The following is a 63,027-nucleotide window of genomic DNA, read 5'->3' on the forward strand; positions in this document are numbered from 1 at the left end:
GCACCGCTGAGTTTCCCCAGCAATTTTGTGTACCTTCCAGCAAAGTAAAGCTTTGCAACATTATTGACAATGTGTATGTCTGGTTTGCATTCATCCAATCCATTCTATGCAGTTTGCGCCTCATTGTCAGGTTCTGCAGATGTTCCCATTCTCTTCCTGCAGCTCTGATCTAGGCTCTGCACAAATTAGCACCATTCTGCAGCTTGTCCCTTTTCTACAGAAATCACTTTTAAATTGACCAAATGGCCTAGCAGCCCAGAAGCCTTTACTCAATTTTACGGCCCTAGCGTCTCCAATCTGGCCAGGATTAACATGCGCACACACGTTTTTTATGATTTTTAATCCTCGCTAACTTTTACAATATACTACCGATCGCAACGAAACATGTTGCACTCGCAGCACAGGAGAACGGTGAGTGAGCTGATGAAAGGATATATATTTAATGATCTGCAGCAATATATGTATATATTTAAGGCAGAGATAGAAACATAGACATAGAAAATAGGTGCAGGAGTAGGCCATTCGGCCCTTCAAGCCTGCACCGCCATTCAATATGATCATGGCTGATCATCCAACTCAGTATCCTGTACCTGCCTTCATACCCCCTGATCCCTTTAGCCACAAGGGCCACATCTAACTCCCTTTTAAATATAGCCAATGATAGCCATAGTCATAGTAGATAGTCATAGAGTGGTACAGTGTGGAGACAGGCCTTTCGGCCCAACTTGCCCACACCATGTCCCAGCTACACTAGTCCCACAAACAGAAAATCATATATATATGTATATATGTATATGATTTTCTGTTTGTTTTATTGCTCTCTTAATCACATCTTCATTCCCCACTCTTTATTTTGATTTCATGATTTTACATCTAATTAAGAAAGCCTTCTTGGTTTCAAACCTTGCATCTTGGTTAGGATTGACATGGGCAAACAGGCATCCTGTAACTTTACCTGTTCATACAGGACCCAGAGCTTCCATGCATGGCGTTGAGAAGCACCTGGTTCCCAATAACTACAGTCAACAGATCACACACCTGTGGGCAGCCACAGGCAGACTGAATGATGAACGGAGTTCATTTGTTGCTGACAGCAGAAACTGAGCTATTCAATTTCTGATCTTGCACTAGGAGTGAAGAAACAAAAACATTTTTAGATGGCTGAATCAGATTAAGTTCAGTCATGAATATCCTTCAGGAAGTTGATTTTGTGGCTGGACTCAATAAATCATCAGAAAGTTGTAATAAATGATCATGGACGTCCCTCAACTCCAAAGCAGGGATATCTGAGTGAATAAAAAATAGGTTCAATAGAAAACAGGAGCTGTGTTCTTGAGAAAGTGAAACACTATGTAATTAAGTTTAAATGAGGTGGATAAAAAAAATTGTAGACTCATAGGTATGGAGTCATGCAACATAGAAACAGGCCCTTCGGCCTAACTCATCCATGCTGACCAAGATGGCCTACAAAGCTAGTGCCATTTCCTACTCTTTGACACATATCTCGCTCAACCTGTCCTATCCATAGGATTCTCCTTCATAAGATCATAAGAGTTAGGAGCAAAATTAGGGCATTCAGCCCATCAAGTCTACTCTGCCATTCAATCATGGCTGACCAATCTCTCCCTCCTAACCCCATTCTCTTGTTTTCTCCCCATAACCTCTGACACCCGTACTAATCAAGAATCTACAATATCTATCTCTGCCTTAAATATATCCACTGACTTGGCCTCCACAGCCTTCTGTGGCAAAGAATTCCGTATATTCACCACCGACTGAAGAAAGAAATTCCTCCTCCTCTCCTTCCTAAAAGAGCGTTCTTAAATTCTGAGGCTAGGACCTCTAGTCCGAGACTCTCCCGCTAGTGGAAACATCCTCTCTACATCCACTCGATCCAAGCCTTTCATTATTCTGTATGTTTGAATGAGGTCCCTCCTCATTCTGCAAGACTTTTGAGTTTGTCAGTAATACGAGAGGCTAGCATTACTAATGTACAGGGAATGGTTGTTTCACAGGTCTTAAGAAACATAGAAACATAGAAACATAGAAAATAGGTGCAGGAGTAGGCCATTCGGCCCTTCGAGCCTGCACCGCCATTCAATATGATCATGGCTGATCATCCAACTCGGTATCCTGTACCTGCCTTCTCTCTATACCCCCTGATATCTTTAGCCACAAGGGCCACATCTAACTCCCTCTTAAATAGAGTCAATGAACTGGCCTCAACTACCTTCTGTGGCAGAGAATTCCACAGATTCACCACTCTCTGTGTGAAAAATGTTTTTCTCATCTCGGTTCTAAAAGATTTCCCCCTTATCCTTAAACTGTGACCCCTTGTTCTGGACTTCCCCAACATCGGGAACAATCTTCCTGCATCTAGCCTGTCCAACCCCTTAAGAATTTTGTAAGTTTCTATAAGATCCCCCCTCAATCTTCTAAATTCTAGCGAGTACAAGCCGAGTCTATCCAGTCTTTCTTCATATGAAAGTCCTGACATCCCAGGAATCAGTCTGGTGAACCTTCTCTGTACTCCCTCTATGGGCAAGAATGTCTTTCCTCAGATTATGGAGACCAAAACTGTACCAATACTCCAGGTGTTGTCTCACCAAGACCCTGTACAACTGCAGTAGAACCTGCTCTGCTCCCATACTCAATATCCTTTTGCTTATGACTGCTAACATACCATTCGCTTTCTTCACTGCCTGCTGCACCTGCATGCCCTACTTTAATGACTTGGGTACCAGACACCCAGGTCTGTTGCATCTCCCCTTTTCCTAATCGGCCACCATTCAGATAATAGTCCTACTTTCCTGTATACAGAATACAAACATGTTGCCATTTACACAGCAGCTTAATCAAGCAATATCAAAAAGTTTAATGTTTTATTCCTCCTCTGCTGACATTTTGCCAAAATCAAGGCAGATAATTCCTGTGTATTAACTTTCTAGATCATATATTTATTTATAAATTAGCAATTATTATTTGATATTATATGGGAACACAGGTTTCATAAGTTTCATGTGAGCAGAATTAAGCCATTCGGCCCCATCAAGTTTATGCCACCATTCAATCATTACTGATCTATCTTTCCTTCTCAATCCCATTCTCCTGCCTTCTCCAAATAACCCCTGACACCCTTATTAATCAAGAATCTGTCAATCTCCGCTTTAAAAATATCTAATGACTGAGCCTCCACAGCAATCGGTGGTAATGAATTCCACAGATTCGCCACCCTCTGACTAACGAGATTCCTCCTCATCTCTTCTCTAGAAAGTTTTTTTCTAAAGTGTTGCATTGCTGTTGCAAAGTCTGGCTCCACCTGCTGAGGTTTCTCAGCCTAGAGAGACCAAACATGTACAAATATAGACACAAAATGCTGGAGTGAATCAGCGGGTCAGGCAGCATCTCTGGAGAAATGGAATAGGTGACGATTTGGGTCGGAACCGTTCTTCAGATCTCCTCCAATTGGCATGTTGATCTGGACACAGTCTACGTTACATTTGTCATGGCGATTCTTCATTTAAGTGGATATTTACGTCTTTTTCCCTCAGAATCCTGGAAGGAAAAATGAAATGACATTTGGACAGGGACATGGATAGGAAAGGTTCGGAGGGGTATGGACCCAAAGTGGGCCAGTGGGACTAGTGTAGATGGGGCAACATGGTCATTATGGGAAGTTGGGCTGAGTGTTATGTTTCCATGCTTTATGACTGCATGGCTCTAAATCAGAGCATGGGTGACTATACGGTCTACAGATCGGCAAAGGGTGGCACAGTGGCACAGCAGGGCTAGAGTTGCTGCCTTACAGTGGCAGAGACCGGGGTTGTATATTGACTATGGGTGCAGTCTGTATGGAGTTTAATACATTCTCCCTGTCACAGCTAGCGTTTTCTCCGGGTGCTCCGGTTGCCTCCCACCCTCCAAAGATGTACAGTTTTTTAGGTTAATTTTCTTCCTAATGTTGTAGATATTGTCCCTGGTGTGTGTAGGTTCGTGTATGAGATGACTGCTGGTCGGCAAGCCTCAGAGGGCCGAAGGGCCTGTTTCCATGCTGTATGCCTCTAAAAACTCTCTCTTAAAAGATTATAGCATTCTAAGGCTCTCTAGGAAAGACACGCTGGATTTCTCTTTGTTTAAGAAGGAACTGCAGATGCTGGAAAATCGAAGGTACACAAAAATACTGGAGAAACTCAGCGGGTGCAGCAGCATCTATGGAGTGAAGGAAATAGGCAACGTTTCGGGCCAAAACCCTCACAATTATAATCTTCTTAAAATTTCCAACTCAATAACTGACACGTTAATATGTTCCCTTTGCCAAATAGCCTGTAGAGTGAGACTGTGCAAAACATCCAGCTGGAAGAGTTGCACTTCTGGGCGTGAACAGAATGTCCTATGACCAAATGTAGAAAGTTGCAGACAGATGAAGTTCCTCAGTTAGAGGCTGCAGTTTTCCGGAGAAGATTAAACGAACTGAAGACTTGAGTGCGTACTTCACTTGCATTAAAATTTTAAAAGAGGATCTATTGGACAAAACACTTACCTGGTGAGATGAGCTACTTTTCTAATGGAATAATCGCCTAAGAAATTTAATTCAGTTGTTACAAAATGATTTCCCGCTGGTTGTGTATATGTGCTCCAATGTTGTTTTACAGTAACTTTAACAGGTTGAACATTTTATTTGCATCGAAATTGATAAACATTCTTCAAGCTAATTGACACTCACTTCCAGTTCTGAACTACTATCTATCTATCTCATTGGTGACCAGCGGACTATCTTGATTGGATCTTTACTGGCTTTACCTTGCACTAAACGTTATACCCTTATCATGTATCTATACACTGTAAGTGACTCGATTGTAATTATGTATTGGTCTTCCGGCTGACTGCTTAGCGCACTGGTCAGTCTCTCCCTGATATTTTATTGCCTTCTTCTTTTTCTACATTTTTCAATTAGTTTCAGGTTTGCTGAGTATAGACAATTTTTAAATTATCCAGGAACTTCCAGCTTTTGCAAACTATTGAAACTGTGAGGCAGAATGTTTTATTCTCAATGTTATGTGTCATGCTCATTAAAAGTAATCTTATCTTTTCATTGACTCCTTCCGTTCAATGAGGATTGTTCTTTTTACTAATTTTCGTACCGTTTATATTCATGTGTTTTCTCAAAGTAAATCGTTTGTTGAAATATTTCATAGTCATTGAGTCTTACGGTGTGGAAACAGGCCCTCCAGCCCAACTTGCCCACATATCCCACCTGCCTGCGTATGGCCCTTATCCCTCTAAACCAGTCATATCCATGTACCTGTCTAAATGTTTCTTAAACATTGCGATAGTACCTGCCTCAACTAACTCCTCTGACAGCTGCAAGAACGTGTAGCAATCAATAAAGGGCTATAGGCCTATGCGAGTTTATGTACAGGGACATATCTACCCATGCACTGTATACTTGTATTTATACTTATGCATTTTAAACATGTATGTCATGATGTTTGTCATGAGGGTAAAGCAGTGGATGTTGTATATATGGACTTCACAATGTTTTTTTTTATCATGCCAATAAAGTTTTTAAATTGAAATATAATTATAATTTAAAATAGATGTGATGCACCAATTTCAGTCTACCAAAAGAAAATCATAATTTTGATTTTTTGAAGTCCCATTAAATCATTTAAATGTTGTCTAAATTATGCATGAGGGCGTTTTAAATGGCTGTGCTTACTTGATTTAAATACAAGTACACATTCTCTTAGCCTGCACAGTGTAGCCTTATTGGCAATATATTTGTGAATATTTCACAAATGAAAATAGAAGTACTATGCATGCTATTACATATTGTACCAGTACAAATTGTATTAGTTAGGATGCAAATTTGTAATTTAGCCAAAGTGTTAGGAACCTGGAACAGCAACTCGATGACCTCTGTCTGCTCAGGGAGAGCGAGGAGGTCATAGATAGGAGTTACAGGGAGGTGGTCACTCCAAGAACACGGGAGACAGAAAACTGGGTCACAGTTAGGAAGGGCAACGGGCAGAGGCAGGGACTGGTGAGTACCCCGGTCTACACCTTGAAATAAGTACTCATGTTTAGGTAAGGGTGGGGGAGACAGCCTACCTGTGGGCAGCGACAGCGGCCGGCCTCTGGCATAAAGACGGTCCTGTTGCTCAGAAGGGTAAGGAAAAGAAGAGGAGGGCAATTGTAATAGGGGACTATAGTCAGGGGGTCGGACAGGCGATTCGGTGGACGCAGACAGGAGACCCGGATGGTAGTTTGCCTCCCTGGTGCCAGGGTCAGGGATGTGTCTGAACAGGTCCAAGAATCCATGAAATGGGAGGGAGAGGAGCCTGAGGTTGTGGTACATATAGGTACCAACGACATAGGTAAAAAAAGAGAAGAGGTCCTGAAAGAAGAATTTAGGGAGTTAGGTAGAGAGTTAAGGAGAAGGACTGCAAAGGTAACAATCTCAAGATTACTGCCTGTGCCACACGACAGTGAGAGTAGAAATGGAGCGAGGTGGAGGATAAATGAGTGGATGAGGGACTGGTGCAGTGGGTATGGATTCAAGTTTCTGGATCATTGGGACCTCTTTTGGGGAAGGTGCGACCTGTACAGAAAGGAGGGTTGCACTTGAACTCGAGGGGGGACCAATATCCTGGCGGGGAGATTTGCAAAGGCTACTGGGGGAGACTTTAAACTAGTATGGTTGGGGGGAGGGACTCAAATTGGGAAAGCTAGCAGTCAGTGTGTGAGGCAGGAGGCAGAGAATGGTAGCACCTCTGACCCAAAATGTAGGGGAGAGAGAAGAAAAAAGACAATAAACAGAGAATAAGAGAGGGTGGGTTTCTTAAATGTGTATATTTTAATGCTAGGAGCATTGTAAGAAAGGTGGATGAACTTAGAGCCTGGATTGACACCTGGAAGTATGATGTTGTGGCGATCAGTGAAACATGGTTGCAGGAGGGCTGTGATTGGAAACTAAATATTCCAGGATTTTCGTTGCTTCAGGTTGATAGAATTGGAGGGGGCAAGAGGTGGAGGTGTTGCATTGCTTATCAGGGAAGATATTACAGCAGTGCTTTGGCAGGATAGATTAGAGGGCTCGTCTAGGGAGGCTATTTGGGTGGAACTGAGAAATGGGAAAGGGGTAGCAACACTTATAGGGGTGTATTATAGACCGCCAAATGGGGAGCGAGAATTGGAAGAGCAAATATGTAAGGAGATTGCAGATATTAGTAGTAAGCACAAGGTAGTGATTGTGGGAGATTTCAATTTTCCACACATAGACTGGGAAACACATTCTGTAAATGGGCTGGATGGGTTGGAGTTTGTAAAATGTTGCAGGATAGTTTTTTGCAGCAATACATAGAAGTACCTACTAGAGAAGGGGCGGTGCTGGACCTCCTGTTAGGAAATGAGACGGGTCAGGTGGCAGAGGTATGCGTTGGGGAACAGTTCGGGACCAGTGATCACAATACCATTAGTTTCAATATAATTATGGAGAGGGTCAGAACCTGGACCTAGGGTTGAGATTTTTGATTGGAGAAAGGCTAACTTTGAGGAGATGCGAAAGGATTTAAAAGGAGTAAATTGGGACATTTTGTTTTATGGGAAAGATGTGGAAGAGAAATGGAGTACATTTAAAGGTGAAATTTTAAGAGTACAGAATCTTTAGGTCCCTGTTCGGTTGAAAGGAATAGTAAAAAATTCGGAAAGAGCCATGGTTTTCAAGGGAAATTGGACACTTGGTTCGGAAAAAAGAGGGAGATCTACAATAATTATAGGCAGCATGGAGTAAATGAGGTGCTTGAGGAGTATAAAGAATGTAAAAAGAATCTTAAGAAAGAAATTAAAAAGCTAAAAGAAGATATGAGGTTGCTTTGGCAAGTAAGGTGAAAGTAAATCCAAAGGGTTTCTACAGCTATATTAATAGCAACGGATAACGAGGGATAAAATTGGTCCATTAGAGAGTCAGAGTGGACAGCTATCTGCAGAGCCAAAAGAGATGGGGGAGATATTGAACAATTTATTTTCTTCGGTATTCACCAAGGAGAAGGATATTGAATTATGTGAGGTAAGGGAAACAAGTAGAGTAGCTATGGAAACTATGAGATTCAAAGAAGAGGAAGTACTGACACTTTTGAAAAATATAAAGTGGATAAGTCTCCAGGTCCGGACAGGATATTCCCTAGGACATTGAGGGAAGTTAGTGTAGAATAGCCGGGGCTATGACAGAAATATTTCGAATGTCATTAGAAACGGGAATAGTACCGGAGGATTGGCGTACTGCGCATGTTGTTCCATTGTTTAAAAAGGGGTCTAAGAGTAAACCTAGCAATTATAGACCTGTTAGTTTGACGTCAGTGGTGGGCAAATTAATGGAAAGGATACTTAGAGATAATATATATAAGCATCTGGATAAACAGGGTATGATTAGGAACAGTCAACATGGATTTGTGCCTGGAAGGTCATGTTTGACTAAACTTCTTGAATTTTTTGAAGAGGTTACTCGGGAAATTGATGAGGGTAAAGCAGTGGATGTTGTATATATGGACTTCAGTAAGGCCTTTGACAAGGTTCCTCATGGAAGGTTGGTTAAGAAGGTTCAATGGTTGGGTATTAATGGTGGAGTAACAAGATGGATTCAACAGTGGCTGAATGGGAGATGCCAGAGAGTAATGGTGGATGGTTGTTTGTCAGGTTGGAGGCCAGTGACTAGTGGGGTGCCACAGGGATCTGTGTTGGGTCCACTGTTGTTTGTCATGTACATCAATGATCTGGATGATGGTGTGGTAAATTGGATTAGTAAGTATGCAGATGATACTAAGATAGGTGGGGTTGTGGATAATGAAGTAGATTTTCAAAGTCTACAGATAGATTTATGCCAGTTGGAAGAGTGGGACTGAAAGATGGCAGATGGAGTTTAATGCTGATAAGTGTGAGGTGCTACATCTTGGCAGGACAAATCAAAATAGGACGTACATGGTAAATGGTAGGGAATTGAAGAATGCAGGTGAACAGAGGGATCTGGGAATAACTGTGCACAGTTCCCTGAAAGTGGAATCTCATGTAGATAGGGTGGTAAAGAAAGCTTTTGGTGTGCTGGCCTTTATAAATCAGAGCATTGAGTATAGAAGTTGGGATGTAATGTTAAAATTGTACAAGGCATTGGTGAGGCCAATTCTGGAGTATGGGGTACAATTTTGGTCGCCTAATTATAGGAAGGATGTCAACAAAATAGAGAGAGTACAGAGGAGATTTACTAGAATGTTGCCTGGGTTTCAGCAACTAAGTTACAGAGAAAGGTTGAACAAGTTAGGGCTTTATTCTTGGAGCGCAGAAGGTTAAGGGGGGACTTGATAGAGGCCTTTAAAATGATGAGAGGGATAGACAGAGTTGACGTGGATAAACTTTTCCCACTGAGAGTAGGGAAGATTCAAACAAGGGGACATGACTTGAGAATTAAGGGACAGAAGTTTAGGGGTAACATGAGGGGGAACTTCTTTACTCAGAGAGTGGTGGCTGTGTGGAATGAGCTTGCAGTGAAGGTGGTGGAGGCAGGTTCGTTTTTATCATTTAAAAATAAATTGGATAGTTATATGGACGGGAAAAGAATGGAGGGTTATGGTCTGAGCGCAGGTATATGGGACTAGGGGAGAATACGTGTTCGGCACGGACTAGAAGGGTCGAGATGGCCTGTTTCCGTGCTGTAATTGTTATATGTTATATGTTATATATGTTATTTATAAATAAATGTTATATTAAAAAGGAAAAAGAATACTTGCAAATAGGCCTACCCCTTTGCTGCTTTGAAGGCTTTGGTGAAGATGGGAGGTTCTCGTTCTTCCTCTTGAATGACCTGCGTTGATAGACGTTTCGGCAGATTAGGGATGACAAAGAGCCTTGGAACTGCATTCCAATTTAGCCTGTTCTTGGTCTGCTTGTTGGAAAACTGGTCAAGTTCGAAGTGTTCAGAACAAAGACGGCAGTCGTTTGACAAGTACACTGGAGTTCGGTGTAGGAGATCTTGTCGACGAGTATTCTGGACCCACTGTCGACATCTGAAATTACAGAAAATATCATATTGGATTCACTTATAAGAACAAATTTGATTATAACTACATGCTTGCAGAATGGATTATATATCACTATTGTTTTCAGGGGTGGGGAGAGACCTGTATATGGGGAAGCATTTTTCCTCTAATATGTCAATTTACCTTAAATGTAGATGAGCTTATTAAAATCTTCTTACATAGACCCTTTTAGTATTTTCTTTCTATCCTCTTTTGGACCTAAGACACTAGCATGCATGCCTTACACAAGAACAAAACCAAAAATGTACAGCAGTGTAAAAATTGATTACTTTATTATTGTGGTAAGTCTAGATCTATTAAAAAAAACTTTCTAATAACTTTCTAATGTACCAACGGACCTAGTTTCCCCATGACCGTTGATGGGAGAACACAAAATAATATTTTTACGACAGAATAATATCAACAGAAAGTAATAATATTTTTTCACCTTTCTTTGTTATTGGGGAATCTGAAGAAAGACAGGTCGGGTCGTTTACTTTGCTGATTTGAGCAATTTACAGCAGAACAGTGAGCTGAGCATGTAGATGTACATATAGACGCCATGACGGTTCTCGTGAATCTGCTTATCAAGATGGTGCTACAATTTACCCACGACCTACTACGGCTTTTTCGTCGAGTGGTCGATCTTGCTCTGATATAGTATCGTTGGCGTTAAACACGTGGATAATATATGCACACGTTATCGTTATCAGAGGAGATTGATAGTCAAAATGTCGCCTGAACATGCTCTCCCCTGATGTTACCTAACCCACTGAGTTTTTCCAAAACTTTGTGCTTCCTTGATTTGTCACAAGAGTGACAAGTGTTGGAGAAACTCAGTGTCGGAGTCTCTTGTCCAGAGTAGGGGAATCGAGAACCAGAGGATATAGATTTGAGGTGAGGGGGGAACAATTTAATTGGAACTTGAGGAGTAATGTTTTCACATAAAGGTTGGTGGGTGTATGGAACGAGGTACCGGAGGAGGTAGTTGAGATAGTCCATGCCCTCTGGATTCACTTACCAACTCAACCTTGGTTCACTGCAGAAAATCCAGGGGACTTGCATCAAAAGAGAAGCAAGTCAGCAGTGTGAAGTTCTTGGGACTTCACCTGGCGGGTGACCTGACCTCAACGACCAACACCACAGCAGTGATCAAAAGAGCTCAGCAGCGGCTCCGCCCTCTCCGGAGACTAAGGAAAGCAGGTCTCCCTACTGTTCATCTAAGGACCTTCTACAGGGGCACCATCGAGAGTATACTGACCTACGGCATCACTTCCTAGTTTGGGAGCTGCAAGGCTTATGAGCAAAACCAATTTAACAGGATAGTGAAGACAGCCAGTAGGATCATTGGTGCCCCACTCCCTTTCCTGTTGGAGATCTATCAGAAGTGGAGCATCAGCAGAGCCGTCTACATTATCAAGGACCCCTATCATCCATCACACCACATCTTCTATATTCTGCCATCTGGGAAGAGGTACAGGAGCATCAGCTGCAAAACCAGCAGGATGCTACACAGCTTCTTCCCACAGGCAATAAGACTGGTTAACGGACTGTGTCCTTGGCCATATATCATACACCAACACATCTAACCTCGCCCATACTTTGACAGCCAGGCACCTGTCAAAGCAAAGCCACTGTTCGGTCTGAATGTCTGTTTTTATTTCAATTATTAGGCCTATTTTAGATATGGTCATTTTAATTTATAAAGGTATATGTATTTATTCTGTTTTTATTAACCGCACTGACGGGAACTGATTAACAATTCAGTTTTTTTCAGAAAAACAAATTTTTTCGTTTCATCTGTGTATGTAAGTACTCAGTTAAAATAACATTAAAGTAAATACTGAATACTGAAGCTAATTTCAACCCAGCCCCTCCAATAATTATAGAGAATCTATAGGGTTAAAACCACGCCTGAAAATCTCCTATGAATTCCTGCTCCGTAACCGTCTGCCACCACTGTTTCAAGGTGCCCACTTGACTACTGGGTCAGGAGGATCACCCTTCCCACCCACAGAAGAAAAATTCAAAACATGTAAAAGACAATCAGAAATAAAGGTAAAATGTGCTGGAATTACTCAGCAAGTCAGGCAGCATCTGCGGAGAGAGGAAGAGAGGTAACATTTCGAGCCAAATGACCCTTCATCAGAAACGGAATTGTGTCCTTATTAAGGTGTCATGGGCCTGAAACATCAACTCTGTTTCTCTCTCCACAGATGCTGCCTGACCTGTTGAGGATTTCCGGGCTTTTCCGTTTTCATTTCAGCAACGCGTCATAGTTCAGGAGAACATTATGATAATTTTTTTAATTTTTTGAGGAAACAAATGGAACTAGATTCCTTCATAGTTAAAAATATCTGGAATTCTGTCCAGTAAAAATGGAATATGACAAAATCCTCAAACCACTAGTAAACATTTGGGAATTCTATACAGCAGGGATGGAGTTCCTTGGTTGCATTGACCACAGATGTTATTTTTTGCACAAGCATTGTGGTCATTACTTTATTGAATATTTGTTTATTATATAATATATTTGTGTGTAATACTGGTTATGCTGCTGCAAGTAAGAATTTCATTGTTCTATTTTCGGTACAAATGACAATTAAACATTCTGGTCTCTTGACTGTTTGAGATTAATTTCTTTAATTCCAGTCGAGATGTACAGCATCTACCAAATAAATATATGCGAATGTTAATTGTTTGCAAGAATCGCCAATGCAATACATGCCTGAATTCTGCAGTGTTATATACCCTCTGCGTAATCAATAAATCAGCCCATTTCTTTTCAAGTTCTTGAAGTACTGGCGAACACTATTAATTGAATGAGCGGCCTTTCTTGCTTTGTTCCAAGTAGGTTCCAAGATGTATTTGTGCTTCATTATTCAACCTGGTTATTACCAAGATTCAGAATATAATGATTAAATATTTGACTGCATTGAAAAATTGTTAAGAAAAATATATATTTATTGCACTCCTGCAGATTTATAAGCCGCCTTTCTTGCTTTATTCCAAGTAGGTCCCAAGATGTATTTTTGCTTCATTATTGAACCTGCTTAGTACCAAGGTTCAGAAAGTAATGATTAGAACTTTGCATGCTTTGAAAATTTGTTAAAATAAAAATTTATTTATTGCACTGCTGCAGATTTACTTTGCTTTAGTATAAAAGTATCGTCGCTTTTTCAGTCTCCACTTGTGATTCACTACCTTTGTTCGGCGAAATAATCCCAGGTCACTGCTGCTTATTTCCAGTCAGCTTTGCAGACAGCAAGATCACGTGGACCTTCATCTTGCACCAGAGCTGAAACTGGCAACTGGCAACACCCAACAATGCAGCAAGCTGAGCCTCCGACTAGTGAGTAATGCTTAAAAAATAAATAAATACATTCTGTGGGTAAATTTCCCAGTCACGAGTTAGTAGCGATGGAAAACACCCCAGGAAGGAAGAGCATAGAAACATAGAAACATAGAAACATAGAAAAATGCAAACATAGAAACATGGATGCAGGAGTAGGCCATTCGGCCCTTCGAGCCAGCACCACCATTCAATGAACATGGCTGATCATATAAAATCAGTACCCTGTTCCTGGCTTTTCCCCATATCCCTTGATTCCTATACCCCTAAGAGCTAAATCTAACTCTTTCTTGAAAACATCCAGTGAATTGGCCTCCACTGCATTCTGTGGCAGAGAATTCCACAGATTCACAACTCTCTGGGAGAAAATGTTTTTCCTCATCACAGTCCTAAATGGCCCACCCCTTATTCTTAAACAGTGACCCCTGGTTCAGGGATTCCCCCAGCATCGGGAACATTTTTCCTGCATCTAGCCTGTCCAAACCTTTAAGAATGTTATATCTATCTATAAGATCCAAGTTATATCCAAGCATATCCAAGTTAAACTGTGCTGAACAAATATGGAACTCACTATCACACTGAGAGCCACTGCAAGCTATAGGAAATAGGAGGTAGACAAAAATGCTGGAGAAACTCAGCGGGTGAGGCAGCATCTATGGAGCGAAGGAATAGGTGACGTCTTGGGTCGAGACCCTTCTTCAGACTGAAATAGGACAGCAGAAAGCCTTTGGGTCCAATTTTTAATAAGATCATGGGTGCCTGATCTTAGCATTATATCCACCTTCCTGTATGTTTCCTATCGCTCAACTCTCTGACAGCCCCCAAAGTATCTCATCAGCGGAGATGATGAATCAATGTACAGGGAGGAAGTGAAACAACTTAGCATTAAACGTCGACAAAACAAAGGGGATGATTGTCGACTTCAGGAGGTCGCAGTCAAAACACACACCCCTCAACATCAGTGGCACCACGGTGGAGAGAGTGGAGAGCATAAAGTTCCTCGGAGTGCAAATTACAGACAATCTCACCTGTTCCAGGAACAACACTGGGATTGTCAAACGGGCCCATCAGCGACTGCACTACCTGGGGAAACTCAAACAGGTCTCACTTCCCACCAACATCCTCAGGATTCTTTACAGGGACACGGTGGAGTCTGTACTCACGTACTGCATAAACACGTGGTACTCCAACTGCAACTGCTCAGACAGGAAGGCTCTGCAGAGGGTAGTGAGGGGAGCAGAGAGGATCATTGGTGTCTCCCTACCCTCGGTACAAGAACTGTTCCAGAGCCGCTGTCTGAAAAAAGCTCTGAGAATAGCTAAGGACAAACTGCACCCCCTCCACACACATCTGGATCTCCTGCCCTCAGGCAAGAGATACCGTAGCATCAAAGCCCGGACTACCAGACTGCTAAACAGCTTCCTGCCACAGGCTGTGAGGCTGCTAAACAGTCACTCCACCTGATTCTGCGGCTTTGCACTGATAATTTAATAACTCTGGCACTGGCCACTCAAATCAGCTTCCCTGGACATTTTAATGACTGGTTTTACTGTATTTTAATGTTGCTGTTTTACCTGCTTTTAATTATTTATACTGTTTCATCAGGGACTGGATTGTTTTTATTGTTTTATTATGTGTGAAATGTTTAAGATTTATGTGCGATGCTCCGATATTCCCTGGGAAACGTCTTCTCATTTTGCACTGTACAATTGTTGCTTTGCAAGATGACAATAAAGGTTGATTGGTTGATTGATCTCTGTTGCCATGATACATGGTGTTGGTAAAGTGAGACCTGGGGTACTTCAACAGTTTTGGTTTTACTTAAGGAGGGGTCTATTTGTATTGGGGCTTGCCCAGAAAGGTTTCATGAATCCTGGGATGGGGTTGCCTTGCAAGGACGAAAGGTGTCAGAGGTTATGGGGAGAAGGCAGGAGAATGGGGTTAGGAGGGATCAGCCATTATTGAATGGCGGAGTAGACTTGATGGGCCAAAGAGCCTAATTCTGCTCCTATCACTTAAGATCTTAAGTTTAGTTTAGTTTAGTTTAATTTAGAGATACAACATGGAAACAGGCCCCAGTGCTGACCTGCGACCCCCACACACTAACATTATCCTACATACACTAGGGATCATTTACAATTATACCAAGCCAATTAACCGACAAAACTGTACGTCTTTGGAGTGTAGGAGGAAACGCACACAGGTCATGGGGAGAACGTACAATCTCCATACAGACCAGCACCTGTAGTCAGGATCGAACCTGGGTCTCTGGTGTTATAAGGCATTAACTCTACCGCTGCGCCACTTTACCGCCCTACAGGTTGAAGCCCAAGCTGGTGAAGGTTTCCTCAGAAGATAAACCTTTCATCCATTGGTTTAATCCTGGCTCACAGTCATGTTGGATATTTCTCCATTGACTGGAGTTTCACTTTCCAATAATTTCCCCAGGAAAGATACAATTCGATGCTAGTCTGAATAGGTGAATAACTAAACAAGGAGAGAGACACAAAAAAAGCTGGAGTAATTCAGCGGGACAGGCAGCATCTCTGGAGAGAAGGAATGCGTTATTTCATGTCAAGACCCTTGTTTACTGATATCCTGGTGGAACCAATCTCACCTCACCTTTGCCCATGGGATTCACATATTTTCTGCACAGAGAAAGGTACTAAAGATATGCTGCACTGTGAGTCCACCACACATTATGTGGCCCCAGAAGTTGGTCATTTACCAGAGTTGGGGTATTGGGTACAGAAATGAATTTCAAAAGACGAAGGTCCACTGATGAGATGTTAGTGAGGCAAAACATTTAAAAAAATAAAAAAATTGGATAGGCATATGGATGGGAAAGGAATGGAGGGTTATGGTCTGAGTGCAGGCAGATGGGACTAGGGGAAAATAAGTGTTCGGCACGGACTTGTAGGGCTGAGATGGCCTGTTTCCGTGCTGTAATTGTTATATGGTTATATGGTTATAATTGTGAACACTCCCAGTCCCCTGCCTCACCGTCTGTCCTGCTAACCTATCGGGCATGTAACTGGATGGGTGTCCCAAGAAGAGTAGTCAGTGGGGCTTGTCTTAGATTAGCAGAGAAACAGATGATCGGTGGAGGTTACAGAGTGTGTGGGAGGAGAAGTAGTAGGGAAACTGGAAAACCATGGTGTTATGCAGCTGGCCACCATATGGCTCCAAATCCAAGGGACTTTCTGTCGGAAGCATACAGCTTGCACCAATTTCCTTTCCCATTTAGTATTGCTGAGATCTGGGATTTGGACTTTCGATGGCATGGGCAGAGGGAAGATCACTGAAACCAGCTCTATAATTTCCTAGTTGAAAATTCCAGTTGGGTATTCCGATTGGGTTAAAATATTAACTTATCAAAGGAACACGGTTCTAACCCTGAGACAAGCAGTTATAGTTGAACATTGTGTTTAGTTTAGTTTAGTTTAGTTTAGTTTAGTTTAGAGATACAGCACGGAAACAGGTCCTTTGGCCCACTGGATCTGTACCAGGGAGATCAGGTTGGTTAATGCGGATCGAGCGGAGGTGTTCAGCGAAACGATCGGCAAACCTACGCTTGGTATCACCGATGTAGATCAGCTGACATCTAGAGCAGCGGATGCAATAGATCCCCGCACGGCAACACTATCCAATATACACTAGGGACAATTTACAATTATACAATGCCAATTAACCTACAAATCTGTACGTCTTTGGAGTGTGGGAGGAAATAAGAGATCCTGGAGAAATCCCAAGCAGGTCATGGGGAGAATGTACAAACTCAGTACAGACAAGCGCCCCTCGTCAGCACCCTGATGCTGTAAGGCACCAACTCTACCACTGTGCCACCGTGCCGTGGTTATTTAGGTGCTGGAGTAACTCAATGGGTCAGGCAGCATCTCTGGAGAACAAGAATAGGTGACTTTACAGAGAGGTTTGAATAGGGGTCTTGACCTGCAATGTCACTATCCATGGTAGACAAAAATGCTGGAGAAACTCAATGGGTGCGGTAGCATCTATGGAGCGAAGGAAATAGGCAACGTTTCGGGTCAAAATCCTTCTTCAGACTGATGCAGGGTGGGGGGGGGGTGGGAAGAAGAAAGGAAGAGGAGGAGACGGAGGGCTGAGGGAGAGCTGGGAAGGGGAGGAGACAGCAAGGGCTACCGGAAATTGGAGAAGTCAATGTTCAAGCCGCTGGGGTGCAGGCTGCCCAAGCGGAATATGAGGTGCTGCTCCTGCACATTCCGGTGGTGCTCCCTCTGGCCATGGAGGAGGCCCAGGACAGAAAGGTCGGATTCAGAATGGAAGGGGGAGTTGAAGTGCTGAGCCACCGGGAGATCAGGTTGGTTAATGTGGACCGAGCGGAGGTGTTCAGCGAAACGATCGCCAAGCCTACACTTGGTATCACCGATGTAGATCAGCTGACATCTAGAGCAGCGGATGCAATAGATGAGGTTGGAGGAGGTGCAGGTGAACCTCTGTCGCATCTGGAACGGCTGCCTGGGTCCTTGAATGGAGTCGAGGGGGGAGGTAAAGCGACAAGTGTAGCATCTCTTGCGGTTGCTGATGCTGCCTGATCTCCTGAGTTACTCCAGCACTTTGTGTGCTTTTGTGCATGATCCAGCATCTGCAGTTCTTTTGTTTCTACATTGTGTTGCTAAACATTGCCACATTTATTCCAAACTCGTTGTTTTTAGGTTGCCACCAGAGCAAGGAGCTATTGATCTTGGATGTGGATGTTGGCGTGGATGATGCCCTAGCGCTGATGATGGCTCTGGCAGCTCCCAACGTGCACATCCTGGCAATAACCTGCACTCACGGTAACACGGGCATCGACAACGTGTGCAAGAACGTGCTGCGTGTGCTGAAACTGTGTAACAGGATGGAGGTAGGTAGTGACGAGGAGCAGGTCGGGGACTGTGCCTCTCTGTTCAGCAACAACTCTGTCCATAGGAGAAAATAAAACATGTACATCCTCTTAAAATGGGTTAATCAATATATAGAGCGCCACCCAGGGGTGGCACGGTGGCGCAGTGGTAGAGTTGCTGCTTTACAGCGCCAGAGACTCGAGATCGATCCTGACCATGGGTACTCTCTGTAGCGAGTTTGTACGTTCTCCCTGTGATCGCGTGGGTTTCCTCCAGGTGCTCCAGCTTCCTCCCACACTTCGAAGACGTGCAGGTTTGTAGGTTAATTGGCTTCTGTAAATCATCCCTAGTGTGTAAGATAGTACTAGTGTATGGGGTGATCGTTGGTCGGCATGGACTCAGTGGGCCGAAGGGCCTGTTTCCACGCTGTATCTCTAAAGCTCATGGAAGGACTGCTCAGAAGCTGTTCCTGAATCTTTCTTTGATAGAGAGAAGCAGTGACACCAATGGAGACAGTCTTATAAATCCTTACCCACGTGGTGAGGTGTTAAAGTCATGGTGTTAGCACGAGAAGGTGGTTTTCCCCCCAACTAGAGGCTGAGTAGAGTGTGGTTAAATGGTAATCGGGAGACTGGAATCTAGCTAACGTCTCCCTCAGTACCCTGATAAATCAGACCATATTTTACCATATTATAGATTAGCACATGGCAATAATACTGAATCAGGGAAGTGCTTCAGTTTTGTTGCCCACCTGTGCTCTGGGCTGCTCACTGGTGACGTAGCCTCACGGGGATTCTTGATTGGCAAAGGCGTCAAGGGTTATAGGGAGAAGGCAGCAGAATGGGATAGAGAGGGAAAGGTAGATCAGCCACGATTGAAAGGTGAAGTAGACTCGATGGGCCAAATGGTGTACCTTCCGATGACTCATGAACCTATGAGGGTCCTTTATGCCAAATGATATCATCTTTCTTGGCCTTTCATGATTGTTGGTGAGCAACGAACCCGATGCACAAGTGATATTTCTGACCATTTGTCCATGTTCCAGATCCCTGTCTACCGTGGAGCAGGCACCTCTCTCCTGGGTGTACTCCATCACGCCTCACAATACCATGGGATGGATGGCCTGGGCGATGTTCCCGATCCCGATGCTCCGGGTGTGGAACATTTAAAGTCCGAACACGCAGTGAATGCCATGACACGGATAGTTAATGAGTACCCCAGGCAGGTGAGATGTTTTGATCTCCTAATCTGAGGAAAGACATTCTTGCCATAGAGGGAGTACAGAGAATGTTCACGAGACTGATTCCTGGGATGTCAGGACTTTCATATGAAGAAAGACTGGATAGACTCGGCTTGTACTCGCTAGAATTTAGAAGATTGAGGGGGGATCTTATAGAAACTTACAAAATTCTTAAGGGGTTGCACAGGCTAGATGCAGGAAGATTGTTCCTGATGTTGGGGAAGTCCAGAACAAGGGGTCACAGTTTAAGGATAAGGGGGAGATCTTTTAGGACCGAGATGAGGAAAACATTTTTCACACAGAGAGTGGTGAATCTCTGGAATTCTCTGCCACAGAAGGTAGTTGAGGCCAGTTCATTGGCTATATTTAAGAGGGAGTTAGATGTGGCCCTTGTGGCTAAAGGGATCAGGGGGTATGGAGAGAAGGCAGGTACAGGATACTGTTGGATGATCAGCCATGATCATATTGAATGGCAGTGCAGGCTTGAAGGGCCGAATGGCTTACTCCTGCACCTATTTTCTATGTTTCTATCTATGTTTCTATGTACCGACATTTGGGAACGCAAGACTTGGTAGTCAGTGGTAACCTGTATAGAGTTTGAGCCCTTGTTTCTGACACAAACATGGGTAACTCGTGGTTTTAGCATTGTGGTGGGATGGTATTTGGAGCAGCATAGTGGCGCTGCTCATAGAGCTACTTTCTCATATATATCCAGTAAGTCCGGATGTATCCGACCTCAGTGCTTTCTGCATGGAGTTTGCACGTTCTCCCTAGGATTACATGCATTTCCTCTGAATGCTCCGACTTTCTCCCCAATCCCAATGATGTACGGCCTGATTGATTAATTGGCCACTATTGTATAGGTGAGTGCACAATCAGGGAATGGTTGACAGGAATGGGGAGCGGGTAGCACAAGATTGGCGTAAGATCAGTGCAAATGATCGCTCAGTGGTTGGCATGAAGCTGGTGGGCTGAAGAACCTGTTTCAAAGTTGCATGACACTATTGTAAACACGCTCCGAAAGCTTACTCCCCGCTAGTCTAGTTCAGTAAAAAACATTGACTTAAGCACTGGACCAATTAATCTTTATTTTTAGAACGAACACAAATTCCCCTATACGATACCTAAACCACCGCGGGTTCGATCCTTGTCTCTGCCTGGCCAAGCCCTTCAGCCTCGTGCAAGCAGTCACTGCCCAAAAGGTCACGCAGTCCCAAGCGCCCTTCCAGAAAATCTACACCGACCTAAATGGGGGCTACCTTTTATAGGTCCACGAACCTTGAGGGGCCGAACTACATAGGGGTGGTTCCCTTTACAATCCAATCAAACATATCAATTACATCAATACATTATTGACAGTTCCCCAATCCAATTACAGTGAGTCTTAAACAATGTTTCTTAAAGAAGCTTCTGGAAGGAAGCTAGCCAACTGAATAATGCAACATTTACCCTGGAACACAAAACAATTCTGCCAGGGCTTAACACTCTAGCCAATCAACAAACAGCAGGGTAACTGTCTTGCAACATTATTTACATTATTTACAATCCCTTTGCAACTATCCAATCAAAGCATTTTAAGCTTCTATGCAGAGATGTTATACATTTTATCAATTAGGAGGAAATTAGGAGAACACCTGGATCCTTCACCAATGTGCATATCAATCTAGGCTCAGACTGGCCGGTGCCATCCACAGCCTGTATATTTCCACGGACAAAAGTTAAGCAATTCTGTGTTTTTTCACACAGAGAGTGGTGAATTTCTGGAATTCTCTCCCGCAGAAGGTAGTTGAGGCCAGTTCATTGGCTATATTTAAAAGGGAGTTAGATGTGGCCCTTGTGGCTAAAGGGATCAGGGGGTATGGAGAGAAGGCAGGTACAGGATACTGAGTTGGATGATCAGCCATGATCATATTGAATGGCGGTGCAGGCTCGAAGGGCCGAATGGCCTACTCCTGCACCTATTTTCTATGTTTCTATGTTTCTAATTCTGACAAATGCAGGGATCCTCCATTTTATGATGTCTTTAATTTGGTCAATATTAACACTATCACCTCTGAATGAAAAGTGGAGGATTTTCATAGACAATTGAAAGAGAGAATCAAATGACAGAAAACTTGCAATGGGGAGGCTTTGGTTGAAAACCATTTTACGTCAATTGCATCCGAACCACTTCATGGAAATCTTTCCTCAACTGCGGTGGCACGGTGGCGCAGTGGTAGAGCTACTGCCTTACAGCGCCAGAGACCAGGGTTCGATCCTGACTACCAGGGCCGGCGTTAAGCCGATTTGACCGATTGCTCCAAATTGGGCCCCGCGCCTAAGCGGGGCCCCGCACTAATGTTCAGTATTTCGTACGGAAATACGAATTCTCTTTGTTAAATAAAGATTTTTTTAAATTCGCCATCCGGATTTTTTTTAAACGAACATGTATAACAACCGCTGCACGGCCATCATACACAAACGATTTGTTAACTAGTGCTGTTAGCACTTCTTAACGGTAAGTACTTAACACCTTGTTATGCAAAGTCATGAATCTGCATCTATCCGCATTCCTCAGTAAATGTTATAGTGTTTTGAACAAGTATTAATGACGCCGTGTTCCTTTGAATAAAATTCACGCGGCGTCATTAATATTTGTTTAAAACACAATTACATTTACTGAGGAATGTAGATCGATGACACGTTGAGAATTTCATTTAACTCACCATCATGAGTGAGGGCCCCGGACCGCGAGAAGGGGCTTCTTCCTGGTGTGCAGGTTAGTCATTCACCTACCGACCCACGTTGTGTCCAAAGATCTTATAGCGGATCTTTGGTTGTGTCTCTCTGTCTTTTGCTCACTCCCTCCCTCCCTCCCTCTTTCTCTCGCGCTCTCTCTCCCGCTCCCCATATTGTCTCTCTCTAGCTCTCCCACTCCCTCTCTATCACCCTGTCCCCTCAGCATTCCCGGAATCGTTGACGTTTTGCAGTAGACAAAAATGCTGGAGAAACCCAGCGGGTGAAGCATTCGCCTGGCCCGCTGAGTTCCTCCAGCACTCTGTGTTTTTTGTTTGGCTCTGAAGTTGAAGGTGGCTCAGCGGGACGGGCAGCGGCTCTGGGGAGAGGGTTGTGTTTCTGGTCGAGACCCTTCTTCAGACAATCACAAGTACTCTCATCGACGCGAGTTCAGTGCGGTCTGAAGAAGGGTCTTCTCTCCAGAGTCGCTGCGCTGCCTGTCCTGCTGAATTACTCCAGCTTTATGTCTATCTTCAATTTCAGAGAATTACAATTTCTCACGGGGGGCTTATAACGTCTCTAAACCCCTCTGGGACCCTCTGAACACGTCTAAACCCCCTCTAGCCCCCCTATTTCCCTCTATTCCCCTCTAAACAATTGTAAACACACCTGAACCCATCTGAAGCCGTCTAAACATCTCTAAACCGTTTAAACCCCTCTAAACTAGGAGGCTGCAAGGTGACTTAGATAGGCTGGGTGAGTGGGCAAATGCATGGGAGATGCAGTATAATGTGGATAAATGTGAGGTTATCCACTTTGGTGGCAAAAACAGGAAAGTAGACTATTATCTGAATTGTGGCCGATTAGGAAAAGGGGAGATGCAACGAGATGCAACGAAAAATGCTCACGGCAGACCAAACGTGTTAAACAGAAATTGGTCAGATATTGAGCTTTACACAGTGAGAAATCATGTGAAATAATCACTGAATTTAATTTTAAATGAATGTACCTGCATGTTATACTGTTTAGTTTGGAGATACCACCAGATAGTCTGGTTGATACAACCAGATCAGTTTGGAGATACAACCAGATTAGTTTGGAGATACAACCAGATTAGTTTGGAGATACAACCAGATAGTCCACTGAGTTCGCACCGACCAGCGATTTTTGTTACAGATTTGACAAATTTATTTGGCGGCCAATCAAACGCTGTCTCTAGGGGGGTTGCATCCAATCACCAACCAGCTTGCCTTAAAATTCCCGAAACTACACGAAATATAAACATACATAAATTTTTACTTTTCTAGAGTAGGGGCCCCGCCATCAGTTTTCTAATTGGGCCCCGCAATTCCTAGCACCGGCCCTGCTGACTACGGGTGTTTGTCTGCACGGAGTTTGTACGTTCTCCCCATGACCCAGCGTGGGTTTTCACCGACATCTTCGGTTTCCTCCCACTCTCCATAGACATGCTGGTTTGTAGGCTAATTGGCTTGGTATAATGTAAAATTGTCCCTAGTGTGTGTAGGGTGGTGTTAATGGGCGGAGATTGTTGACCGATGCAGACTCAGTGGCCGATTGGCCTGTTTCCGCACTGTATCTCGAAACTAAGACAAGAATACTTGAATGTCTCAATTTCAATTTAAACTACAGTCATTGATTTTCTTGAAAGGATTTGAGCTATCTCTAACATCTCTAACATCAGAAGTTTGTATTAGTTGAAGTTGAACAGATTACATTGTGTCAAAGTATCAATGAAATTTGCAAATGTCTGCAATAAACTGGAATGTCTACAAATACGATTGCAGTTTTGAATTCCCAAAACTAAATGAAATCTTTATAATTGAAATAAACAAAGCAATTAATATTTCACCGTTACAATACTAAGTCCTTTCTCTTCCTCTTGTAGGTCACTCTTGTTGCTCTTGGACCCCTGACCAACGTAGCCCTGGCTGCCAAGTTACACCCCACCTTTCCTTCAAAGCTGAAGGGTCTGTACATCATGGGTGGAAACATGGAAGGTATGCCCAGATCCTGCTTTACCACACTGTCCGAAGAGACATTATTGATGAAACCAACTACTCACCTTCCCTATAGCACATTACTGCCTTACTGTAAAGAGGAGTCATAAACACACTGTGTCTTTACTACTATTTATAGTTATCGATGGACTCTCCAGGGATCTGATGCCGGCTGAACATTTTAAAACGCTCTAAAATGCAGTTAGTGGGGATGTCGCACATCGCGGTAAACTTAGCCATAAGACATACCGGGTCTTGAGCATCTTCACCTGCACCATATACAAACGACTCAGATCGTTCCAGGGCATCGGGATCAGCCAGGTTGAGGAGCAGAGAAGCCCGCATTTCAGCGGTGGCAGCAGGATGGGCGATCGTCACGTAGTGCTGGAAATCGCGTCTAAAGACACCCCACCGATGGGCAATGTCCGAGTCGAAGACAAGCACATCGGGCTTGCGGCAAGAGGTAGCCATGGCACGGGAGATAGAACAAGGGATAGGGAACTGGGTCAAAAGTAAATAAAACCCGACAAACAGGAGGCGCAGAGGCACGATTGTGACGCCATGTAAAGAGGAGTCATAAACACACTGTGTCTTTACTACTATTTATTGATAATACACAAACGTTGCTGCCCTAGCTGTACGTGGTCTGTCACAGGAGCTAGAGAGAGGGATCAATGGGTGGGGAGGTTGCAATTATACTTCTGATATGGGGAGTGGTTAGTAGTGGTGAGGTCACTATATTAAAGGTACATGCACATGTCATCTACACTTACTACACACTCCACACAAGTTCAACAACTTCAGATAAAGAGCACTTCCTACATTCCCATTTCAGAGTCCTTCAACATACCTTGCAGTGTCTGGATAATTGCGTTGTAATTTCACCCGCTCTGGAACTTAGTGACCTCGCGTGAATTAAACTTTTGTAATTTAAACTCTCCTGTTTTCCAATTTATCCAATTTTTTTCACTAGTTCTGTCCTTCTCTGGTGCACAAATCTAAATTGACAGTTAAATTCTCCATTCCAATTAAACATTAACTCTGTTTCTCTCCCCACAGATGCTGCCTGACCTACTGAGAATGCACGCATTTTGTCGCCTGATTCAGATTTCCAGTATCTGCAGTATTTTGTTTTTGTCGGTACCCTGATACATGTACTGCATGGACAACCCATAGTACTCGTCTGGCAATAAGGCAGGAAGACAGGGCCAGAGTTTGCCTTGTCTAGTTGATTTCGAAAAATACATTGAATTATTATCCGTCCTTGTAATTATATTCCGTAACAGTGCAGGGAATCTTAGGAGTGAATGTCTGTGGTGGGAAAGGACTGTATCCAGTTCAACTCCAACCCATAACCAAAAGTCCCTATTAGAACATAAGAAGACCAGGTGAGGTACCAAGGAGTTAAATCCACATCTGGAGCAACGTGTTATCATAAGCTCAAAAATATCATGTGATAGGAGCAGAATTAGACCATACAGCCCATCAAGTCTACGGTCATTAAGATCCATTCAGCCCATCAACTTGTCATTAAGATCTTACCAAATGATTCACAGATGATGCAGCTATTAGGTTGTGCGTTATGTCAATATTTTAAACTCAAGCATTAACTCCACTGTTTTATTTCCAGCCAGAGGGAATGTGAGAGTCAGCGGCGAGTTCAACTTTGTCACAGACCCAGAAGCGGCTTCCATTGTGCTGAGCCACTTCACTTGTCCCATGTATATCGCCACCTTGGAGTACTGCCTCCGCCATCGTCTGGCCTGGGTATGTTGTGTTGGAGCAGCTTCAGAACAGTCATGGCACTTGGGGAATGGTAGCCTAGTGCTATGTTATTCAGATAAGCTCCAGAGGCAAGGTTACTGGTCCAGACATGGGAGTTTGAATCCCACCATGATAATTGACAAATTTGGATTCAGGTAATGAAAAAATAATCTGAAACTAGACTAAGTGGGACCCGTTGGGTCCCATGTTCACACGGGAGGGCTGGTCCCCCGACGCAATATTCACCTAATTCAAATCCATGTTCCTACCATTTCAAGCAGGGTGCAAGGCCACCAAATTCAAGTGCAGTTTCTTACCACTATGAGCAGGGTGCAAGGCCACCAAATTCAAGTGCAGTTTCCTACCATTTCAAGCAGGGTGCAAGGCCACCGAATTCAAGTGCAGTTTCCAACCTCTTCAAGCAGGGTGCAAGGCCACCAAATTCAAGTGCAGTTTCATACCACTTCAAGCAGGATCCAAGGCCACCAAATTCAAGTGGTTTCATACCACTTCAAGCAGGATGCAAGGCCACCAAATTCAAGTGCAGTTTCATTCCACTTCAAGCAGGGTGCAAGGCCACAAAATTCAAATGCAGCTTCATACCATTTCATGCAGGGTGAAACCACCATAAAACCACACAAAACACCAAACTCACAGTTCAGTAGACATTCAGTGTGTTCAGTTGATTCACAGCTCAGACAGAGTTGTGACGTCTCCCTCCCCATCATGCAGAGACTGAGCCTCACCCACACTTCCGGGTTTTATAACCCCTCATCCTCCCACCGGAAAATGTGTGACTTTCATGGCGTGATTGACAGCAGAGAGATTCTCAATATTTTTTAAACACTAATAACACTTTTATTTTTCATTGATGGGGAGAATTCTCTGCATCTGCTCAGCAGAGGGGGGACTGAGTAAGATGGCCAAAAATCACAGCCGTAAGTGGTAGCGTTTTATCTAAAATCAATATAAAGTGCAAACAGGAAGTAAGTGTATTTGCAGCAGTGCCTTTTAACTTCAAGCCAAAGCATCCAAGCCACCATTTGCAGTGTATAATGCCTTTCAACTTCAAGCCAAAGCACCCGAGCCACCATTTGCAGTAAGTAGTGCCTTTCAACTTCAAGCCAAAGCACCCAAGCCACCATTTGCAGTAAGTAGTGCCTTTTAACTTCATGCCACCATTTGCAGTAAGTAGTGCCTTTCAACTTCAAGCCAATATACCCACGTCACCATTTGCAGTGTAGTGCCATTCAACTTCAAGCCGAAGCACACAAGCCACCATTTGCAGTAAGTAGTGCCTTTCAACATCAAGCCAAAGCACCCAAGCCACCATTTGCAGTAAGTAGTGCCTTTCAACTTCAAGCCAAAGCATCCAAGCCACCATTTACAGTAAGTAGTGCCATTCAACTTAAAGCCAAAACATCCAAGCCACCATTTGCAGTAAGTAGTGCCTTTCAAATTCAAGCCAAAGCACCCATGCCACCATGTGCAGTAAGTAGTGCCTTACAACTTCAAGCAAAACACCCAAGCCACCATTTGCAGTAAGTAGTGCCTTTCAGCTTCAAGCCAAAGCACCCAAGCCACCATTTGCAGTAAGTAGTGCCTTTCAACTTCAATCCAAAGCACCCAAGCCACCATGTGCAGTAAGTAGTGCCTTTCAGCTTCCAGCCAAAGCACCCAAGCCACCATTTGCAGTAAGTAGTGCCTTTCAACTTCAAGCCATAGCACCCAAGAAACCATTTGCAGTAAGTAGTGCCTTTCAACTTCATGCCACCATTTGCAGTAAGTAGCCAGGTTGAGGAGCAGGTGAGCCTGTACAGCAGGAGTGGCATCAGTATGAGCGATTGCAATATAGTGTTCATAGTCGCGCTGGAAGACAGTCCAGCGGTGGACGATATCCGTGTCAAAAACGAGCGTGTCGGGATGACGACACGAGTTGGACATAATAAAAACAGGGGGATGGGGACACAACTGGGAGAAAGCAAATAATAAAAATAAAGCCGATGAACAGGAGACGCGAGTCTACCGCTGTGACACCATGCAAAATGTCTTGCTTGTCACACAAAGTCTTTTACTAGATAACTTTATTATAAGCACTACACACACTATGCACTAGCTGTCCGTGGTCATCACTGGAGCTAGAGAGCGAGCTGGAGGTAGGGAAGCTACAATTATACAAGAGACAATGGGGAGTGGTTAGTAGTGGTGAGGTCACTATGTTAAAGAAGCATGCACTGATTTACACGTAGTGCCTTTCAACTTCAAGCAAAGCACCCAAGCCACCATTTGCAGTAAGTAGCGACTTTCAACTTCAAGCCAAAGCACACAAGCCACCATTTGCAGTAAGTAGTGCATTTCAACACTCATGCCACCATTTGCAGTAAGTAGTGCCTTTCAACCTCAAGCCAAAGCACCCAAGCCACCATTTGCAGTAAGTAGTGCCTTTCAACTTGAAGCCAAAGCACCCAAGCCACCATTTGCAGTAAGTAGTGCCTTTCAACTTCAAGCCAAAGCATCCAAGCCAGCATTTGCAGTAAGTAGTGCCATTCAACTTAAAGCCAAAACACCCAAGCCACCATTTGCAGTAAGTAGTGCCTTTCAAATTCAAGCCAAAGCACCCAGGCCACCATGTGCAGTAAGTAGTGCCTTTCAACTTCAAGCAAAACACCCAAGCCACCATTTGCAGTTAGTGCCTTTCAACTTCAAGCCAATACACCCACGCTACCATTTGCAGTAAGTCGTGCATTTCAACTTCAAGCCAAAGCACCCGCCACCATTTGCAGTAAGTAGTGTCAACTTCAAGCCAAAGCACCCAAACAACCATTTGCAGGCAGTGCCTTTTTACTTCAAACAAACAATATTTTCATTTTCAAGCCACATTAAGTGTACTCACAGTTGTGTAGACATTTGTTCAGTGTTATTCAGAGCTCAGAGAGACGTGACCCTTGGCTTCATCCATATTGCAGAGACTGAGTGAGGCACACCACTTCCTGGTTTTATAGTCCCTCCCCCTCCCTCCAGCTGGAGCAGCATAGAGAATGGTGAATTGTACTTTGCAGTAAGTAGTGCCTTTCAACTTCAAGCCAATTCACCCACGCCACCATTTGCAGTAAGTAGTGCCTTTCAACTTCAAGCCAAAGCACCCAAGCCACCATTTGCAGTAAGTAGTGCCTTTCAACTTCAAGCCAAATCACCCGCCACCATTTGCAGTAAGTAGTGCCTTTCAACTTCAAGGCAAAGCACCCAAGCCACCATTTGCAGTAAATAGTGCCTTTCAACTTCAAGCCAAAGCACCCAAGCCACCATTTGCAGTAAATAGTGCTTCAACTTCAAGCCAAATCACACGCCACCATTTGCAGTAAGTAGTGCCTATCAACCTCAAGCCAAAGCACCCAAGCCACCATTTGCAGTAAGTAGTGCCTTTCAACTTCAAGCCAAAGTACCCAAGAAACCATTTGCAGTAAGTAGTGCCTTTCAACTTCATGCTACCATTTGCAGTAAGTAGTGCCTTTCAACTTCAAGCCAATACACCCACGCCACCATTTGCAGTAAGTAGTGCCTTTCAACTTCAAACTAAAGCACCCAAGCCACCATTTGCAGTAAGTAGTGCCTTTCAAGTTCAAGCCAAAGCACCCAAGCCACCATTCGCAATAAGTAGTGTCTTTCAACTTCAATCCAAAGCACGCAAGCCACCATGTGCAGTAAGTAGTGCCTTTCAGCTTCAAGCCAAAGCACGCAAGCCACCATTTGCAGTAAGTAGTGCCTTTCAACTTCAATTCAAAGCACCCAAGCAACCATGTGCAGTAAGTAGTGCCTTTCAGCTTCCAGCCAAAGCACTCAAGCCACCATTTGCAGTAAGTAGTGCCTTTCAACTTCAAGCCAAAGCACCCAAAGCTGGAGGTAGGGAAGCTACAATTATACAAGAGACAATGGGGAGTGGTTAGTAGTGGTGAGGTCACTATGTTAAAGGAGCATGCACTGATCTACACGTAGTGCCTTTCAACTTCAAGCAAAGCACCCAAGCCACCATTTGCAGTAAGTAGCGACTTTCAACTTCAGGCCAAAGCACACAAGCCACCATTTGCAGTAAGTAGTGCATTTCAACACTCATGCCACCATTTGCAGTAAGTAGTGCCTTTCAACCTCAAGCCAAAGCACCCAAGCCACCATTTGCAGTAAGTAGTGCCTTTCAACTTGAAGCCAAAGCACCCAAACAACCATTTGCAGTAGGTAGTGCCTTTCAACCTCAAGCCAAAGGACCCGTCACAATTTGCAGTAAGTAGTGCCTTTCAATTTCAAGCAAAAGCACCCAAGCCACCATTTGCAGTAAGTAGTGCCTTTTAACTTCATGCCACCATTTGCAGTAAGTAGTACCTTTCAACTACAAGCCAATACACCAACACCACCATTTGCAGTAAGTAGTGCCTTTCATCTTCAAGCCAAAGCACCCAAGCCACCATTTGCAGTAAGTAGTGACTTTCAACCTCATGCTACCATTTGCAGTAAGTAGTGCCTTTCTACCTCAAGCCAAAGCACCCAAGCCACCATTTGCAGAAAGTAGTGCCTTTCAACTTCAAGCAAAGCACACAAGCCACCATTTGCAGTAAGTAGTGCCTTTCAACTTCAAGCCAAAGGACCCATCACAATTTGCAGTAAGTAGTGCCTTTCAATTTCAAGCAAAAGCACCCAAGCCACCATTTGCAGTAAGTAGTGCCTTTTAACTTCATGTCACCATTTGCAGTAAGTAGTACCTTTCAACTTCAAGCCAATACACCAACACAACCATTTGCAGTAAGTAGTGCCTTTCAATTTCAAGCAAAAGCACCTAAGCCACCATTTGCAGTAAGTAGTGCCTTTTAACTTCATGTCACCATTTGCAGTAAGTAGTACCTTTCAACTTCAAGCCAATACACCAGCACAACCATTTGCAGTAAGTAGTGCCTTTCATCTTCAAGCCAAATCACCCAAGCCACAATTTGCAGTAAGTAGTGCCTTTCTACCTCAAGCCAAAGCACCCAAGCCACCATTTGCAGAAAGTAGTGCCTTTCAACTTCAAGCAAAGCACACAAGCCACCATTTGCAGTAAGTAGTGCCTTTCAACCTCAAGCCAAAGCACCCAAGCCACCATTTGCAGTGAGTAGTGCCTTTCAACTTCAAGCAAAGTACCCAAGCCACCACTTGCAGTAAGAAGCGACTTTCAACTTCAAGCCAAAGAACCTAAGCCACCATTTGCAGTAAGTAGTGCCTTTCAACTTCAAGCCAAAGCACACAAGCCGCCATTTGCAGTAAGTAGTGCATTTCAACACCCACGCCACCATTTTCAGTATGTAGTGCCTTTCAACTTGAAGCCAAAGCACCCAAACAACCATTTGCAGTAGGTAGTGCCTTTCAACTTCAAGCCAAAGGACCCGTCACAATTTGCAGTAAGTAGTGCCTTTCAATTGCAGGCCTAAGCACCCAAGCCACCATTTGCAGTAAGTAGTGCCTTTTAACCTCATGCCACCATTTGCAGTAAGTAGTGCATTTCAACACTCATGCCACCATTTGCAGTAAGTAGTGCCTTTCAACCTCAAGCCAAAGCACCCAAGCCACCATTCGCAGTAAGTAGTGCCTTTCAACTTCAATCCAAAGCACCCACCACCATTAGCAGTAAGTAGTGGCTTTCAACTTCAAGCCAAAGCACCCAAGCCACCATTTGCAGTTAGTGCCTTTCAACTTCAAGCCAAAGCACCCAAGCCACCATGTGCAGTAAGTAGTGCCTTTCAACTTCAAGCAAAACACCCACGCCACCATTTGCAGTATGTAGTGCCTTTCAACTTGAAGCCAAAGCACCCAAACAACCATTTGCAGGCAGTGCCTTTTTACTTCAAACAAATCATATTTTCATTTTCAAATCACATTACGGGTACTCACAGTTGTATAAACATTTGTTCAGTGTTATTCAGAGCTCAGAGAGACATGACCCTTGGCTTCATCCATATTGCAGAGACTGAGTGAGGCACACCACTTCCTCGTTTTATAGTCCCTCCCCCTCCCTCCAGCAGGGGCAGCAGAGAGAATTATGAATTTTTAAAAAACATTAATATCTCTCTGCTTTGTCATCGATGGGAAAAATCCTCCGCACCCGTAAGGCGGAGGTGGGCTCTGAGCGAGGTGGCTAAAAATGACGGCCGTAGGTGGAGGCGTTCTGTTGGAAATCGCAGCACAGTGGGCCAAAAGCGGTCAAGTTCAGAGATTTAGTAATATAGATTATTAGCTAGTATGGTGACCATGGTCAGGGCTGGATTGTTGTCGATATCCAACTGGTCCAATGACTGTAGTTTGTCTATGAGGTTGGCAGTTTCCTATTATCTCTCCCCCATTCCTTTCTTAAGAAGGGGGCTCAGAATTTGCAACCTTCAATCTACAAGAACAATTCCAGATCAGTACAATGTTGTAAGTTTATAATACTGTGTCCATTATCTCTTTAGCCATGTCTTTCAAAACTCTGGAATGTGGACCATGGGGTCTTTGGGATTTATCATCTTATTGTTTCACCAACTAGTAACTTTTCTTTAGTTTTATTTTATTTTATTTTATTGTGTACCGAGGTACAGTGAAAAGCTTGTTTTTGTTGTGTGCTGTGCAATCAGCGGACAAACTGTACATGATTACATCAAGCCGTTCACAGTGTACAGGTACAGGATAAAGGGAATAATGTTTAGTGCAAGATTAAGTCCAGTAAAGTCCGATTAAAGATAGTCCGAGTGTCTCGAATGAGGTCGATGTAAACTAATTTCCTTCAGTTCCTCGCACTCACAAGAGCCTTGGTTTCTTTGGTTTTGTTTTTGCATCTTCTGTTATTTCTCCTTTGCTATTTCCTTATTTCCTTTTATAAAACCTCCCCTCTCTGCAAGCGACCCAGATTTGCCCTGACTTTATCTTTCATTTTTTACACTACAATGGAAACTCTTACATTCCATTTTAAAAAATCTTCCTTGACATCTTACTTTCAAAGTCTACGTTGCTTTTCTTGCTCCCATGTTGCTGAATTCTAAAATGCTACCTGCCCTCAGGCACATTGCTGGTCAAGACAACTTTATGCTGCATCTCTCCTGCATTTAACACTGCCTGCAATTTCTCCAGTCAGTCAGTCGAACATGACTAGGTGTGGCACAGCCGACTATAATTAAATGGTAGACACAAAATGCTGGAGTAAGTCAACGGGATAGTCAGTGAATGCGTGACATTTAGGGGTGAGACTCCATCCAAGGCCCCAACAGTCTTTTCAGGTGAGGCAGAGGATCATAGAAACATAGAAACATAGAAACATAGAAAATAGGTGCAGGAGTAGGCCATTCGGCCCTTCGAGCCTGCACCGCCATTCAATATGATCATGGCTGATCATCCAACTCAGTATCCTGTACCTGCCTTCTCTCCATACCCCCTGATCCCTTTAGCCACAAGGGCCACATCTAACACCCTCTTAAATATAGCCAATGAACTGGCCTCAACTACCTTCTGCGGGAGAGAATTCCAGAGATTCACCACTCTCTGTGTGAAAAAAGTTTTCCTCATCTCGGTCCTAAAAGATTTCCCCTTTATCCTCCTTAAACTGTGACCCCTTGTTCTGGACTTCCCCAACATCGGGAACAATCTTCCTGCATCTAGCCTGTCCAACCCCTTAAGAATTTTGTAAGTTTCTATAAGATCCCCCCTCAATCTTCTAAATTCTAGCGAGTACAAACAGAGTCTATCCAGTCTTTCTTCAGTTTCTTCATCTTCTCCAGCCTCATCTACTGTATCCACTGTCCCAGGTATATCGTATATCGGTGAGACCAAACGCAGGCTCGACAATTGATTCGCTGAACACCTCCACTCAGTCTGCCTAAACCTACCTGCTCTCCCGGTTCCTCAACATTTTATCTCCCCCTCCCATTCCCACATTGACATTTTTGTCCTGGGCCTCCTCCATTGTCAGAGTGAAGTCCAGCGCAAATTGGAGGAACAGCGCCTTATATTTGGGCAGCTTACACCCCAGTGGTATGAATATTGACTTATTTAACCATAACCGTTGCTTTTCCTCTCTCTCCATCCCCTCCCCTTCCCAGTTCTCCGACCAGTCTTACTGTCTCCGACTACATTTTATCTCTGTTTGCTTTGTTGTTACCTTCTCCCAACTAACAATGATCTATTCTACATTTTCCTTGATCTCCATTCCCTTCGTCCTGTTTTCACACCTTATTCTTCCTTATCTATGAACCTCCCACTCCCCTGACATCAGTCTAAAGAAGGGTCTCAAACCGAAACGTCACACATTCCTTCTCCCATCAGAGATGCTGCCTGTCCCCCTGAGTTACTCCAGCATTTTGTGTCTATCTTCGATTTAAACCAGCATCTGCAGTTCCTTCCTACATGTAATTAAATGATAATCTGCACTGCAGTACAAACAATAACATTGCATAAAGGGGATTATTGTGCAAAGTGGTAATGTTAATTTGAGGCACAAGAGACTGCACATGCTGCAATCTTGAGCAATAAGCTAATAATGAGCATAGGCTGCGGGAGGAACTCAGCGGGTCAGGCAGCATGTGTGGAGGGAAATGGACCGATGATGTTGTGGGTCAGGATCCTTCTTCATTCTGATAATCAAAGCTGTTAATTGTCTGCAGAAGGTTCTCATAGAAACATAGAAAATAGGTGCAGGAGTAGGCCATTCGGCCCTTCGAGCCTGCACCACCATTCAATATGATCATGGCTGATCATCCAACTCAGTATCCTGTACCTTCTCGACCCGAACTGTCACCCATTCATCCACTCCAGAGATGCTGTCTGTCCCGTTGAGTTACTCTAGCTTTTTCTGTCTATCTTCTGTTAATTCTTAAATTCGGTTCAACGTGAATGAGAAAATATGGTTTAGTCTGAAACAAAAATGGCACTTAAGGCAGAGTAATTAGCAACAATTCAATTGATGTTACTATAAATAGCAGATAGAATGGCCAACATTTTCTTGGCTGAAGGATGTGAATCATGGTTTGCGAATTAAAGATTTTAAGATTGGACTCAGTTATTCAATTATGGGGACAACTTGCAGAAGGAATGATTTTTGTTGAAAAAGTGCCTTTGTGTAGAACCAGGTTACCAACGTGAGTAATGGTATCTCCGTAGGAATAACAAATACACCCAGCATGTTGTTAATAATGGGGATTCAGGATGAGAAGTACAGTCAGGGAGTGTTATGGAGAGAAATGGACAGGAAGGGTTCCTGCCTGAAACTGTCACGATATTTCCAAATCGACAAGAACAAAGGGGGGACCATTGTGGACTAAATGGAACACTTTGTAACTTGGTCGGTGCCGATACTGTATGTGGCAACTCATGATATACTTGTGTATGCAAAGCAAAGAATCTCACTGTGACAAATCACACATGCGATATAAAGATAGGTAGACAATAGGTGCAGGAAGAGGCCATTCGGCCCTTGGCGCCAGCACTGCCATTCAATGTGATCATGGATGATCATCCACATTCAGTACCCTGTTCTTGCCTTCTCTCCATAACCCTTGATTCTGCTAGCCCTAAGAGCTCTATCTAGCTCTCTTTTGAATGCATCCAGTAAATTCTTCGTTTCTGTCCATTGGTGTCTCCAGGGTGCTATTTCCTATATGGGGGACGCCTGAGCATGTGGGGAGACTTGTGCACAGACAGATCTGGGTCAGGATCCAGTGGCATAGAGTCCAAGATGACCGGAGACCCTTTTCTGTTGCAGCTTTCATTCACTTTCCCAGCCGTTGTGACATTCCACCAAGGTCAGCCATCATCCTCCGCCTATTCCACCGTTGAGGTCTTGGTTGGATTGCTCTTTGTCAGAGACCTCCCCCTCGACCTTACCGCCATGGGTGGCCCTACCAGGAGCATAGCTCCAAACGGCATCGCTCTCAGGATCTCAGGTCCACACAAGTTTCTCCACCACAACTAGGTGGCAATCCAGTAAATGGTAATAATAATTTGTCTGAAGAAGGATTTCGGCCCGAAACGTTGCCTATTTCCTTCGCTCCTTAGATGCTGCTGCACCCGCTGAGTTTCTCCAGCTTTTTTGTGTACCAATGATAATAATGTATCATTCATTCACAGGACTTTTACAAAAAGTGGGTGAATCAAGACAGTGCAAAGGCTCATTTCATGAAGAAGATATCTGCACATTCTGCGGACTATGTCCAGGAAGGCGAAGGTAGTAAGGCCTTGCTGTTTGGAAGTGGCTTTGTGTCCTGTGATTCATTCGCAATGTCTGCTGCCATCGATGACTCGGTGGTGACGGAGCGCGCCCAGTACGGGGTGAGTGTGGAGTTGCACGGATCACTGACCAGGGGCATGATGGTCGTGGACACCCTCGACATCCTGAAGCTCCCACACAAAGCCACCGTCTTCATGGAATGTGACATGGAGAAGTATAAGCAGCAGCTGATTAACGCCCTGAAATGAGATGCAGTACGTCCCACACGGAAGAACATAAAGTGCCAGAGTTACAATTATACACGATACAAACGCTAACGCCAATAAAATTTATGCTTCAATAAAGGGCTATTAATACCTTAAAAATGGGGTATTCAATGCTAACAATAACTCATTCTAATCTTGTTTATAAAAGTGTTTGAAGTCAAACTAAACCAGTTGGAAGATTAACTATTAAATCTGTTATGGAAATTTGATCATCTTTTTTAAGTATGAAATATTTAACCAACCTTTCCAAAGGAAATTCAATGGAAGGTATGGGAAAATTGAATGGTGTTTGCCATTGTTGCTGGATCATTGTGTGCCTATCTTCAGTGTAAACCAGCATCTGCAGTTCATTCCAACACTATTGCGATGCCGCACTGGTTTCCATCCTCATTTCTTGCCACCGTAAATTTAATGAAATCCCTGCCAGTGAAGTCTCCCCATCGCTCTCTGCTCAATAGTCCATGCCCAACATATCCTCCTCTCCGCCCACCACCTCCAGGCTTCAAAGTTCTCTACCTCTGTTGCCTCCTCCAGCCCTGTGACCCGTGAAGGCCGTGCGCTTTAGAAGTCTCTTCCTAAGCCTCTCCACCCCACGCTCTCTTCCCCTGCAGAGAGATTAATGGCATCTCATATCCTGTGTGATTCAGCCTTTAATATGATTCATATGATAAATCCAGCCTATGAATACATATCATTGTTTATTAAGATGTCTAATTGGATTTGGGTTCATTTTGTTGTGATCAGAGATTTCAATTTCAAAGACATGGTTTGACTCGATATTTCAAGCTGTTAACACTCCACAGGAGAACCAATATAAGAAAATAATATGCACTTTATTTGATATGGAGACAATATAACGTCATAGAAATAGGCTTTGCTTTTGCTGAATTTGGTGGGAACCACTGAATTCATATTGTAATGGCTCATAAATACCGTGTGAATCAATAGAAAATAAAGGTCAAATGGAACTAAACTGCTTTCAATGTTTTTAATTTCATCCAGCTGTGAATTGCGTTGATTGTAATGAGGCGGCTCAGTGGTGCAGTGGTAGAGCTGCTGCATTACAGTGCCAGAGTCATGGGTTCGATCCTGACTACGGATGCTGTCTGTACGGACTCTGTACGTTCTGCCCACGACCACATAGGTTTTCTCTGGGTGCTCCAGTTTCCTCCAACATTCCAAAGAAGTACGGGTTTGTAGATCAATTAGTTTCAATAAAATTGTAAATTGTCCCTAGTGTGTAGGATGGAGCTAGTGTTATGGGGTGATTGCTGGTCGGCGTGGATCGGTGGGACTGTTTCCACACTGTATCTCTAGAGTCTAATGTCTAAATCCAACAGTGAATTGTGTTTATCGTAATGTTGTCTACTCTATTGAACTAACTATATTTCAAGAGGAGCTCTGTTCACCAGTTAATGTCGGGGCAGAAGCTGAGAAAATTGAGTTATAGCTTTCAAGTTTTTCCTACTCAAGATGTGGCCCAGCGCTTATTTTCTACCCTATACTCTCTCCATTTATATTCTAACCAGATATTGGAGGGAATGTTTAAGCAGGAACTGCAGATGCTGGAAAATCGAAGGTAGACAAAAATGCTGGAGAAACTCAGCGGGTGAGGCAGTATCTATGGAGTGAAGGAAATAGGCAACGTTTCAGGTCGAGTCCCGTCTTCAAACTGATGTGAGGGTTGGGGGGGGGGGGGGGGGGGGGGGCTGGAAGAAGAAAGTAAGAGGAGGACACAGTGGGCTGAGGGAGAGCTGTGAAGGGGAGGAGAAAGCAGAGACTACCAGAAATTAGAGAAGTCAATGTTCATACTGCCAAGCAGACTGACCAAGCAGACTGACCAAGCAAAATATGAAGTGCTGCTCCTCCAATTTATGGTGGTCCTCACTCTGGCCATGAAGGAGGACCAGGACAGAAAGGTCGGATTCGGAATGGGATGGAGAGTTGAAGTGCTGAGCCACCGGGAGATCAGGTTGGTTAATGCGAATCGAGCGGAGGAGTTGGGCGAAGCAATTGCCAAGCCTCGGCTAGGTCTCACCGATGTAGAGCAGCTGACACCTAGAGCAGCGGATGCAATAGATGAGGTTGGAGGATGTGCAGGTGAATCTCTGCCGCACCTGGAAAGACTGCTTGGTTCCTTGAATGGAGTCAAGGGGGGAGGTAAAGTGACAAGTGTAGCATTTCCTGCGGTTGTTAGGGAAAGAGCCAGGAGAGGGGGTGGTTTAGGTGGGAAGGGACAAATTGACCAGGGAGTAACGGAGGGAGCGATCTCTGCGGAAAACAGACAGGGGAGGAGATGGGAAGATGTGGCCAGTGGTGGGATCCCATTGGAGGTGCCAAAAATGTCGGAGGATTATTTGTTATATGTGACGGCTGGTAGGGTGGAAGGTGAGGACAAGGGGGACTCTGCCCTTGTTACGAGTGGGTGGATGGGTAGTGTGAGCAGAGTCATGGGGTCTAGAAGAGACCTGGTGAGAACCACATCTATAGTTGAAGAGGAGAACCCCCATTCCCAGAAAAATGAGGACATCTCCGATGCCCTGCATCACCTCATCCTGGGTGCAGATGCGGTGTAGACAGAGTCCTTACAGGAAGCAGGGTGGGAAGAAATGTAGTCCAGATAGCCATGGAAGTCAGTGGGTTTATAGTGGATGTTAGTCAGTAGTCTATCACCTGCGATGGAGATAGTGAGGTCAAGAAATGGTGGGGAAATGTCAGAAATGGTCCAGGTGTATTTTTAAGTGCCGGATGGAAGTTAGTGGTGAAATGGATGAAGTCAGTGAGTTGTGTGTGGGTGCAGGAGGTAGCACCAATGCAGTTGTCGATGTAGCGGAGGTAGAGTTTGGGGATGGGACCCTGGTACGCCTCGAACAAATATTGTTCAACGTATTAAAGATATTAGAGGGAAGTTGATTAAAGTTCTAATTTGCTTAAAAAACAGAAAGTTACGTTTGCTTTTTCATGATATTTGAATCTACCATTTTGTAGAATGTCCCTGATAATTACATGAGGCCGTGAGCAGAAGGGAAGGGTTTCCAAACCTGAGGGATACAGCACAGTGGCGCAGCTGGTAGAGTTGCTGCCTCACAGCGCCAGAGACCCAGGTTCGATCCTGACTTCGGGTGCTGTCTTGGTGGAGTCTTCACGTTCTCCCTGTGGACGCATGGGTGCTTCTGTTTCCTGCCATGTCCCAAGACTTGGGGGTTTGTATGTTAATTGCCGTCTAAAAATTGCCCCTTAATGTGTTGGGGAGTGGTTGCAAAAGTGGGATAACATAGAACGGATGGTCTCAATGGGCTGAAGGGCCTGTTTCCATGCTGTATCTCCAAATTAAAAGAATAATTAAAATTAAATTGTGGGATATTGCAAGTGCAGCATCTTGGCAGGAAGTAGGGAGGTTCTTGAAAGAGAATGAATGTTGCAGGATTATGAGAGGACAGGTGGGACAACTAGGATTGCTCCTGCAGAGAGCTATCATACAATTACTGGCCTTAATTGCCCCTTCATGCTTTAACTTTAACCATGGTTTCAAGGGAACTTTACAGTTTAGTGGGGAAAGGATTCGGTTGCACAATATTTTACACTTTGAATGATTGGTGGAACATGTGGCTTGTAAATGTTTAATATTTAACATTTCTGCTGGCATTCCCATAAATGCGATGTGCTGCTGCACGTACGATAGCATGTGCAAGACCAACATAAATAACTGAGCTATTCCCTCCTGAACTTCAACCCATCCTTCAGCCATCCTCTCACTCCAACCCACTGGGCAGAATGAGGTATAAGTTGTTAAGCAGTTTAAAGATTGTGGGTGATTTTTATACCTTGGAACCTGCTATAGGAAGGATGTTGTTAAGCTGGAAAGAATGCAGAGATTTACAAAAATGTTGCCAGGACTCGAGGGCCTGAGCAACAGAGAGAGGTTGAGCAGGCTAGGACATTATGCCTTGAAGTGCAGGAGGCTGAGGGGTGATCTTACAGAGCAGTGATGTGCGTTGAGGTAAATAGCTGGGGAGGCACTGGCTAGTATCAGTGGCCCACCCTCCCTGTATTGATCACTGCTTCTCCCCGGGGAGAGAGAGGGGTGGAGCCGGGGCTGTGTGCATGAACACAGCGACTGGAGGGGCGGGAGCGTTGCCCCAGGACCGTGAGGGAACGACCCACCTCCCCCTCTCCCCCTTCTCCATTCCCCCTCACACCCCCCTCCCCGTCTACCTCTTGCTTCCCCCTCCACCCCTCTACTCCCTCTCCACCCCTCTACTCCCTCTCCACCCCTCTCTCCCCACTCCACCAGGGGTAGATCTACCCAAGCCGATAGTACATTACTCCAGCGTACATTATCCTTAGGCGCGGGGCCCAATTGGGAGCTTTCAACGGCCCAGAGCCTCCGAATCAGCCGCTACAAATCAACGAATCAACCTACCAGTCAGCGCCGCCCGCGGCTGGAAAGTCAGCGCCGCCAGCGGTGGAATCCAGTGCTGCACCGCCGCTGCTGATGCTAGCTAACGTGGAGGGAGTGAGGTAGCGTCAATTACGTGGGCTGAGCCTACGTAATTGACGCTCGCTCTCCCTCCACAGGGCTCAAGACACGCCCCCTCAGTGAGGCAGATGCGATCGCTGCCTCCCCTGGTGCATTTTCATTGCAGTTTTATGATGAGACCAGCGAGCCTAAATTTAATATATTTATATGTGAAATAAGTTACCTGGACTATGGAAGGCGAGGACATGTAAGAAGGGGTTTACACACATTACATTGGTGACGTACAGAGAGATAGTAACAGGCACACGCTTATTGCCTGCGCTCCATCCAGTTTCTGAAGGGTTGCGCAATCAGAGGGGAGACTCAGCTCGTTGCTGCCTCACCTCTCATCCCTCCCTGCATTTGCAGCGAAGCTTCGCAAATTTGGCGATTTTGACTATAAAAAATGATTAAATTCATATAGAAATGACATTTATAACACAGATCAGTGGAAAAATCTTTATATTTATTTTATTTTATTATTATTTTTCTTTACTTTTCTTAACAGCTATTTTCATTTGCTCTGCCTCCCCTGCCTCCCCTGACCGCACGTCCCTGTTACAGAAGTGTATAGGATCATGAGGGGAATAGATTGGGTGAATGCAATCTTCTTCTGCAGTTGTATAGGGCTCTGGTGAGACCACATCTGGAGTATTGTGTACAGTTTTGGTCTCCTAATTTGAGGAAGGACATCCTTGTGATTGAAGCAGTGCAACGTAGATTCACAAGATTGATCCCTGGGATGGCGGGACTGTCATATGAGGAAAGATTGAAAAGACTAGGCTTGTATTCACTGGAGTTTAGAAGGATGAGGGGGTATCTTATAGAAACATATAAGATTATATAAGGACTGAACAAGCTAGATGCAGGAAAAATGTTCCCAATGTTGGGCGAGTCCAGAACCAGGGGCCACAGTCTTAGAATGAAGGGGAGGTCATTTAAGACTGAGGTGAGAAAAAACTTTTTCTCCCAAAGAATTGTGAATTTATGGAATTCCGGTGATCGGCATGGACTCGGTGGGCTAAAACGCCTGTTTCCGCACTGGATCCCTAAAGTCTAAATGGTCGAGTTTCAGGTTAGAGTCAAGTCACAGAATCATACTGGGCAGAAACAGATCTTTTGGCCCTACTCGCCTATGCTGACTAAGACCCATGCTACACTAGTCTGGCTTATCAACATTTGGCACATGTCCATCTAATCCTATCCATTATCTGTCCAAATGTCTTTTAAATGTTATTATACCTGCCTCAACTACCTCCTGTGGCAGCTCGTCCCTCAGGTTCCTATTAAATCTTTCCCCTCTCACCTCAAACCTATGTCCTCTTGATTCCCCTACGATGGGTAAAACATAGAAACATAGAAACTAGGTGCAGGAGGAGGCCATTCGGCCCTTCGAGACAGCACCGCCATTCATTGTGATGATGGCTGATCGTCCCCTATCAATAACCCGTGCCTGCCTTCTCCCCATATCCCTTGACTCTATGAGCCCCTAGAGCTCTATCTAACTCTCTCTTAAATCCATCCAGTGACTTGGCCTCCACTGCCCTCTGTGACAGGGAATTCCAGAAATTCACAACTCTCTGGGTGAAAAAGTTTTTTCTCACCTCAGTCTTAAATGGCCTCCCCTTTATTCTAAGACTGTGGCCCCTGGTTCTGGACTTGCCCAACATTGGGAAAATTTTTCCTGCATCTAGCTTGTCCAGTCCTTTTATAATTTTATATGTTTATTAACTTTCTGGTGCCTTTCCCCACAGTGCAAATTTTTGATTCTGCTGTGGGGGACGTTTGTGTTGAACTCTACAATGTGTTGTGTCCATTTTATTCATTTTTAAAAACTTTTTCTATGGTTTGTATGGAAACTTATTATTTAATTTATGTAAAGCACTTTGGTGTCAATGCGAGTTGACTTAAAACGTCCTATATAAATAAAACTTACTTACTTACAAGAGAGAATGTTAACCATCCACCATCTGCAGGATGGAAGAGGAATTAAATCAACTTCAATTCAATCAACAGGGCAGCACGAAGGCGCAGCGGTAGAGTTGCTGCCGTTACAGCGCTTGCAGCACCAGAGACGCGGGTTCGATCCCAACTACGGGTGCTGTCTGTACAGAATTTGTACCTTCTCCCCAAGATCGCGTGGGTTTTCTCCGAGATCTTGGGTTTCCTCCTTCAGTCCAAAGTCGTACAGGGTTTACAGGTTAATTGGCTGGGGTTATATCCTTGGTATAAGTGTAAATTGTCCCTAGTGTGTGTAGCTTAGTGTTAATGATCGAGGATCGCTGGTCGGCACGGACTCGTTGGGCCGAGGGGCCTGTTTCCTCGCTATATCTTTTAAAACAAAATAAACTACTGCTCATAACTCCGTACTGAACTAAGTTGGGATCTTGAGTGAAGACATGATTACATTTGGGGGTGATATGATCAATAACACAACCCATGGAAGAAGAGAGACAACTTGATTAGGATACAAGAGGATAACTGTGGATGGAGACATTCACTACCCTTAGAGGAGAAAATGAGCAGTGGAAGAGAAGACAAAGGAAATAAACAAAAAAAGGCACAAAGTTTTGGAGTAACTCAGCAGATCTGTAGGAATCTCTGGATTTCAGGAATGTACCCTTGTTCAGTGAGTGTGGGGGGAAGGGGGGGGTAGCTGGAAGAGAGGAGGCGTAGGACAAAACCGGGCAGATAATAGGTTGATACAGTTATACAGGTGAGGGGAGGTGCTGATGGACAGATGGTGGACAAAGGCCAGAGAGGAAAAGACAGAAGGTGTGAGACAAGAGGATTGAAGAGTTGTGAATTGTGAAGCTAGAGGAAGGAGTGTATGTGGAGAGGGGGAGAGGAGTAATAGGTGCAAACATATACACTTTGCTAATTCAGTTAAAAGGCTGATGTTGCTATTTTTCCTATTAACCTCTATCACTATTTCAGAGCGGACATCATAAGGTGACTAAACTTCTCCATATCACATTTTGCCACAATAAAAGCTCAATGTTGTTTTTTCAGTAGGTTCGATGTGCCCAGGACCATCATCCCTCTGGTTATTGACCCTTGTAACTCCACGCTCACTCCCACCTGGATGTGCTCAGTAACAACACTCTCGTCAATAGCCGTGGCCATTGCATAAGAATCGCAGGAGATAAAACCCGGTACAAAATACAATTCTCTGTTGCCTTGCTTGTTCTTGGAAAATGTTTCGCTGTGTGCCGTTATCTTCCTCATGAAGCAAGCTTTCTCTGTGCCTTGATGTATCCACTCCCTGAAGAGCACCTGGCAAATTACAGGAAAGAAATGTCATCACTTCCATCCTTAAATAGAAGGAAGATACAAACATCTGGATTAACTCAGTGGGTCAAGCAACATCTCTGGAGAAAAGGAATAGGTGATGTTTTGGGTTGGGACCCTTCTTCAGACTGATGTGGGGGGAGGGGCAGTAAAAAGAAAGGCGGAGACAGTAGGATTAGAAGGAGAGCTGGGAAGGGGGAGAGGGAGGTGGAGAAGACAAGGCCTATCTAAAATTAGAAAAGTCAATGTTGATACCGCTGGGGTGTAGACTACCCAAGCGAAATACCCAAGCTTGTCTCCTCACTACATTTACTGCTGGCTCCAGTCGCAAATCTGAGTTTTCGAGTGATCTGTGCAAGGCATTCATTGATGCTGGAATTCCACTGTGGAAATTGGAAAACAAATCTCTCAGAGGTTTTTTAGAGAAATGCACAGAGGAACATACCAAGCGATTCATCATTACAGAAAAATGATGTTGACAGCAACTTCAACATTGTTGTGCAGAAAATTAGAGATGAAGTTGCATGCAACAAAATATGGATCTCAATAGACGAGTCAACCGATGCTGTGGGGAGATATGTTGCCAATGTGGTCATCGGTACACTGGAGACAGGTCAACCATCAAAGGAGTATTTGTTGACATCGGAAGTATTGGAGAAGTGTAACAGCTCAACTATTGCTCAGTTGTTTACATCTTCACTTGCTGTACTTTGGCCAGAAGGTATAAAACACGAGTATGTTCTTCTGTTTGTGACTGATGCAGCTCCGTACATGAAAAAAGCTGCTCGTGCTTTTAAAGTTGTATTCACCAAAGTGTTGCATTTGACATGCTTAGCTCAAGGACTTCATAGAATTGCCAAGCACATATTAGCTTGTTTCCTAATGTTGATCGCATAGTTTCCAATGTCAAAAAAATCATCCTCAATCCACCGTCACGTGTGCAGTTGTTCAAGGAAATGGCACCCGAGATTCCGCTACCTCCTCAGCTCGTTTTGACTAGGTGGGGTACATGGTTCTCTGCTGTACTCTTCTATGCTGCAAATTTTGAAAAGATAAAATAAATCATCAACTGTTTTGAAGAAGAAGAATCTGCTGCAGTCAGGATCGTCAGTGAAATCATGCAGAAAAAGTCCCTCCACCACGATCTTGTGTTTATTGCTTCCAATATTGCAAACTTCCCACAAGCTATCACTGCCCGTGAGAAACGTGGTGAAACATTAGTGAATAACTTTCAGGTTTTCAACAAAGTAACTGACGATATTCGTAAAGTTCCTGACGATGTAGGTAAAGACATACAAGGTAAATGTGAGAGATTGATTTTAGCTAACAAAAATCTGGAAGAAATACAAAACAGCTAAAGTTTTCAAAGATAGTTGTAATGCACAAGATATCGACATGAATATAGAGTCTGTAGCTTGTTTTGGGTATGCACCAGTGACCTCAGCTGGGGTAGAAAGAAGTTTTTCACAACTGAAGCATATTCTGTCTGACAGATGGCATAGTTTAACACCAGATAATTTGAAAAATATGCTAGTAATTATGTGCAACCAGGCAACTTTGGTCATTTAATGTAGTATACCTTTATATTATAAATTTTAACCATATTTTGGTGGTGGAAATACATGCCTTTATGCCTTTTTTTGCCAATAAATGCCTTTTTGTGTCCTTTTCGTAATTTTATTATGCCTTTTCGCCTGCATAATTCAGTTTTTTGGTGCCTAAACATCCTGGCTCGAGTCATCAGGATATCAGTAACATAGTCTTCATTTGTTATGCAACTGTTCAGACAAGCATCAACCTGTAGATTATGTGACACGTTTCATGGGAAAATTATTTGAAAGTGGCAATAAAGAAAGGCACACCCTAACTGTGAGACGGGATCAAACCAATGGGTCTGTGTGGGTTGCCAAGAAGCAGAGGTGGTGGTGGTAATGGAGGAAGTTGCAGAGAGCAGACACTGGGTCTGACATTTCACCCACTGACAATGGGGAGTGAGCGGGCAATGAGAAAAGCCAAAAGTAGACACTAATTGCTGGAATAACTCAGCGGGTCAGGTGGCTTCTCTGGAGAAAAAGGATAGGTGACGTTTCTGGTCGGGACCCTTCGTATGACGGGGTGGAGGTTGGGATGAAGAGCTGGAGGCGAGGAAAGACCAGGAGCAATCAAGTCCAGGCACAAATGACGTCAGGCAGGGTGGTGCCCTAGTGGGCCCATTGTTGGCTAGGGGAGGTGTGAACACAGGAGGGATACGAGGAACTGAGGAACTGGTTAAACAACCAGGAGGGAGTAAAGGGGCAAAATGTGAGAGGGGGGGGGGGGGAGGAGGGGAGTGTAGGTAGAAGTTACTTAAAATTAAATGGGAACGTCACCTATCCTTTTTCCCCAGAGTTGCTGCCTGATCCGCTGAGTTATCCCAGCACTAGCTAACCGCATACCACAAGATGGCATGGTGGAAACCCGGCATGGATCATGAATCGGGTTGGCAATAGTAAAGTACCTTTGGTAAAACCAGGCACGGATCTAATCTAATTCTCCTTCTTTGGATTTTGCCCTATGAACTATAAACTATACATGCATATGTATCATCCGTCCGTCCGTCCGTCCGTCCGTCCTTCCATCCATCCATCCATCCATCCATCCATCCATCCATCCATCCATCCATCCATCCATCCATCTATCTATCTATCTATCTATCATCTTGCACTCTTCTGGTTTGCACGGTTTTTTTATTTGCGCAAAAACAGTACGTGATAGCAATCTGATTTTTTGCCTGCTTACTCACCGTTCACGTGTGCTGCGAGTGCAACAAGTTTTGTTCTGATCGATGGTATATTGTAAAGGTTATTAAGGTTTAAAAATCGTAAAAAACGGGCATGTGCAGATTGCTGACAGTCACCGCCACGCAGATTGGTCTCCTCTCCTGTCAGTCAGGAAGGGACATCACCGGGGCGGACAGATTGGCCGCGTCCACTGTCGGGGCCTGGACTGGATCCCAGGCGGCGGCTGAGCTGAGGGCTGAAGTCGTGCCCAAGTCAAGGTGTGCCAGCGGCTGGTGGGCCGCCCGGCCTCCGCCATCCTCCAGCACAGCCTCCGCTTCCTGCTCTGTGGGCAGCTCTGGCTTGGCCGCCCGCCAACCACACCCCGTTCCAGGCACAGCAAGCCCGTCTCCGTCGAGGGCCAGGTCCTTGAGTGCTTCAGCCACCAACAGCCAGGGCCAGGCGGAGTACGAGAACCAGGCCAAGTTCCAGACCCTGGCTCTGCTCCATGACCTAGGTAGGTGCTGGGCCAGGGAATGGGAGGAGGATGAGGGAAATGTGGAGGAGGGAGATGGGGTGGAAGACAGAGATGGGGGGGGGCGACATCGCCGAACCCCGCTGTCTACCTGCTGTTGAGGGACACCGCAGGACCTGGGACGGGAGCGCTCCAACCAGGGGCGGAAATCGCTATCAAAACATAGGGGGGGGGGGCACAATTCCTTGGTGCCCCCCCAGACACAGACACACACAAGGCTTCAGCCATGGGCCCTGTGGACGGTAACATCGGGAGCTGACCTGGCTATAAACTGCAGCAAGGCAGAGGAGGACAACTTAATGTAAAATATGATAGAGTAACACCAGTTAGAGTCCGAAAAGTCACATTTACTCATAGTCTTTGTATCTGGGTTTCAGCTTGCAGAACCGTCCTGCACGCGTCCGGTATAGGCCTTCTGTGGTACTCTTTATGGTGATGCCACCACAGGCACAACCTTCACAGGCAACTTCTTCATGAGCGATTTCTCGAGTGGCACAGGTTTCACGGGGAATTTCTCGACGGGCAGCTTTACAGGTGCTTTCTCCACCGGCACCGATCTGATCGAGTGTTTACAGAACATGTTGCAGAATGTTTATCAATAGTGACTGAAGCAAACTGAGGGGTTCCTGTTTGTCCAATTAGCAGATTTGGCAATCTGCCAAGACCTGTTTAAATCCATGGAGCAAGATGAAGCAGGTAAGGCAGGCGAAGGAGCACCACCAGAGGTAGCCATGGAATCTTCAACAAGTAAGCCAGAAAAGTGGAGAGATAAAGCAGGTCAGATAATGGAAACGAAGAATCGAGTAACCATGTTACCAGATCTGGTGGCTTTCTTAGAAAGGGAAGTACGGTTCATGTCAGATCCACGCCACGGAAGTATTCAAGATCATAAACCAAATGCAACTGTCAAAGGTTCTACCTTTACTAAAACAAAAGGAAGGCCAGGATCTAAGTGAGGCAGTTTTGATACCTCTATGATACCTGTGGAAATGACAGGTGGAATGAAAGGAGATGTATCTACTATCAAGCAAAAAGGATTTTGTTTGTTATGTGATGAAGTTGGTCACAGCATAAGGTGGTGTCAAAGATTCAAGGGAAGGAATATAAAGAAAAGATGGATTTCTTAAAGGAGAAGGGAGTCTGTTTTGGATGTTTGATAAAAGGACACATGGTTAAAGACTGTGAGAATCCTATAACTTGTGATAAGTGCAAGCAAGAACATCCTGAAGCATTTCACACTGTAACGAAGAAGCCGGAGCAAATAGAACAGAAGGAGAAGTGGGCTACTAGTGATGCTGTCACCTCACCTCAGATAACTGCTCATATTGGGGCCGGTGTAGAAACCTGTATCTTCTCTAACTTACCAGTTCAGGTAAGGAATAGCAAGGCGAATACACTGTTGCAAACATATGCATTTTTGGATCATAGAAGTTCGGCTTCCTTTTGTACAGAAAGCTTGATGAGAAGGCTGGACATAACAGGAGGAGAGGTTAAGATTCTATTGAGTATCATGAATGAGGAGAAATCCTGCGATAGTCATTACATTACAAGTATGGAAATATCTCATCTGGATGAAGACAATTTTATACCAATACTAGACTAAGTGGGACCCGTTGGGTCCCAGCATCACAGGGGAGGGCTGGTCACCAACGCAATATTCCACCTCTCCACCAATTCCAATATTGCTTGCCAGTGGGGGGGTGGGGGGGGGAATTTCTGTTGCGCTAGTATGGGTGTTGCGGGCCGAAGGTACTGGTTTCCAGAGGGCTAGTATAGACATTGTGGGCCGAATGGATTCTTGGGCTGGCAGTCAAATGTTGCAATGATTTTAAAAGCCAAGGCAAACAATTTGGCTGCAGCCACCCGACAACCAAAATTCATTTTGTGAACACAAACTTTGTTAAAAAGGCGAGGCAAACAATTGAGCAGCAGCCACCCGACAACCAAAATTCATTTTGTGAACACAAACGTTTTTTAAACAGGGGAGGCAAACAATTGAGCAGCAGCCACCTGACAACCAAAATTCATTTTGTGAACACAAACTTTTTAAAAAAGGTGAGGCAAACAATTGGGAGCTGATGGGAAGTGGCTGTAAAAGGACAGCGCCGCTGAGGAGGGTTCCTTTCAAAGCATGTGGGGAGTCTGGCCCGGGGTAAAGTTGCGGGGAGGGCAGGAGCGTTGAGAAGGAGAGGGCCTGGGATCATGCCAGCAACTCACTTGCCGTGATGCTCTGGGCGCGGAGCCACCGCATTGTGGCCAGAGAGGGAAGCAGCTCGGGTGGCTGCGAGTGGCCGCCGGGACCGGGACAGCGGAACCAGCCGCCTCCTCAGTGCCTTCTGCCAGTCGGCTCACCTCTAGCAGTGCTCTCCGGCTGAAAACCTCTCTCCTGCCGCTCGCCGGCCTCACTCATCTCAGCCGCTTCCCGCAAATCCTTAAATTCCGACAGCGCGATCAAGGGACCAATTGAGGTTACTCGGCTGTCGGAATGTAAGGATTTGCGGGAAGCGGCTGACATGAGTGAGGCAGGCGAGCCTCACTCATGTCAGGAAGATGTTTCATGCTATCAGAACTTTGGACTTTTGTGTTTTGGACTATATACTGGGTATCATGCCTGATGTTAAGGGTTTGGTGAGCACGGTACAACTTCAGACTAAGAACAATGTTTTAATAAGACCAATAACCAAGTTATGCTTGCTTCTAGAAGGCGAAGGTAAATATGGAAGAATCGCTAAAGAAGTCTGAATGCGGATATATAATGCATGCTATTTTTTGTTTTTGATATATGTTAAATCTTTATAGCTACTTTTTTGATGTCTATTAACAATAGCCTCGTTATATTCTCAGAACAATTAGGGGCCGGTATGTAGTAGCCTGTAACCATTTAGCTTAACTCAGTATGTTATAACAATAACCAGCTACCTTTAAATTTTGTCAGCCTGTAATTATGTGGGTGTGATTTATTATGTAGTCAGAGGCGTGTTTGAGGCTGGGACTCTCACGCAAAAGTGCTAGTAGTTTTTAGTTTTAGTTTTGCAGAAACATGGGGGAGATGGCACAGCTCTCGACCATGCACAAATTTGACTACGAGTATGATCAAAATGTACTTAAAGAAGAAGAAAATTGGATGAATATCTTACTGTTGTTACTACGACAACAAAACTATTAATTAAGAGACTGTGTTTTGAAGATTTATCTATGGACTGCTTTGAATGTCTCGTGGAGAGCTCGTGGATGCGTTTCGATTCTTAACTCCTTACCCCAGCCTTCAATCATAGTGGCTAGAGGAAAGATTCCTTGAACGATATAATAATCTGCCGCCACATATGGAGGGAGAGGGGGAGAGAAGAAATAGGTGCAAACATATACATAGAAACATAGAAACATAGAAAATAGGTGCAGGAGTAGGCCATTCGGCCCTTCGGCCCTTCGAGCCTGCACCGCCATTCAATATGATCATGACTGATCATCCAACTCAGTATCCTGTATCTGCCTTCTCTCCATACCCCCTGATCCCTTTAGCCACAAGGACCACATCTAACTCCCTCTTAAATATAGCCAATGAACTGGCCTCAACTACCTTCTGTGGCAGAGAATTCCAGAGATTCACCACTCTCTGTGTGAAAAATGTTTTCCTCATCTCGGTCCTAAAAGATTTCCCCCTTATCCTTAAACTGTGACCCCTTGTTCTGGACTTCCCCAACATCAGGAACAATCTTCCTGCATCTGGCCTGTCCAACCCCTTAAGAATTTTGTAAGTTTCTATAAGATCCCCCCTCAATCTTCTAAATTCTAGCGAGTACAAGCCGAGTCTATCCAGTCTTTCTTCATATGAAAGTCCTGACATCCCAGACATACATTTTGCTAATTCAGTTAGAAGGCTGATGTTGCTATAGTTACTATTAACCTCTATCACTATTTCAGAGCGGACATCATAAGGTGACTAAACTTCTCCATATCACATTTTGCCGCGATAAAAGCTCGGTTGTTTTTTCAGTAGGTTCGAACTGTCCAGGACCATCATACCTCTGGTTAGTGACCCCTGTAACTCCACGCTCACTCCCACCTGGATGTGCTCAGTAACAACACTCTCGTCAATAGCCGTGGCCATTGCATAAGAATCGCAGGAGATAAAACCCGGTACAAAATACAACTCTCTATGGCCTTGCTTGTTCTTAGAAAATGTTTCACTGTGTGCTGTTATCTTCCTCATGAAACAAGCTTTCTCTGTGCCTTGATGTATCCACTTCTCGAATAAAACCTGGCAAATTACAGGAAAGAAATTTCATCACTTCCATTCCAGGCACGGAAATCACTGTCAAAACATGGGGGGGGACACAATTTCTTGGCGGCCGTGCGCGTGAATGCGCACACACGTGAGGTTTTAGCCGTGGGCCCTATGGCCGGTAACATCGGCGACTGACCTGGTTGGTCACCGACTCCGAACTCCGGCAACAGCAGGTTCGTCCACCCTGAATCGTGGGGCTTCAATCGGCCCGTTCGCAGGGTCTTTCATCGTCCGCCGGGGGCTTCAACATCTGGGATTTGGGTTCCGGACAAAGTGGGAAGAAAACAACAAAAATGTGTTATTTTCTTCCCATTTTGTCAAGAGCCCAAATCCCAGATCCCACCATGTCTCCCGCAGAATGTCTCTGGGATGAGGACCCACACTATCTGTAACTTCCATCGACCCTCTCTGCTAACCTAAACACAAGTTCCACTATCCGCTCTTTGGGGGCACTCCTCCACTCCAATGGCCAGAGGGTCAGCAGGAGAAACAGTGAGGCAGAGGAACGGGACGGTTCACAACTGCTCACTAACATCTCATCAGTGGACCTGCATCTTTTGAGATGCAGATCTGCACCCAGTACCCCACTCCCAGTGAAAGACCAACTTCTGGGGCAACACAAAGTGGAAAGACACCCAGAAATAAAAAGACTTAAAATCCATTGTCTCGGCAATAAATATTTTAAGCCTTCAGGGAGAGGTGAGGTTGTGTGTCATCAGGATATCAGTAACACAGTCTTAAATTAACTTGTTATTCAATTGTTCAGACAAGCATCAACCTGTAGATTATGTGACACCTTTCATGGGAAAATTATTTGAAAGAGAAATCACAGACAATAGAGAAAGGCACAAACTGACTGAGAGACGGGATCAAACCAATGGGTCTGTGTGGGTCGCCAAGGAGCAGATGTGGTGGTGGTAATGGAGGAAGTTGCAGAGAGCAAGCACTGGGTCTGACATTTCACCCACTGGCAATGGGGAGTGAGCGGGCAATGAGAAAAGCCAAAAGTAGACACTAAGTGCCGGAGTAACTCAGCGGGTCAGGTGGCGTCTCAGGAGAAAAATGATAGGTGCCGTTTTGGGTCGAGACCCTTTTTATGATGGGGGTGAGGGTGCGGATGAAGAGCTGGAGAAAAGACCAGGAGCAATCTAGGCCAGCCACAAATGACCACAGGCAGGGTGATGCCCTAGTGAGTCCATTGTTGACTCGGGGAGGTGTGAACACATGAGGGATACAATGTGGAGAACTGAGAAACTGGTTAAACAACTCGGAGGGAGTAAGAGGGCAAAAGGTGAGGGGGGAGGGGTGGGGGGAAGGGGGGTGTAAGGCAGCAACTCTAGCCCTGCTGTGCCACTGTGCCACCCTTTGCCGATCTGTAGACCGTATAGTCACCCATGCTCTGATTTAGAGCCATGCAGTCATAAAGCATGGAAACAGACCACTTAGCCCAACTTCCCATGGTGACCATGTTGCCCCATCTACACTAGTCCCACTGGCCCACTTTGGGACCATACCCCTCTGAACCTTTCCTATCCATGTCCCTGTCCAAATGTCTTTTCATTTTTCCTTCCAGGATTCTGAGGGAAAAAGACGTAAATATCCACTTAAATGAAGAATCGCCATGACAAATGTAACGTAGACTGTGTCCAGATTAACCAATGCAACATGCCAATGCAACATGCCAAAGAAGGGTTCCGACCCAAATCGTCACCTATTCCATTTCTCCAGAGATGCTGCCTGTCCCGCTGATTCACTCCAGCATTTTGTGTCTATATCTGTACATGTTTGGTCTCTCTGGGCTGAGAAACCTCAGCAGGAGGAGAACAGATGAGATGGAGCCAGACTTTGCAACAGCAATGTAACACTTAGCACATTTAGAAAAAAACTTTCTAGAGAAGAGATGAGGAGGAATCTCGTTAGTCAGAGGGTGGCGAATCTGTGGAATTCATTACCACCGATTGCTGTGGAGGCTCAGTCATTAGATATTTTTAAAGCGGAGATTGACAGATTCTTGATTAATAAGGGTGTCAGGGGTTATTTGGAGAAGGCAGGAGAATGGGATTGAGAAGGAAAGACAGATCAGTAATGATTGAATGGTGGCGTAGACTTGATGGGCCGAATGGCCTAATTCTGCTCCATGAACATTAACCTTTGCTCCCATATAATGTCAAATAATAATTGCTAATTTATAAATAAATATATGATCTAGAAAGTTAAATACACAGGAATTATCTGCCCTTGATTTTGACAAAATGTCAGCAGAGGAGGAATTAAATATTTTAAACTTTTTGATATTGCTTGATTAAGCTGCTGTGTAAATGGCAACATGTTTGTATTCTTAAGACCTGTGAAACAAATATTAGAAACATAGAAAATAGGTGCAGGAGGCCATCTGGCCCTTCTAACCCATGCCGCCATACATTGTGATCATGGCTGATCGTCCCCAATCAATAACCCGTGCCTGCCTTCTCCCCACATTCCTTGACTCCACTAGCCCCTAGAGCTTTATCTAACTCTCTCTTAAATCCATCCAGTGATTTGGCCTCCACTGCCCTCTGTGGCAGGGAATTCCACTATTTCACAACTCTCTGGGTGAAAATGTTTTTTCTCACCTCAGTCTTAAATGACCTCCCCTTTATTCTAAGACTGTGGCCCCTGGTTCTGGATTCGCCCAACATTGGGAACACTTTTCCTGCATCTAGCTTGTCCAGTATTTTTATAACTTTATATGTTTCCATAAGAGACCCCCTCATCCTTCTAAACTCTAGTGAATACAAGCCTAGTCTTTTCAATCTTTCCTCATATGACAGTCCCGCCATCCCAGGGATCAATCTCGTGAACCTACGCTGCACTGCCTCAATCACAAGGATGTCCTTCCTCAAATTAGGAGACCAAATCTGTACGCAATACTCCAGATGTGGTCTTACCAGAGCCCTATACAACTGCAGAAGAACCTCTTTACTCCTATACTGAAATCATCTTGTTATGAACTAGTACATTAATAATGCCAGCCTCTCGTATTACTGACAAACTCAAAAGTCTTGCAGAATGAGGAGGGACCTCATTGAAACATACAGAATAGTGAAAAGCTTGGATAGTGTGGATGTGGAGAGGATTTCCATTAATGGGAGAGTCTATGGCTGGAGGTGCGAGCCTCAGAATTTAAGGATGTTCCTTTAGGAAGGAGATGAGGAGTAATAAGCCAGTTAATTCTGCCTTTTACTCTCATTTCACTTTAACCTTTCACTTTCAGAGGTTTACTATGAACTTTTAATTTCCCTAGTTTTATACATTTGTCACGACGTTCTCATATCCAGCCAAGATATGTCGTTTAACTCCTTGTGGTTTCCGCCTGCTTTGAAAGAATCGATCAGACTTTTTCCCCCTACATGTTTTTATTTTTCCCAGATGGAGAGAGGGGAGATGGCTGCAGAGGGTAAATTTTTTAATTTAACCTTTATTTAACCAGGAGAAGTCTCATTGAGATTAAAAATCTCTTTTACAAGAGAGTCCTGGCCAAGACAGGCAGCAGCACAGTTCCACAGTTACAGACAATAATTTAAAAAAAACAACAGAGAACATATAAGTAGAGTCACAGTCAGAACATCATCAAACAAAGCATGTACAGACAGAAGAGCCCGCTTCAACATCATTAAGAAGGGATTTAAATCTGTTTATAGAAACCAGCTCCTTAAGTTTCAGTTCATTCTGCAGCTGGTTCCATGCGAAGGGAGCAGCATAACTAAATGCCCTTTTCCTCAGTTCAGTACGGACTTTAGGTACAGTTAGTAAGAACAAGTCCTCAGAGCGGAGCTAATAAGTTCCTGTGCTTTTTCGAATTACATACTTCTGCAGGTATGAAGGAAGAACACCGAGGATAGTCTTATAAATAAGGATATGCCAATGATGGAGTCTGCGGGTGGACAGGGCAAACCATCCAACTTGAGCATACAAAGTGCAGTGGTGCGTGAGGGTTTTAAAATTAGTAACAAATCTCAGTGCTCCGTGATAGACCGTGTCCAAAGACTGTAGGCATTTTGAAGATGCATTCATATATAAAACATCACCATAGTCCAACACAGACATAAACGTTGCAGCAACAAGTCTTTTTTTGGCTTCAAAAGAAAAACAAGATTTGTTTCTAAAGTAAAAACCTAATTTTATCTTTAGTTTTTTCATAAGTTGCTGGATATGAGGTTTAAAAGAAAGAGAATCGTCAATTATAATTCCCAGATATTTATATTGAGACACAGATTCAACCACAGAGCCCTGCAAAGTGGTGATAGGAGGGAGGTCCGTGGGCTTTGATTTAGCTTTAGTGAACAGCATGAGCTTTGTCTTGTCAGCATTTAAAACAAGTTTTAAATCACACAGGTTACGTTGCACAGTGTTAAAAGCAGTTTGGAGCTGACAGAGAGCCTGATTTGGGGTAGACGCAGAGCAATATATCACTGTGTCGTCAGCATAAAAGTGAAAATTTGCGTTCGGAGCTTTATGATCTAGACTATTAATATAAATAGTAAATAATAAAGGTCCTAGAACCGATCCCTGTGGCACACCCTTGGATACATTAAGAGAGCTAGAAGTAATACCTTCTGCTCGCACACACTGGGATCTGCCTGATAGATAGTTTTTAAACCAACAGACAGCTTGATCAGACAAACCGATGCTGGAGTAAATGGGTGAGGACGGACACTTGGAAGGCCAGCGAGAAAACCGGTCTCATTTTTGCTTCATGAGCAATTACCCATGTCTATTATTGATGGTTCCCACTCCTGTCCACATTCTTTTATAGTGTTATATCAGTTCCCAGTACACTTTACCTTTCTCACCTCAGTTCTTGGTGTGAGGCAATTCCTTTCTGCAGAAACATTAAGTGCTTCAGAACATTCCTTCTTACAACCCAGCAGTATGAATATTGCTCTAACTTCAAGTAACCCTTGCTTTCCCTCTCCCTCACCTCTCCTCCACCCAAGTTATACTAGCTTCAATGTCGTCTTGTTGAGTATTATTGTATGTTACTGGTTTTCACCTAATCCACAAAACTAGCAATGACCTGTTTCTTTTATTATCCTTACATTTTGTATATCTTTCATTTATTTGTTCCATATCTGTCTATAACAACGTCTATATCTCTCATTCCCTTTCCCCTGACTCTCTGTTTGCTGTTTTTTTTCCTTTTTCCTTCCGCCCACAATATTTAATATGTAAAAGAACATGTGATTCTGTTCCATCCTGTTTGTAGTTTGTTTGGTTGTTTGTTTGTTTGTCTTTTTGCACAAAGTCCGCGAGCATTGCCACTTTTCATTTCACTGCACATCTCGTATGTGCATGTGACGAATAAACTTGACTTGACTCAGTCTGAAGAAGGGTCTCATCCAGAGATGCTGTCTGACCCACTGAGTTACTCCAGCTTTTTGTGTCTATCTTCGGTTTAAACCAGCATCTGCAGTTCCTTCCTACAAATTCCTTCTTGTGTTCCTCTGCAACCTTATGTTTAAACTGCAGGGATTCCTGTTCTTGTGTTTTATTTCAGGCTTGGTTTCACTCTTGCACCGGAAAATTGTGCTTGTGTCCTTCTTTGGATTTTGCAGAAAGTCAATTTCAGGTTCAGTACTCATTCCTTCAAAGGGTGTCATCTCCCTCAGCTCATTGACCAGAGCTGTCTTGTCACGTTGAACATGGTCAGTCACAAGTTTAAAGGAGATTACTGAAGACATATCATTTTCAGACCTAATGCAATTGACCTCTATTGAATTAACTGTTGTAATTTAATTTTATAAAAAGACATCAGTTCTTAAATTCATATCAGATTGAGAAGCTGAAAGACTCAATCACTGGGACTTTACCCGTAGCACTCCTGATCATTTTTATACAGCTGGCCCTTTGAGCGACCTTTTTCCCTGTCGGGTCTCCGTTGTCTTTGGGGCCTAGCGCCGTGGAGCGGCCTCCAGCCGGAACGACCTAGGAGCTCTGGTCGCGGAGCCTGCGGACTCACCATCGTGGGGCTGGCCGGCTTCGGAGCGTAGGTGGTGAGCGGTGGGTAAAATATTGTATATTATTGTATTGTATCAACTGATAGGATGATGTCCGGGAGACTGACCCCAACTTTCTCCCTGGAGGATCTCAGCAACCTCAAATGCATCTGCATCAGTTTCACTATGTTTTATCTTGCTGCTGAATATCCTTTAATTGACCCCATCCATTCCTAATTCCCGGCACAACCATACACACAGAAAATAACTTTTGCGCAAAGGGTAGTGGGTGTGTGGAACGAGCTACCAGAGGAGGTAGTTGAGGCAGGGACCTCCGCAATCTTTAAAAAAACAATTAGACAGGTACATGGGTAGGACAGGTTTGGAGGGATATGGAACAAGTGCAGGCAGGTGGGACTAGTGTAGCAGGGGCATGTTGGGCGGTGTGGACAAGTTGGGCCGAAGGGCCTGTTTCCACACTGTATTACTCTATGACTCCTTAGCATCTACCATTTTCTGTAGAACATTACCTTTAAAAATCCATACTATTTCTCTCAAATTATCTGTCTTTCCCTCCCCCAGGTCACTAATCGTTAAAGATGTTAGAAACGGGAATAGTCCCCGAGGATTGGCGTACTGCGCATGTTGTTCCATTGTTGAAAAAGGGTTCTAAGAGTAAACCTAACAATTATAGACCTGTTAGTTTGACTTCAGTGGTGGGCAAATTAATGGAAAGGATACTTAGAGATAATATATATAAGCATCTGGATATACAGGGTCTGATTAGGAACAGTCAACATGGATTTGTGCCTGGAAGGTCATGTTTGACTAATCTTCTTGAATTTTTTGAAGAGGTTACTCGGGAAATTGACGAGGGTAAAGCAGTGGATGTTGTATATATGGACTTCAGTAAGGCCTTTGACAAGGTTCCTCATGGAAGGTTGGTTAAGAAGGTTCAATTGTTGGGTATTAATGGTGGAGTAGCAAGATGGATTCAACAGTGGCTGAATGGGAGATGCCAGAGAGTAATGGTGGATGGTTGTTTGTCAGGATGGAGGCCAGTGACTAGTGGGGTGCCACAGGGATCTGTGTTGGGTCCACTGTTGTTTGTCATGTACATCAATGATCTGGATGATGGTGTGGTAAATTGGATTAGTAAGTATGCAGATGATACTAAGATAGGCGGTGTTGTGGATAATGAAGTAGATTTTCAAAGTCTACAGAGAGATTTAGGCCATTTGGAAGAGTGGGCTGAAAGATGGCAGATGGAGTTTAATGCTGATAAGTGTGAGGTGCTACATCTTGGCAGGACAAATCAAAATAGGACGTGCATGGTAAATGGTAGTGAATTGAGGAATGCAGTTGAACAGAGGGATCTAGGAATAACTGTGCACAGTGCCCTGACGGTGGAATCTCATGTAGATAGGGTGGTAAAGAAAGCTTTTGGTGTGCTGGCCTTTATAAATCAGAGCATTGAGTATAGAAGTTGGGATGTAATGTTAAAATTGTACAAGGCATTGGTGAGGCCAATTCTGGAGTATGGTGTACAATTTTGGTCTCTTAATTATAGGAAGGATGTCAACAAAATAGAGAGAGTACAGAGGAGATTTACTAGAATGTTGCCTGGGTTTCAGCAACTAAGTTACAGAGAAAGGTTGAATAGGTTAGGGCTTTATTCTTTGGAGCGCAGAAGGTTAAGGGGGGACTTGATAGAGGTCTTTAAAATGATGAGAGGGATAGACAGAGTTGACGTGGATAAGCTTTTCCCACAGAGAGTAGGGAAAATTCAAACAAGAGGACATGACTTGAGAATTAAGGGACAGAAGTTTAGGGGTAACATGAGGGAGTGGAATGAGCTTCCAGTGGAGGTGGTGGAGGCAGGTTCGATTTTATCATTTAAAAATAAATTGGATAGTTATATGGACGGGAAAGGAATGGAGGGTTATGGTCTGAGTGCAGGTAGATTGGACTAGGGGAGAATAAGTGTTCGGCACGGACTAGAAGGGCCGAGATGGCCTGTTTCCGTGCTGTAATTGTTATATGGTTATATGGTTATATGGTTATATGTTCCCCAATGTTTCAATGTGCTTGTATTAACCCAGGAGCTTCATCTTACCTGAATCCGCTACCTAATCTATCTCACGAGAACTGGCCAATTTTCCAACACTTAGGAAGCATCTGTCCATCTGTGGGAGATGATAGAAACATAGAAAATAAGTGCCGGTTCAGAGCCGCTATAGCTCTTGGGATAAAACTGTTCCTGAGTCTGGAGGTTCGGGCGTAGAAGGCCTTGTAACGTCTGCCGGAGGGAAGTAGTTGGAACTTATCCTCTTATCCTTCTAAATTTCAGTGAATATATGCCTAGTCAATCATTTTTTTCATCATATGTCAGTCCCGCCATCCCGGGAATTAACCTGGCAAATCCTCAATAGCAGGAATGTCCTTCCTCAAACTAGGAGACCAAAACTGCACACAATACTCCAGGTGTGGTCTCACCATGGCCATGTACAACTGCAGTAGGATCTCCTAAACTCAAATCCTCTCGCTAAGAAGACCAACATGGTATTTGCTTTCTTCACTGCACGCTGTACCTGCATGCTTACTTTCAGTGACTGATGTACAAGGGCACCCAGATCTCGTTGCACCTCCCCTTTTCCTAATCTGACACCATTCAGATAATAACCAGCCTTCTTGTTCTTGCCATCGAAGTGGATATCCTCACATTTATCCACATTATACTGCATCTGCCATGTATCTGCCCACTCTCCCAACCTATCCAAGTCAACCTGCAGCCTCCCAGCATCCTCCTCACAGCTCACACTGCCACCCAGTGTCATGGTGGGGCTTTGAACTTGTTGTGTATGGAGAGGGGAATCTGTGGCTGCATTTCCTGCAGTGGCTGACTAGGCCTATCCTTAAAATAGATACAAAATGCTGGAGTAACTCAGAGGGACAGGCAGCATCTCTGGAGAGAAGGGATGGGTGATGTTTCGGGTCGAGACCCTTCTTCAGAATGAGAGTCAGGGGAGAGGGTGACGTAGAGAAATGGAGGGGTAAGGCGTGAAAACATAGTCCAAAGAGGACGATGATCAAGGAAATGTAGAATGGTACATTGTTAGCTGAGATGAAAGGTGACAACGAGGCATACAATCAGTAATATTTAGTCAGGAGGACAATGAAACTAGTCAGAGAACTAGAATGGGAGAGGGATGGAGAGATAGGGTAAGCCTTGACAGACAGACCCTCCCATAGTTTCCACAGGTGAAGTTGTCGAGGACCAGAGAACATAGGTTTAAGGTGAAGGAGAAAAGGAATCTGAGAGGTAACTTTTTCCACATATGTGGGTGTGTTTGACAAGCTGCCAGAGGAGGTAGTTGAGTCTGGGGTTATTCCAACATTTAAGAAACAGTTAGACATGTTGGTCAGTTTAGCAAATTGGGCCGAAGGGCCTGTTTATATACTGTATCACTTTATGACTTTATGACTCTATTTATAAGTGACTTACAGCGTGAGAAGTGGAGAAGACTTCTCAGGAGATAGATCGGCAGGTAGAATTGGCAGGCATGTGGTAGAATAAATTTAAACCCGAGAAATGTGATTCCTGGCATAAAGAATAAAGAAAGACAATACTGTATAAACAAATGGTACTAAAGAGTTTCTGGAGCATAATGAGGCCAGGGCATACTTGTGTATAAATCTCTGACAGTGCCAAGGCAGGTTAGGGAAGCTATTAATGAAGTCATTAGAGGCATTGAATACATAAGCAGCGAGGTTACCCTAAACCTTTATGAAATTATCAGCGATCAACCAAAGTCAAGTATGATTGTCCTCCAAGGAAAGATACAAAATGCTGGAGTAACTCAGCGGGTCAGACAGCATCTCTGGAGAACATGGATAGATGACAGTTTGGGTCGGGTTCCTTCCTCAAACGACCCGAAACATCACCTATTCACGTTTTCCAGAGACGCTGTCTGACCCACTGAGTTACTCTAGCACTTTGTGTCTTTGCTTGGCAAACCGGCATCTGCAGTTCCATGTTTCTACACAATTGTCCCCGTGCTGGGTTCCGTCTATGATACGCCATTCTTTGTGGACGCCCAAGTGTGACTTCTTTTAATGTGGGGAGACTGGTGCAATACAGTCACCACAGGGCCCTTGTCAGGGACAATCCCTGGTCCAACGTCATGGACACAATGACGATTGGGCGTCTCTCCCTGCAGCTGCCTTCTTCCACTTTCTCAGTCATTGTGGAGCTCTACCAGCTATCCAGCCACTGTCCTCTGCCTGTTTCACCATTGAGGTCTTCATCTAGGATGGTGTTTTGTCAGGAACCTCCCCCTCGATCTGCCGTCCATGGGTGACTCTGCCAGCAGGATAGCTCCAGCCTGCTTAGCTCTCAGGGAGAGAGCTTCTCCACCACCACAAGGTGGCGACATTTGGAGAAGCTCTGAAAGATTCTGGTGGAGCCACAATTGTATTGTATCTAATTCTCTTCACAACACCTTAGGAAGAAATGCTTAGAGGGTGCAGTAAAGATTCAGAAGCATAGTAAACTGCACATACCAGGAATCTGAAACACAAACAGAAATGCTGGTAGAACTTTGTTATGAGGCAACTGAACCATCCTGAGCAGTCCTGAACTGCTGTCTACCTCATTGGAGACCCTCAGTCTATCTCTGATCGGACTTTACGGGCTTTACCTTGCACTAAACATTATTCACGTTATTCCTTTTTTCATATATCTGTCGATGGCTTGGTTGTAATCATGGTGACTGGTTAGCACCCAACAAAAGCTTTTCACTGTACCTCAGTACACATGACACAAAACTAAACTCAAACTGAAACATAACCAGTCAAGCAGCATCTGTGGAAAGAGAAAACTAGGAAACATTTCCGGTCAGCAGTCCTTCCTCAGGCAAAGGAATTCCAAGGAACGACCACTGTCCCAACATATGCTTTCTCCCCATATCCCTTGATCCGTTAGCCCTAAGAGCTATATCTAACTCTCTCTTGAATATATCCAGTGAAGTGTCCTCCACTGTCTTCTGTGGCAGAGAATTCCACAGATTCATAGAAACATAGAAACATAGAAAATAGGTGCAGGAGTAGGCCATTCGGCCCATCGAGCCTGCACCGCCATTCAATATGATCATGGCTGATCATCCA

At 44.3% G+C, this 63,027-nt stretch overlaps 1 protein-coding gene across 1 annotated transcript; it reads left to right on the plus strand.

Annotated features, from left to right (window-relative positions):
* Window positions 1–4,362: 4,362 nt before the first annotated feature.
* LOC116974593 (pyrimidine-specific ribonucleoside hydrolase RihA-like) lies at window positions 4,363–37,473 on the plus strand. The gene is made up of 7 exons (XM_033023241.1): window positions 4,363–4,543; window positions 13,321–13,419; window positions 18,114–18,304; window positions 19,330–19,509; window positions 24,146–24,257; window positions 25,888–26,024; window positions 36,135–37,473. The coding sequence occupies exons 2-7, from the start codon at window positions 13,395–13,397 to the stop codon at window positions 36,480–36,482; spliced, it is 993 nt and encodes a 330-aa protein (XP_032879132.1). The 5' UTR covers window positions 4,363–4,543; window positions 13,321–13,394; the 3' UTR covers window positions 36,483–37,473.
* Window positions 37,474–63,027: the final 25,554 nt, after the last annotated feature.

The sequence above is a fragment of the Amblyraja radiata genome, chromosome 6, assembly GCF_010909765.2.
Source record: "Amblyraja radiata isolate CabotCenter1 chromosome 6, sAmbRad1.1.pri, whole genome shotgun sequence".
Classification (NCBI taxonomy): domain Eukaryota; kingdom Metazoa; phylum Chordata; class Chondrichthyes; order Rajiformes; family Rajidae; genus Amblyraja; species Amblyraja radiata.

Coding starts and splice junctions, on each gene's coding strand:
- LOC116974593 (XM_033023241.1), top strand. CDS start 13,395: ATGCAGCAAGCTGAGCCTCCGACTA. Junction 18,305..19,329: donor AACTGTGTAACAGGATGGAG/GTAGGTAGTGAC, acceptor TCCATGTTCCAG/ATCCCTGTCTACCGTGGAGC. Junction 26,025..36,134: donor TCCGCCATCGTCTGGCCTGG/GTATGTTGTGTT, acceptor ATTCATTCACAG/GACTTTTACAAAAAGTGGGT.